The 70,039-nt window shown below is 46.1% G+C and overlaps 4 protein-coding genes across 17 annotated transcripts in view; 2 read left to right on the plus strand and 2 right to left on the minus strand.

The window, feature by feature from the left end:
* Positions 1–241: 241 nt before the first annotated feature.
* cyb561 (cytochrome b561) lies at positions 242–8,300 on the minus strand. Of its 3 annotated transcripts, none has more exons than XM_040190575.2 (6): positions 8,206–8,300; positions 7,390–7,597; positions 3,056–3,154; positions 2,679–2,782; positions 2,325–2,482; positions 242–2,233 (listed from the first exon to the last, which is right to left on the minus strand). In XM_040190575.2, the coding sequence occupies exons 2-6, from the start codon at positions 7,592–7,594 to the stop codon at positions 2,041–2,043; spliced, it is 759 nt and encodes a 252-aa protein (XP_040046509.2). In that variant the 5' UTR covers positions 7,595–7,597; positions 8,206–8,300; the 3' UTR covers positions 242–2,040. The 3 variants fall into 3 exon arrangements, with proteins under 3 accessions (XP_040046509.2, XP_040046510.1, XP_077940570.1); XM_040190576.2 differs by having other exon boundaries at positions 8,089–8,269; XM_078084444.1 differs by having other exon boundaries at positions 7,990–8,212.
* Positions 8,301–9,642: 1,342 nt separating this feature from the next.
* Positions 9,643–50,329, plus strand: hdac5 (histone deacetylase 5). Of its 7 annotated transcripts, none has more exons than XR_013451410.1 (31): positions 9,643–9,734; positions 21,570–21,610; positions 23,400–23,566; positions 33,357–33,443; positions 33,587–33,837; positions 33,951–34,110; positions 34,207–34,312; positions 34,752–34,885; positions 35,957–36,088; positions 36,731–36,840; positions 37,848–37,964; positions 38,145–38,256; positions 38,389–38,496; positions 38,606–38,799; positions 38,888–39,006; positions 39,099–39,294; positions 40,774–40,885; positions 41,312–41,445; positions 41,821–41,941; positions 42,086–42,135; positions 42,221–42,328; positions 42,418–42,473; positions 42,592–42,679; positions 43,318–43,437; positions 44,372–44,469; positions 44,569–44,687; positions 44,828–44,961; positions 45,691–45,772; positions 45,854–46,034; positions 46,602–46,992; positions 47,024–50,329. XR_013451410.1 is itself a non-coding variant. In XM_040190285.2 (28 exons), exons 1-28 carry the CDS (start codon positions 28,230–28,232, stop codon positions 46,639–46,641), a joined length of 3,426 nt encoding a protein of 1,141 aa, XP_040046219.2. In that variant the 5' UTR covers positions 26,786–28,229; the 3' UTR covers positions 46,642–50,329. The 7 variants fall into 7 exon arrangements, 2 of the variants coding, with proteins under 2 accessions (XP_040046219.2, XP_040046220.2); XR_013451409.1 differs by lacking the exon at positions 9,643–9,734 and adding an exon at positions 17,404–17,825; XR_013451411.1 differs by lacking the exon at positions 9,643–9,734 and adding an exon at positions 17,404–17,825 and having other exon boundaries at positions 33,966–34,110.
* Positions 50,330–50,733: 404 nt separating this feature from the next.
* pex12 (peroxisomal biogenesis factor 12) lies at positions 50,734–54,428 on the minus strand. Of its 3 annotated transcripts, none has more exons than XM_040190289.2 (4): positions 54,117–54,428; positions 53,243–53,370; positions 52,190–52,713; positions 50,734–51,585 (listed from the first exon to the last, which is right to left on the minus strand). In XM_040190289.2, the coding sequence occupies exons 2-4, from the start codon at positions 53,363–53,365 to the stop codon at positions 51,186–51,188; spliced, it is 1,047 nt and encodes a 348-aa protein (XP_040046223.2). In that variant the 5' UTR covers positions 53,366–53,370; positions 54,117–54,428; the 3' UTR covers positions 50,734–51,185. The 3 variants fall into 3 exon arrangements, with proteins under 3 accessions (XP_040046223.2, XP_040046224.2, XP_040046226.2); XM_040190290.2 differs by having other exon boundaries at positions 53,243–53,367; positions 54,117–54,363; XM_040190292.2 differs by having other exon boundaries at positions 54,121–54,343.
* A 7,484-nt stretch (positions 54,429–61,912) lies between these two features.
* The window catches only part of LOC120827776 (uncharacterized), a 12,103-nt gene continuing 3,976 nt past the window's right edge, over positions 61,913–70,039 (plus strand). Inside the window, exons 1-7 of one of the 4 annotated variants that reach the window (XM_078084442.1) lie at positions 62,064–62,211; positions 62,685–63,097; positions 63,623–63,768; positions 64,501–64,669; positions 64,753–64,915; positions 65,946–66,272; positions 69,035–69,160. In XM_078084442.1, the coding sequence (XP_077940568.1) occupies positions 62,792–63,097; positions 63,623–63,768; positions 64,501–64,669; positions 64,753–64,915; positions 65,946–66,244 (1,083 nt within the window). In that variant the 5' untranslated portion in view covers positions 62,064–62,211; positions 62,685–62,791 and the 3' untranslated portion in view covers positions 66,245–66,272; positions 69,035–69,160. Of the gene's footprint in view, positions 63,098–63,622; positions 63,769–64,500; positions 64,670–64,752; positions 64,916–65,945; positions 66,648–69,034; positions 69,161–70,039 lie in introns of those variants that run through there. The other 3 variants (XM_040190884.2, XM_078084441.1, XM_078084440.1) reach the window with 3 other exon arrangements.

Genomic DNA, 70,039 nt, shown 5'->3' on the forward strand with positions numbered 1-70,039 from the left:
GACCAGCAATCAGCCAGTTTGTAATGTTTCCAAACTTCATGCTAAGCTAAACCACCGCTGGCTGTAGCTTCATGTCTAACAGACAGATGTTAAAGAACGCCATAAATATTTTCTACATCTCCACAGGAAAGCACATTTATCGACATGGTCAAACGGTGGTAATGTTACAGCAAGGTGAGTTTGGGCTCACTTTTGATAAAGGAAGTCAGGTGAAAAACACAACTGGAGCGAAACACCTCAAGCCGCTACACACACATTATTTATTATTATTTACTTCAGTTTTCTCAATTATATTAAGACTTTAGAGATGACAGTATCAAGAAGTACACGAGACAGAAAACATTCAGCAGTGGTCAGCAGGAGCTTTGATTGAGGCACTAGTGAGTCCTGAACTCAAGCCACAAAAAGACAACCGGTAGGTACATATTTCACTTGGAATGTAACATTCAGTCAAAGTGCATCCAGCAACCAAGCTAAATACACATTAGGTCATTTAGCTGATGCTTTTATCCAAAGCGACTTACATTAAGTTGCATTTCTAACCCATGGCTTTTTACATTTTTTCCCAGGGAGCCATTAGGGGTTAGACGTCTTGCTCAGGGACACTTCGACATGGGGCAGCCGGGAGTCAAACTTCCAACCTTGCGGTTCCCCAGTGCACTCTCTCTACCCCTGCGCCACGACAACCCACATTGTACAGATAGTGTTGACATAACAGTCCATTTAAATTCAAACAGCTTACTGATAGACAAATGGAATATACGTTCTTGATATATTTAGCATTGTAGACAAACTGTACTGACTGGGATGAGTACAGATACCGTGGGAAAAATCAAAGGACAACACAGAATGCGAGGCAAGAACACATCTCTACCGACCATAGCTGGACTAGTTGGCACTTACAAGTAGCACTTTTGTAGTTTGGCTTTCTTGAAGAATTTGTACTTTCTGGATTTGTGTTGTTCTGGTTCTGTTCCCTCTTGATTGAATGTGGTTATTGTAAGTCGCTTTGGATAAAAGCATCAGTTAAATGAAAAACTCAAGCCACTTGATCTGAAGCCCTGAGAGGCAAGTTATTATTTTTACTTAATTACCCATAGGAGACATCTGCTTAATTTAAGACTCATACTTGTATTGGGTTTCCACCGTAACACGTTCACATGCTTTAATGTTAAAAAAGCACATCATTTTTCTCGTAGTGTCTGTGTGAATATCCTTGTATTATGTCTGAAACGTCTTTTTTTGTGTGACTGTTGCTGAGGCTAATACACATTTTGGCCACAAGAAACTGCCGTGTACCACTAACCAATGTTCTAAATAAGACTAAAATTTCCCTTTGCACTCTAAAACACAAGGTTTAGATATTGTTTGTTGTTAAGTTATTAAAATAAAAAGTTACTTTTTTTTTCAAACCTTTTCCACAAGATGCAACAAACAAAACAAAGGAAGGATCAACCTGCCAAAACTTGTTTTTCTCATTCGCCTCGCAGGGCTTCGTTAAAATACTGACATTTGCGGATCACATGAATTAATGTTAAACTGCTAACATGGATTAGATAGATAGTGATTTTGTTGGGATATGATAAAAACATGATGAAATGATAATAAAAACACGCAGTAGAGCTGCTACCAAAGACACAGGAGAAGCAAATGCAGCTGTAGTGTGGAGGCAACAGGGAGCTGTGATTACGTTTGAGCTTCTTGCCTTCTTGCGTGAGGAGGCACCAAACCCCTCGTTATTTCTATATAATTATTTTATATTAAACTTGATTTGTTCAATTCAATTTATTTTGTGTACAAATTGAATTTTGCAACGGTTTAGTGGGACTTTTTTGCTATTTTCCTTTTACTGCACTGTGCTTTTATTAAATTAATTAAATATTAAATCAAGAATAAATAAGGACTTATCTGTCAGCAGTCTGAGATCAAATGGGTCAGATTGAACGGATTTCACTGAATCAAACCTTTACTTTTGAAAACTCTTTTCTATTACTAGGTTGGTAGCACACGGTATCCAGATGAGGGGGGAGGGGGGAGGCGTCACGGCGTGGTTGGCGAACCCCCCTCGGTCAGGGTCTTGAAGTGAACGGACAGAGACTCCTCCTCGGGGTTGGGCGGACGCCGGTACTCCTCCCTGGTGGTCAGGTAGGCCAGCAGCACCCCGAAGCACAGCAGCAGGACCCCCAAGACGTTGGCCAGCACCCCCTCTGGGGTGAAGAGAGAGTAGGTGGACCTGGGCGTACAGAGCGAGAGAGACGGACACAATGAGGGAGAATCCCATGTCGTTGTAGCGAGATACAGGACATACACACATATGCACATACATGATGTTGAAGAGGAGCTTCTCCGTGATGCCGAGCAGGCTGCTCCCGATGGCCAAAACCAGCAGCCCCAGACCGCAGAACCCGTGGACGGGGAGGTAAGAGGCTCGTAACCATGACGATGCAATAGGAAACAGGAAAAAAAGCAAACCCATCACCCACTGGGGGGGTTGATGGATGAAAAGTGAGTGTTGCTGTTTTAACTCATATTGCACTTGGTTTTGTTGTATTTGAGGGTTGGGGTGAGGGTTGCAATGAGGCTGTTATGTTGAGGAAAAATCACCAGGAACCTAAAAGCAAGTGAATTTAGTAATGGACTGCGTGGGTGTGTGTGTGTGTGTGTGTGTGTTTGAGTACCTGTACGCAGAATAAGACTAAGGTCGCCATGCCACACCAGCCGTGTAAAGAGTACATGTCTGGGATCTTTGCGGCTTTGTGGTTGTCAAACACAGCTACAAAACCTACACACACAGGCAGAGAGACACACTGAGATATTTTCATCTCAAGATCACGGACACACACATTAGTGTTAACTTCTCAACATTCACAATAATGCCCCATTGGGAACATTTGACTTTTAACACAGCATAAACACTACTTTTCTCATGCATTTGTGAATTTAATTTCTCGAGTTTGACTCAAGCAAAAGTATGCCTTTATCGTTTCAGAGAATATTAGAATTTTTTTGTCCATCAACAATGGACCTCATACACCGTCATACATCCATCTCTCACCTATGATGCTGATGATGAGGGCCAGAAGGTGAATGATGCCATGAAGCAGCTTAACATTCCTCTTGCTTTCATTTCGAAATACTCTGTAGACCAGGATGGCTGGAGAGAGGGGGGAGGGGAGGGATTCACCAACAATTCTATGTACTTTCCTTTCAAAAAACACCACGACCATCGCTTTTATCGTTGACACGGCGTTTCAGTCGTGTTCCGTCATAGAAGATTATAAGGGAACGCAAAAGAGTTCAATCACCCAACACATAAAGCTAATGTTTCAAGTGGAAACTATCAACTTAACAGTAAAACATCCTCAATGTCCTCAACATATGGCAATGCTCTTAATGCCCTTATGACCATTGCAGCAATAGCAAAAACGATTGCATTAGAAAAAATTGACCATATAACCAAAAAATGTATCTATGAGGCCAAGAAATTATCGAAATCCCAAACAAAGAAACACTATTAGTAAGTAGTAGTGATAACGTAATTTAAATGGGGAACATGAAAGTTTGCAGAGGCACTGTCTACACATTTAGATACTTCTAGTAAATATGCACGATATGTGCATGAACATTGCATATTACATGAGGACAGGACACACAAAAGCTTTGAGCATTTTTTTTTAAAAGGCTAAACTTAACACAATTGCTAATTGTGTTCTTTTTAAAATTCTTTTAAGGCTACTAAGCAGCTTCAAGCGGTTTCCAATGGGATCCATTGCTCTCAGGGCGAGCACTGAAGACTGCAGTGTATCTGATTCCAAAAGAAAGGTTCACATAACAGTTTCATTGTAAAAATAATATCTTAGCCATGTCCATTCCTCGTGATTCAGGTGTTGAACCAGATCTCCAGGCGCTTCTAATGAAAGCCTTAGAAAAAAGGTCATTAAGATTTTTCCATCAGATTATTGCAGAAATAACCTTCTAAAAGCTTCAAAATCCCCATGAGCGCTATCTACTGTTGTACTTTAAGGACAAGACATTAAAATCTCTTAAACTTGCTCGCTTGCTTTATTTAGCTCGTCGAGCCTCTTTTTATTTTCTCTGTCCGCTTCATTTTCAGACCTATATATAGCTTCATTTAATTGTGAACTACCGAAGAGAAAAAACTACTTCTCAAAGCTATTAAACTTGCTAACTGTTGCCAAATTGCATCCATTTGACAGTATGTACTCATATTTGACAGTGTATATACACTCACCTAAAGGATTATTAGGAACACCATACTAATACTGTGTTTGACCCCCTTTCGCCTTCAGAACTGCCTTAATTCTTCGTGGCATTGATTCAACAAGGTGCTGAAAGCATTCTTTAGAAATGTTGGCCCATATTGATAGGACAGCATCTTGCAGTTGATGGAGATTTGCGGGATTCACATCCAGGCCACGAAGCTCCCGTTCCACCACATCCCAAAGATGCTCTATTGGGTTGAGATCTGGTGACTGGGGGGACCATGTTAGTACAGTGAACTCATTGTCATGTTCAAGAAACCAATTTGAAATGATTGGAGCTTTGTGACATGGTGCATGATCCTGCTGGAAGTATCAGCGGATGGGTACATGGTGCCATAAAGGGATGGACATGGTCAGAAACAATGCTCAGGTAGGCCGTGGCATTTAAACAATGCCCAATTGGCACTAAGGGGCCTAAAGTGTTCCAAGAAAACATCCCCACACCATTACGCCACCACCACCAGCAGCCTGCACCGTGATAACAAGGCACGATGGATCCATGTTCTCATTCTGTTTACGCCAAATTCTGACGCTACCATCTGAATGTCTCAACAGAAATCGAGACTCATCAGACCAGGCAACATTTTTCCAGTCTTCAACTGTCCAATTTTGGTGAGCTCTTTGAAATTGTAGCCTCTTTTTCCTATTTGTAGTGGAGATGAGTGGTCCCCGGTGGGGTCTTCTGCTGTTGTAGCCCATCCGCCTCAAGGTTGTGCGTGTTGTGTCTTCACACATGCTGTGCTGCATACCTCGGTTGTAACGAGTGGTTATTTCAGTCAAAGTTGCTCTTCTATTAGCTTGAATCAGTCGGCCCGTTCTCCTCTGACCTCTAGCATCAACAAGGCATTTTCGCCCACAGGACTGCCACATACTGCCGAATGTTTTTCACTTTTCACACCATTCTTTGTAAACCCTAGAAATGGTTGTGCGTGAAAATCCCAGTAACTGAGCAGATTGTGAAATACTCAGACCGGCCCGTCTGGCACCAACAACCATGCCAGGCTCAAAATGGCTTAAATCACCTTTCTTTCCCATTCTGACATTCAGTTTGGAGTTCAGGAGATTGTCTTGACCAGGACCACACCCCTAAATGCATTGAAGCAACTGCCATGTGATTGGTTGATTAGATAATTGCATTAATGAGAAATTGAACAGGTGTTCCTAATAATCCTTCAGGTGAGTGTATATCGCTTTAGCATGGAAATGGCCGGAGGCAACAAACACAGACTCAAACAGAATATTTTCTGATGTGTATAGCTGTGTGTGTGTGTGTGTGTGAGGTCCCCCCAGGGCATTTCCATAACCTGTCCTGTCCCCGTCTAATGTCCAGCTGACCTTTTCGCTTTTTCCGCACTAATGCAATTCAGGCCTGCAACAGACAGCTGTGAACCAGTTGAACTAACCCGGTTACTGTCATTAGCAGAAGCACCCGAGGGCCACAGGGGCAAACAGGAGAACAGGAAAAACGGCGACATCTCGCTTTATCTTTATTTACGTGACCGCAGACATCCCAGGAGCATTTGCTGCGGCGTGTATCACATGGCTGACGATTACTTACTTTCGTTGCAGTTGAAAAAATGTACTTTTGTTTCCCTGCGATCTTAAAGCTCCATAAATGCCGCTAACTGTGGCTAATCGTCAGTTAGCTAGCTCATTAGCTTGGCCATTAAGTTTGTTTTGAAGAATGTTTTTTTTTATTTCATTGTCAACCATTGTCTCTGAACTTTAGCATTTTATACCGTGACAAGAGGAGGTTCAACAAAGTTTGCGACACCACTAATGAGCATCCTTCATAGTGGACTCTCGGGCTCGGTCCTCTGCTCTTCAGAGTTCCCGTTCTTTATAACATATTATTAACCTTTCCTGTCAGATTGACTACAAACCTAAAATGCTCCTTAACCCTTTTCTCAAATCCCAGAGGAACATAATTATATGCTAAATAAAAAATAAAAATAAGACAAATCATCACAACTAGGACCGTAGTTTGTGGTGTGGTTATCTTCTTAACGTTAGCATACTTTAGCAGACATTGCACTCTGTCAAAGCAGCACTGGATATGTCCCAAACACACTCACAAAAAACAGTACGTTCAATGATTCAAACCATTTCCGCTTATCTCTGTTTCAATCAAACCGCTGGACGTCTGGGTAGCGTGTGCTTAATACATCCAGTCAGCAAAAGGCACAAGAGGCTGAGACTCACTGCAGCATAACGCTGAACCTGACTACAAAACTGATGTAAGACCAGCCGGGCTAATCTCAAGACTTCCCTTCACTTCACCTGCTGTCCCGCAATTGGTAGTAAGTTAATTCAATTGTGTCCCCATGCTAACTGAATGCGGAAAGACCAAAGTGTAACAACAGAATCCCTTTCAGACGCGCCTTGTGGGGCCGCCATAGACTGTATGAAATATGGACTTAGTCGGGGCATTGGGGCGTGGCACATTGTCTCCATAGTGGCCCAACTCGATCATTCATTTAAAAGTGTAATTTATAATCTTTGGATTTTAAACTCCAATCTAAAATTGCTCATCGGAATACGTTGGAATGCAAGTTTACATGACAAAAGATATCCTTAAAGGTGTTTGGAAAATGTATCATAATATATATATATATATAATGCGGGTAGATGAAATCAAGCATTCTGATACAGAGTACTGTATTGAGCTAAAAAGTACTGTACACCTATTTACATTGACTTGAGCGTTCCATATCAGTGCACACCCAAAATAACAGGTTGATTTTCAAGCTTGACAGTTACCAAACATGTTTTGCATAAACTTTGATATTTCAGGGGAATGACTTTTGATTAGTGGTTAACAACACTGGCTCATAAATTGATAATGTTCAAATGTTCAAGAAAAAAAAGCATTGATAAAATATATCGTGTAATGTTTTCAGGTGATTTAATGATCTTGAGGTAAAGGTTATCTCCTTACCTCTCGAGCCCCAAAAAACTCTCATCAAAGTAACTTTCCTGTAGTAATTAGACATGTCAATGTTGTTATATGTTCATGAAATTTGACTCTCATATATTGTTTACATATTGGTATTAATGTTTCTTTTTTTTTTTGGTGTCTGTTGCATAGCAACGGTGGCTGACTCACCGTCGCCCTGCAGGAAGACCAGCCCCAGCACCATGCACAGAGGGTGCAGGTTAAACTCCCGCCCCGAACCGTCCCAGGCGAAACCGCCGCGGAAGTGGCCCATCCACACGCCGGTCAGCACCACCGCCGCCAGACCCACCACCTGCGACGCCCCCACCAGCCACGGGAAGGCGGATCGCGCGGAACACGGGGCCGGATCGTCCATGATCTGCGGAAGAGTAACGTGTATTCAGATACGACGCCAAGGCAGACACGCGGCAACGTAATCCAGACATTTAGACATCACTTGTTAATGGGTATGATGTGTAAATACTGGAGTTCAGTACAAGTAGCCAAAGCCTACTTGGAATAACTTTGAGTAAGTATCTACTTTAAAAAGGTACAATTACATTACACCTACTTTGCAAAGCGCATAATTAGGCCAATGGCCACAAATGAACTCTTTGGGTAAGTATTTAAATACACAACCCGGAGTATTAATACTGGGGGCCAAAACGCCCCCCTTCGGATGCTTTTATCGCGCTTCCAGCAGCGCGAGGAGACCGACGCGACGCGGAGGTAACGCGGCAGGAAGAGTCGCACGGGGCGGACGGGAGTCACCGAGAAAGGTCCCCGCGGTTCGGCGTCTGGTGACGAAGCCCGTCACGCCGCAGCCATTGTTACCAGCCGAAATGAAGCCCAGACCCCGTCACCTGTTACCTGGCGCGGTCACTTCCGTTTGGCTGCTGTTGACCTCGTGAGGGTTTTAGTTGCATGAACAGGAGAAAAGGGTGACGGGCTACTAGCAGGTGAATTAACGAGGCGGGAGGTACTCACTGCTTCTGCTCTGCTGAGGAAGTGCACCCAGTGTTTGGTCTGCAGATCCGACTTCCTCCTCCTGCTGACCGTGCGGCTGGGCGCGCGCGCGCGCGCGTGTGTGTTTTTGAACGAGCCCAACCCATGTGACAGCTAAGTAGGAAAATAACTATTATTAGTAGTCTTACTTATTTGATTGTTATCTGTTATCTTCCCCCCTTGTATTATCATTATAGCCTTCTTTTATTCTGCTTTTACAACTTATAACTTTTTCGTAGTATATAATATCTAAGTGTAATTCATATATGAGTTATATATACATATCAGTGTTTATCTTATATGCGTGCGTGTGTAATAATGAAACCGTCCCTTTATCTGACTTGTGCTGAAACGTCACAATAACATTGAATGGGGGGGTTAGGCTACGTGGATTGATGACGAATGGCTCCGCTGTAAAGGGTTTGTTGCCTTGACAACGCTGGATGGGAGGGGCGCAGGAGGATGGAGGCGTCTGTCAGTGACTCGTGGCTGCCCGTTAGAGGACAATCAGCGGCAACGTGTTCCAACACGCTGCTTACACAACACCTCCACGGCTAAATACCGGTATTTAAAAAACAAATATACAGATATGATTGGGGGAAAAAAACATCTTTTGATATATAAGATAACGGTTTTATATATATATATATACCCCTAAATTGAGACATCTCTCTTATACAAACCGAGCACGTCCATAAAAGTCCATCCTATATGTCTGCTACTGTTTGAGTAGCACAACTATTACCACTGCCATTTATATATATAAATATATTTATTTTATATATATATATATTTTTTTTAAATATATATATATATTAATCTCCACTCCAGTGCCGTTGAATTGTTAAGCGTATGCTGCAACAAACAGACGAGGCGTCCAACCGCATGCAAAGGTTTTCTGTTTTTATATCAGCCAATTAAACTGAGTCATGTTTAATGTGGTGCACTGTCTTACGTCTGTTAAATCTGTATATGCCCAGTTACTACTGATGCTATCAAACATATTCAGTGCAGTAAACAGGTTAATATCTCCTGCTGAATGTATAAAATCAAACTTGTGTTATACAGGTAACAAAAATAATATATCATGATACAATACTGCTCACAATGGACATCACAGAACGGCTGCAGTGAAAATAATGAATATTAAATTCAAATGTGTGCATGCATTACAGAGTCTCCCTCACCAGGCAGTAATAGTAAGAAGATGAGGGCAGTTTAGATATGAAACAAGTTTCTGTCATCAAGGACAGAGAGGACAGCATAGATGAGGTAACCAAGTGATCCAGCGAGGACTGCACCCCAGCATCCATCCTTCCTCTCCTTCTGGGGGCGCTGTGGTCTTTGACAAGTGTCCCTGAGACCCGCCGTGAAGAGCAGCCACTCAGTGCAGCCGCGGCAGCAGCGTGGGACGAGCGGTGTTCACCCTGAGGTCCAGGGACCCATCGGGGGACGAGGGTCGACGCGGGAAGATGGAGAACAAATCAGATGCCCGTCTGAAGCCCGCACAGGTAAAACGTGCCGACGCTTTGGATTTAGGACAATGTGTGAAAAGGGGATTTGTGTGTTACAGACTTGAGAATGTGGAGGTACGGAGAGCTGCGTGTGTATGTTTGTGTTTCAGGTCTTCCACTCACACTGTAACTATCAATGGAAGGAGAACTGTTGTCACGGTTATCTTCATTAATGTCAGAAACTTGTGGCCATATGTGTGTGTGTGTGTGTGTGTGCGCTCTTTCTCTGTCTGACATCTGTGATTTGTCCTGTGACTCACAGCAGGAGGCTGACTCACCGCTGCTCCTTTTGCTGCATGTGTGTGTGTGTGTGTGTGTGTGTGTGTGTGTGCGCATGCATGTTTGTGTGTGAGTCCCATAACATGTCATTTGTTCGCCCACTCTCTCGCTCTCCCTAACTCTTCATTTCACTCCTAAGTGACACCGATGAGTCACTTTTCTCCACCGTATATTTGTCACGTCTCTGGCTATGAGTGGACACATTTCTACCTGTGTGGCTTTTGGACCCGTGGCGCCTCCGCTGGTCTGAGATTTCATTTCCCGCCCACTGGTGCAGGATGAAGTCACAATGAAAAAAACTCTCCCTCCAGGATGGAACTGTTCATAAGAAGTGTTGTTGGCTGCTGTTTTTGAAGCCTGTAGTTAGACAAAATGTCGTCAACCATCTTGAATTACAGCCAGTCATTTGGTTTTGCAACTAATAAATGGAGGTTACCATATTTTTAGTGCATAGGCGCATACTGTCAATCACAATGTATGAGATTATCCCCACCAAAAAACATGCCCTTCTTCATGTTCTATTTGACTGTAAATGAACCTTCAATTTACCAAATGAGCATCACGTTTTATTGACAACTTGCAACTGGAGATTGGGACCATAAAGAGAGTAGTAATTTTCACATAGACTTTTAGTAGTTGCCCCCTGCTTGTCAGTAGTGATATGAAATACATGAACGTATAATTACTTATTAAGAGGTACTGCAGGATGTCAACTGTAAAGATACAATGACCAGTAATGTAGTCCTGTATGTACCCAGTGTTTACAAATACACTAAAAAGTATCCATAAAGTACCCCGTACTCTGCTGCGGCACTTTAAATCCAGTACTTTACATTATTTACATGTCATTTAGCTGACGCTTTTATCCAAAGCGACTTACAGTAAGTGCATTCAACCATTGGGTACAAACTCAGAAGAACAAGAAACAATAAAGTGCAATTTCATCAAATAAGCCAATTTACAACTTGATATAGATAAGTGGCGTTACAAGTACAATTTAAGTGCTACAATTAGTTAGTGTTTAGTGGAGGTAGAGACTGAGGAGGTGTGTCTTTAGACTGAAGATGTGAAGGTTCTCTGTGGTCCTGATGTCTTCAGAGAGCTCGTTCCACCATTTCGGCGCAAAGACAGCAAAGAGTCGTGATCTAGTCGAGTGTTTTGCTCTCAGTGAGGGAGGAACGAGCAGTTTATCAGATGCAGAGCGGAGAGTGCGGGTCGGGATGTCGGGTTTGACCATGTCCTGGATGTAAGCTGGACCCGATTCCTTCACAGCACGGTACGTGATCACCAATGAGAAATGAAAAAGATAAGGGCACATGAACCAGCTAAAGACTGATAGTTAGCAGCCATAAGCAGCTAAAGAATCAAGGAGGTTTATTTACCCCTTACAGCCAAACATTTACTGAGATGTTAGAAATAACCCTATTCAACACAAATGCAAATGAGTGGCTCCTATACCAGTAATTATTAAAACACTAATGATGAACTTATCGCTTAAAGTGTGACCAAAATACTGAGTTAAAGTTAACATCAAGAAGATCTCGGTTTCGCCCTCTTCGGTGGCACCTGCGGTGAGGAAAGGTAGCTGCAGGTATGTGTTTTGGACCTAACTCACCAGAGATTCTGAACGGTGTTTGTTTTACTGCGAATGCATCGTTGGCCTCAGACTCAATTCATGTTGTGTTTTGGCTGCTGGATATCACATAAGATATTTATTTAAAACAAAACCAAAAGTCTCTTTCTCTTGAAGTTTGTACAGGGGTTTACTTTAAACGGAAACAGTGCGTAGAAAGTAGGGAGGAGATGAACGGGATGACCTTTGACCTTCACCTACGTAACCAATCAATGGTGCCGTTTTGAAAAGGCCTCCACCAATCAGTGATGCGCTTTTAAAATACCCACGGGGCACCTGTGGAGTGGTTTGACAGACCAGAGCGTCTCCATGGCAACGTCATTACCAGAATAGCTCTTTCTTTCTCTCTATTTCTGTCTCCCACTCTCTCCTTCATTCCACCCCAGCCCTCCATCTACCTTGTTCCCTTAATCAGTTCATGCAGAATATTTCCCCTCTCTTCCTCCTTCTCTCACCCCTCCCGTCTGCTTGCCCCTCTTTCCCGATTCCTCCTCCCTCCCTCCCTCCCTCCAGCTCTATGTGCGTCTCTCGATCTTTCCTCCAAACCCCCCTGCTCTGTCACATTACCTTCTCTACCCCCTCATTTTGCCAATCTCCATCTTTTCTATTCCCTCCACCTCCTCTGCAGTCACATTAGGCTGAGACTGGAGATATTTATAGCTCCTCTCCTCTCCCTGTACTGTAAATGAAGATGAATGAAAGTTAGATTTTTGCCTTTTGTCAAACCTTTCCACTGATAATTCTGATAGTTGATTGGTTTGACATATCGGTTCGCTGTTTGGGAACGTAACATGCATTTTTCTTATGTAGCAAAGACTGCTTGTCGCTTAGTTTGCACCTTTTCGACTCGCTCTGTGAATTGTTTTGCTGTAGATAATTCAGGATGCTTAGATTCAGGGGCATCCGTGTGTCCAAATTGCTAAAATTGTGCAGTAGAACATGTCAGCTACGGCAACACTCGTAGCTCTGAGACTCAGTCAGCCAACATGAGAAAACTGAGATTCTGACCGTGTAGTGCCGCTGTAGTTGTAAAGTCAAAGGTAATTACGATTCATCCTCAAGGGAACATGGATGTGGAGGCCAAATTTCCAGGCAAGCCGACAAACTCAAACGATGGCTTTCAAGATGGTGGCACGAGCAGAAAAGTCAGAGGATCCCTAATCCAGTATGGCGGCAAATCACTGTCAAAACTCGAGAGCGTAAATCAGGTTGATGCGCGCGTAAATCAAACATCCGCCAGCAAATCTCCGTCTCGCGCAAGATATTTGCTCGCTTGCGAAACATGAACTTTGTTGCTCGCAAGGAGAATCTCTGCTTGCGCTCGAAGGCGTTTTCTACGTGCTCGCTGTTTTTCTTTTTGACAGTAAGGGGGCGGAGCCAGTCACCATGGTATCTAGACCTGATTGGTTACAAACCCCGTCTTTGGATTGGCTGGAGTGATGCATTCACACAACTATAGAAGCCCATTTCCGCACTAAATAAAGGGGATAGAAAGTCGAAATTATGAGATAAAACGTTGTCAAAAAACAAACGCCCCCCTTCGGTAATCGTAGTGGACCGTAGATGACAACCAGCTACAACCATCATTTACCATCATTACCGGCAGGGCTGTAGTGGAGGGTAAACGCACGTAAATGCCGTTTACGCACCTCTTGGATTTTGGAAATATAATATAAATAGCGTTTACCCACCTCTAAGTGGCGTTTACGCACCTCCAAGTTCCCTGCGCCTTGTATAATTCCGTTGGAATAATCCGAAATAAACTTGGTGTAATTTTAAAACAGCTAAGACTACGTTTCCTATTGTTGAACATATAAACGCTGTAGTCTGAATCATTTTCACCTGCGCTGTATTACGGTCTGTGAGCATCCAATCAGTGCCTTGCGGCTGCAGCAGCGACCAATCAGGATCCAGGAGGTGTGTAAACACTTGTGGATCAGCCCAGTGGTCCCCAACCTTTTTACCTCACGGACCGGTTTCATGTCAGACAGGGGGGGTAGTAGTCGTTGCGGGCGGAACGACCGACGGGGGGGGGGGGGTAGTAGTCGCGCGCTCTGTGTTCGCTGGTCGTGCACGGTAAAAGAAAAACGCCTGGTGACGCGTAGATTAACTCTTAAATTCAACATATTTTTTCAGGCAGTGAGAGGGCAGGCAATGATGCAGAGAGCACAGGGAGAGGAGAAACACCAGGTCCAATAGAGAGAAGAGAAGCACACAGGAGCCATGGCTCCTCTGTGCAAGGCACGACCTGACGTGGAGGACAAGGAGGCCCTCTGGGCACTACTGGAAAAAGGAGATAGTTCTTAATCTACAATTGTGTTGTTGTGTTGTGTTGACATACTTTTCTTCACGGTTTTCTTAAATTTAATAAACTACAAACTACTAACACATTTATTCATTATCATTGATTGTATATGACTTTTACTGATAACATAATGCAATATAGCCAGGACAGCCTTACAGAGTCGCGACGCTTTGTGTTGCGTTGCTTCGCATCGCGTCGAGGTCTGTATGATCACAAAATTCAGAGTTTACCCACCTCTAATTTTACCACTACAGCACTGATTACCGGCACATTAAGAGCAATGCGTCCAGCTCGCAGACCGGTCCGTATTTGTAAAATACCGGAAAAAGTCAGAATCTGTGAATATCTTGCCAACTTTCAATACAGATCGACTTTTTGAAAAAAATTAAATAAAATGAGGTTGTAGTGAATGTGATATGTGATATACAAGATATGCGCAGGCTCCTCCATAGTTCGGTAAAGTTGGCAAGATATTCAGATTCAGACTGACGGACCGGTCTGCGAGCTGGACGCAATGCTCTTAATGTACCGGCAAGCCAAAATTGTTGAGATGTTTGAGTGAAAAAAACGCTTTCTGTGGTATTGATAGAAAAAAAAGGAAAAGTGTGAGGACCATCCTCCGGGGAACATGGATATCCGCACAAAAAGCCATGGCAATCGACTTGTCCACCACCAAAGCCGACACCTTTCAGACATTCATATACTGCACCTTGAGTTCATTTTAGAATATCTTGTATTGAATATGACCCTCCACTTCCTTCTTTTGCATGAGCAGTGTGTGAGGTGAGGTGGCATACAGTGCATCCGGAAAGTATTCACAGCGCTTCAACATTTTGTTGTGTGACAGCCTTATTCCAAAATGGATTAAATTTATTATTTTCCTTAACATTCTACACACGACAACCCATAATGACAAAGTGAAAACTGTTTTTTGCAAATACAGAAAGATTTCTGCAGCATTGAAAGACCCAATGAGCACAGTGGCCTCCATCATGTGGAAATGGAAGAAGTTTGGAACCACCAGGACTCTTCCTAAAGTTGGCCGCCCAGCCAGACTGAGCGATCGGGGGAGAAGGTCCTTAGTCAGGGAGGTGACCAGGAATCCGATGGTCACTCTGACAGAGCTCCAGCGTTGTTCTATGAAGAGAGGAGAACCTTCCAGAAGGACAACCATCTCTGCAGCACTCCACAAATCAGGCCTGTTTGGTAGAGTGGCCAGACTGAAACCACTCCTCAGTAAAAAGCACATGACAGCCCGCCTGGAGTTTGCAAAAAAGCACCTGAAGGACTCAGACCATGAGAAACAAAATTCTCTGGTCTGATGAAACAAAGATTGAACTCTTTGGCCTGAATGCCAAGCGTCATGTCTGGAGGAAACCAGGCACTGCTCATCACCTGGGCAATACCATCCCTACAGTGAAGCATGGTGGTGGCAGCATCATGCTGTGAGGATGTTTTTCAGCGGGAGGAACTGGGGGACTCGTCGGGATTGAGGGAAAGATGAATGCAGCAATGTACAGAGACATCCTCGATGAAAACATGCTCCAACGCTCTGGACCTCAGACTGGGCGACGGTTCATCTTCCAACAGGACAACGACCCGAAGCACACAGCCAAGATAACAAAGGAGTAGCTTCTGGACAACTCTGAATGTCTGTGTGTGAATGTCCTTGAGTGGCCCAGCCAGAGCCCTGACTTGAACCCGACCCGAACCCATCTCTGGAGAGATCTGAAAATGGTTGTGCACCGACGCTCCCCATCCAACCCGATGGAACTTGAGAGGTTCTGCAAAGAAGAATGGGAGGAACTGCCCAGAAATAGGTGTGCCACGCTTGTGGAATCATACCCAAGAAGACTTGAGGCTGTAATTGCTGCTAATTTCGTCGACGAAAACTATGACGAAAACATTTTGTTAACAAACCTTTTTTCCATGACTAAAACGAGATTAAGACGTGACGAAAACGATCTTAGAATATATTTAGTCATAGTTTTTATTTTTTAACTTTGGTTAACGAGACGAACATGGTGGTGGTTGACGAAGTCAAGATACTTTTTTCTCCCTGAATTCGCACGCAGCTGACAGACAACAAACGGGCAAAGTACGGCGGATATTAACGCGTCATAATGACGTCATCCACGAACCCAGAACGCGCGCATCACATCGGTGCAGCGGTGGTTCCGCGACGACTATTTTACGCTTAGGCGAGTTTGAACGTGGCTTCCTTAGTTTAGCTCAGCTGTCTCGGTTTAGCTGCCTGTCAGCGGGCTGAAGCCGCGCTGCTTCACAGAAACATGAAGACCCGTTTAAAGACCGTCGGACCTTCCTGCTCTGTTCTCTGGCGACGGCAGGCAGCGTTTCCTCGGCTGGATGAGACGCTCCGTTACACGCTTCTCCAAACACGTCTAACGCAATAAACTCATTGGAGGTTCTGAAGCCAAGAAAATAATGTATTGCAACGATTGTAGGGCGTTAAGGTCTCTTTTGTTAGGACAGTGGAAACAATAAAGGACCATGAAGTGTCAAAAGCATTGCAAGTAAACAAAGACAACAAAGTGTTGCGTTTAGGTCCCTGGTCCTCATGAAGTTGTTACACCTTTGGCAATTTGTTAAATTGCCTTGCAAATAAATGCTTTGCTATTTGATAAAATCCAAATCCTTTCATATAATGATTTTTCACATGTCATTTATATTCGCTCACACAAACACTTCAACCATTTGTTCTTGGCTCCTCCGTCACATTTTACAACCCATTGTGGCCCGCGAGTCAGAAAGTTTGCCGACCTGCTATAGACCTGTCCTAGGAGGGACATCTATAGACCTGTCCTATGAGGGACATCTGATGGACAACCAAGTACTGCAAGCTGGACTAGTATGCAGTTGTAGACACAATACAGGGGGTCCCTGGGCCTGAGAAGGGAAGAAAATGAGTTTAATATGGCTATTATATGTGACTAAAACTAATTTTAGTCTAGTTTTCGTCGACTAAAACTAAGAAGGATTAAAATGACTAAATGTGACTAAAACTAATGCATTTTTCGTCTAAAGACTAAGACTAAATCAAAAATAGCTGCCAAAATTAACACTGTGCCAACGGTGCTTCAACAAAGTATTGAGCAAAGGCTCTCAAAGCTTTAAAGTGTGATTTGGGCCACTTTGCTTAAGAATTTCTTTATTTTTTATCGTTCCCCACTATTTTTTTATGAGCGACCGGCTGATTAAAAAAAATCGTGTTTTGCTCAATACTGCTCCAAGAGATTAGTCTTTTGGTGTTTGTCAGTCTTTGCTCGTGTTACGTTCAGGTCTCACTCTGCAGTGTAAACAAAGGCCCAATCAGAGAAGGAAACAAGGGAAAGTAAGTGTGACAGAAACTAAACCTTGTCTGTCTGTTTCCCTGTCTGTCTGTCTGCCTGCCTCCATTGGTTTCTATTGGGTCTATTTTTAGCCCCAGCAGACTGATCACGTGGCAGGAGGAAGACGTCAATAATGTTGTTGTTGCTGGTGTGGGAGAAAGAGTGGGAGAAAAGAGAGAGAGAGAGAGAGATACTGTAAATATGGAGGCATTGAAAAACGATAGAAACCCGTCCTCCTCGTTAAATCACACCTTTTAATGTAAGGAAATAAAAAAAAGCACAGACGAGCTGTACGGAGGAGAGCGAGGGAGAGCGAGGGAGAGCGAGGGGGACACACCGAGGATCCAAAGCCGTGGAGAGGCGACCTCTGCGCCGATACGCCTTCCTGCCGGAGGGACCCAGCGGCACCGAGAGAGCGAGCGTGGCCGCTCACGAAGGACTAACGCCGGCTGGCAGTTTGAACGGGCTTCCCAGGAAGAAGAAGAAGAAGAAGAAGAAGAAGCGGTCCCGCGGGGAGAAAGGTGACATTTTCTTTCCTGAGCCGTTGCCTGCGCTACAGTGAACGCAGCCGCTAACGTCACGTACCGACGCTTGTCCCGCGGCTCGTTAAAAGACCGACCCGCTGACGGCTAAGCAGCGAGCTAACGTTAAGCCGCGACCCGGTAAACCGTCACGGCACGCCGCGGCTCGGCCACCGACCGGGAGTGTAACGTCACTTCCCAGCTAGCAGCTAACGTCACCACTAGCGGCTAACAAGCGAATGGCGAACAGCGGATAGTAAGTGAGTGCAGCCAGGTGACGGCTAGCGGCTAGCGTGCTACTACCGAGCGAGCTAACCAGCAGCACAGCCGCTTACCGGCAGGATCACAACTCTGTAAATATGTCCGACCCGCAAATACACTCACGAATGAAGGCCCCAAAATAGGCAGAACGCGCTCGCCCCCTGTTCAGCACCTGCAGTGATGCGAATGTGTATTGCTCACAGTGAAACATGGGATATGGCTTCAAAATGCTTTTCGGCACACCTGCGACCTACCGGGAGCCCAGTGTGGCCCTGCAGGTTGGGGCCCCCCCACTTGGAGAGCGACAGCTGACTCGAGTATTGGAGATGGAAGTCGTTGTCTAGCAATTAATCAGCGTGACCCAAATGTCCCCAGAAGGAAGGTAGTCGGAGCTGTTGGTGCTGTCGAACTATTGGCCCAGTTATTATTTTATATAAAACAGATACATAAAGTGCAACCGTTTTATATAATGAAAGAAGAAATAAAGAACTTGTCCCGGTCAGGGGGCCGCACGTTTTCACACTCCATGTCTTCATTTCCTCTCCAACAGAAGCAATCTACCACAGCGACTTAGAACCAGGACTTTTGTTTTACAAGAGCGGGTTGATGAGTCAAGGTCGACTCTAACACATCAGTAGATGGAAGGATGAATATAATCCCTTGTTGTTCTGATAGCTGGTGCAGCGTCCCCCCCCCCCCAGCATTCTGCCACTGCTCTAATTCACTTTACTTTTTTCTTTTTTAAATTGACCGTTGCATCACAATACTAAACATAGCTGCATTGATGCCTAATTTTGTTTTGGCACTCAGTAGATTCAACCAGACAAGGACAGCCCAAAAAATGTGGAAGACTGAAGCGCAGCAAGTGTCTTAGGAGGGTATTCACTCTTCAAATGATGTATCCAGTCCTCTTAAAACATCCATGGACCCTCTGGTGTTCTTGATCGATCCTTGGACCCTCCTCACCACTGGGTGCAGTACTCTTCGTGGCAAACAAATGTTCTGATAAATACACATCTTTCTCTGAGATCTACACCTCTTTTATGCTTCTTGCGCAAAAAAAAATCCAATACTCAACTAAAAAGCTAAACTTTGCAAACAAACCAAAGGATGGATACGAACTACAACATGGTTGCATGACTTGTATTACAAAGAACATCACAAAGATTAGGTCATCTTCTGAAGGAACTTCTGTTCCAGAACCACATTTAAAAGCCCTTAAGCTCGTGTTAGCAAACTATGTTTCATGCATGTAACTGAAACCCGTTAAATGGAAGCCATCGACTAAGAGACAAGGGAACTTGTGTTGGTATTAGTACTTATTCCTGCAGAATGATCTATTCTGGTCAGAATGACGGTGTAGGGGGATTTGCCACTCTGCCGTGCAGTTTTTTTACTAAAGCCCAAAGGTCAAAGCTCACATGTCGAGGGTCACTCCATTAGTGACATAAGAGCTTAAGGGCCATGCCACTAAACTTTCACTTTCATACCAAACCTATTCGGTTGGATTCTATTCTGGGTTACTTGCCAGCTTTTGCTGCGTGTTTGTGGTTAACGAGGAGCCGCCTTGTCTAAAACTCTCGCCAGAGAATTCGCGTTCAGCTTTGAGAACAATCTTGATTTGTGCTGGAATTCGCCCTGTTGGTGAGCATTAAGAATAACTAGGTAGAAAAGGCCAATCTTCTCTCCGATGGGGGGGTTACTTATGTAGGTCATAAAGAGACACTAGTGTTGCATTGAGACATTTAAAAGTTGTACGCAGCAGGAATAGCATCGCTCCACACATCCCGCCCACCCGCCGCTGAAACATTGGTTGTGTTACGGTTGCAGTTTCCTTCCTTCATATATATATATATATATATATATATATAAAATATTGTTTCACTTTATAATGTACCGTATTTGGCTTGTAATTATTTGGCTACATATGTCTGTTTGCAGTCTGTGTCCACTGCTGTCGTCCTGCAAATGTCCCCGCCGTGGAAGTAATGAAGGATTATTCATTTTGATCTTCAATATTCCTCCCCAAAATGTTTAAACCGTTTTCTGCTGCGTCCAAGTGCCCACATAAAAAAAAAAAAAATGGCGTGAGGGAGAAATAGTCTATAAACAAACGCCGCTGAGAGGTCGACTCCACGACTCGCTCGCACTGCTGTTTGTTTAGGGAAGAGGTGTTCAGGTGGAGCGTTGCCACGGCAGCCAGCTCCCCGGTTGCCAGGCAGCCCTTCCTGCTTCTTTCCACAATAGGAGGGGCCACGTATTTTAGGATATTTTGGTGCGAAGAGGATGAGTAGGCAGAGACAGTAAGAGAGAGAGAGAGAGAGAGGAATCTATTTCTCCATTTTCTTCTTATTTATTGTTTTGCAACACAGGAGTCGAATTCTAAAATAAGCTCTCTGTGTGTGTGTGTGTGTGTGTCATTAGGCCGATGGCGCAGCGCCAGCAGGTGAGCCCGTCACTGCTAGTTAGCTCCTCCACCTAAACACATGCGCACACAAGCTGCCAGCGTTTCATGCCATTATCTCTGCCCTGTCACCGTTGCCACGGCGCCCGGCCAATTGTGTCCGTAGGGACACCGACTTCTTTTGTAGCATTGGGGAAGCTGGGGAGGGAAACCAGAAAATAAACGCAGCCTTCCGACCCGGCCTTATTATGAGTAGAGAAACGTTGCAATCATCTGCTGTTTGGATTTAGCTTCTGGAACCAGCGCTGCACCTGATGACTTCTCATCATGGAACAGCAATCACTGTATGGGGGGAAATTGGATGGCTTGCATGGCCCCCCCTGCGTTGGCTCCCCAGGTGTACCGTACATTTCCTTCTCCTTTTGTTTAGTTTGGTTGTTCCTGCGGCTAACTGTCACTGTAGAGACGCTGTGGTTTCAATAAGGGTCAAATAACAAACCTGCTGGTTTTAAGGCAGCTTTCTTAAAATACTTTGGGCTAAAAGTGTTCAGGCCTGGTAATCTACATTAAGCATTCTGAAAACTCAACGGTTTGTCTTGAATGTTTGACATTAAAAAGCCTTTTTGTCCTCCACATTTATCCGCAGAAGCTTTCCTGTACTCATGGATTCTTAGTTCGTAACGCACACATAAGTATGTCACGTCTTTGGAGGGCAACCAAGTGTTAATGTTTGAGATCAGTTCTGATAACCACTTCTATTTTTGAATAAACTTCCAGGTCGGCAAAATCTTTCATTTTCTTTTTACTTTCCACATTGAATGCTGCTTGAGTTAAATAGGGATCCACAATCTGATCCTCCCCAGATGCATGAATGCATTTAATGGGGATAGGATATTGATGATGATTATTAATAATGTTGCACTCTAATTTTATTGAAAGAACGAGCTGCATGTGAACATCTATTGTTGTCTTCCAGCGCATTAGATTGTGATCGGCTGTGCTCTGTAAACTATGCGGACCAGTTTACTCCATCGAACGAGTAATGACCGTCCCCTCTTTCCCCTCTTACTTCCACATAGATCGCGCCGCACAAGACCAGCTGATGGCGCCAAAGGACCAGGTGAGTCCAGTGAGCAACAGGGAGCAGCTGGTCCCTTTTAATTGCATGTAGTTGTGTCCTGTCTCGGCCCTGGAGAGGACGCTCACAGGCGTGGAGGCGTCCGATGCAAGTTGAGCCAAGGGGAAGAGTTCTAAGTTGCACATAGATGTCATTTAGTCTGGGCCTAATAAGAAACAAAACGCTAGATTCAATTTAAAGTAAATCATTTGGTATGAAATTCATAGAAATCCCAATTAATTTTACTTTTTATCTCCTACAACTACAAGGGCTTTACAGATGTAACCACATGTCACACACAGGAACCTGTGTGGAGGAAAAGCACCTGGTTTCTTAACCAGTTGTTACTAAAAGCCTCTTACTGATTGTTATGAAAGAAAAATCCGAGAAGTACTTTCTCACGTAAATGAGAAACAAGAATACACATGTTAAGCCTCTGTCCGTAATCATTTCCTGCCATTATGAATCCAAATTGAACGCGTTCTGGCTCATATTTCCTCTCCACGCTTCGGGGGTCTTTACCTACGCAGAGTAGCCTCCTACATCACTTACCCTCATTGAAAATGAGGCTTTATATGAGTCACATTGTTTTTTTTAACAACTTTGATATTATATTTTCATTTAACCATTTTGTTGATTTGTGATGTCATTATTACATCACTACTACTACTGTGGCATATCCTACTTACATTAGTGAGGTACGTTAATTGATATATATTAGGGGTGTAACGATTCATCCACTGAATCGATTTATATTCCTGCGATCCAACTGAATCGATCTGTGCTCCGCAAATCGGCATTCCGGATGACATACTGTATATCGATTGAAATGGTACATCATCGATTTGTATCGATACTTGGAAACTGCACATTGGATTTAAGCTCAAAAACTGTGTGGATGTGTGTTTGTTTGTTTTTTAGCACTTTAGACACGTTAAACGTTACTGGATTCAGTCTGCCTGTCTGTGACGTCATCAGTGCGCAGCGGCAGCCGCGCGAAACTCTGAACAACAACAAAACACAGCGTGGAGGAGACGACTGCGAGCGAGACATTTACAAACCAACTTATCGATCCAGCGTGTGGAAACATTTTGGCTTTTGCAAACACGGAGGTGTTCTAAATAAGTCGGTCGCTGTTTGTAGAAAATGTAGAAGCCAAATAAAATCCACGGAAACACGCCGAATCTTTCCGGCCATCTACTGAGGCGCCGTGGGATTAAACAACGCCGACAGTCAGGACCTCTAGCAGCGTCACCGCTGCAGCAGCAGCAGGTAACTCCAGCTCTGCAGACACCTCAGGCCTCGCCAGCACCAAACTCACCATCACAGTAACAATTGCCAATAATACCGGTAAAGACGTGCGACCCTACAATGTGGTTGAAAATCCGGGGTTCTGCGAATTGATCCAAACATTGTGTAATTATTGTAATGTTGTAATGTTTACATTGAAAATGGCACTTGATTCAAATAAAAGGTTCATACATTTGCCATTAATTGTTGTTTGCTTGTTTATAATATCCATAATTAATTTAAACCTGATTTCCTTACAAGAAACAACAGGGATCTCAGAAACTTTGCCTGCACCGTCCAGTAAAGTTACTGAATCGATTTCAAGTCACTGAATCGAATCGAACCATGAATCGCGATTCGAATCGAATTGTTGTTAGAATGAATCGTTACACCCCTAATAAATAAATATATATATATATATGTATATAGATAGATAGATATTACACAGAAAAAACAGCAACGAGTAGCAAGTGCTGAAAAAAATGTATTTCTCTTTTTGCAGCGAGGCCGACATTAAGAGGAGAGCCTGATTCATCCGTCTGTCCGTCCATCGACTGTCCCCTAACACATGGCCGACTCAGAGGACCCGCTTTAACACACGTGTAACCACAGCAGGGTGATTTGGGGGGGGTCCAGGTTCGACCTTCATGAATTCCTCACACGCCTCAGGTAGGTCTCCGATCTCTCCGTCGCCCTCGTACAGGTTGGCGAGTTTTGAGTAGCTAAGGCGTTGGGGAGCGGCTTGCGACTAGAAGGCGTCGCTGTTCCGTGACTTTGAACGCCGATGGTTGTCGGTGCCAGACGGGCTCGTCTGAGTACGTCACAAACTGCTGATCTACTGGGACCCTCACGCACACCCATATATGTGTATGTGTACAGCGGGGAAAATAAGTATTGAAAATGTCACTGTTTTTCTCAGTAAATATATTTCCAAAGGGGCTTTTGGCATCATATGTTGGTAACAACCTAAGTAATTCATCGTCTAGATATAACAAAATCCAAGAAATAAAATGATGTGTAATAAAATGGAAGGACACAGTGAAAAAGTATTGAACACATGTAGAACGGGAGGTGCAAAGACACCAGCGTGAATCTATCAGTAATCAGAAAGCACTCCTGCTCCTTGTCATGCAAATGAATATCGGCTGTGAATCAGTCCCAACTGATGCCCTTTAAAAATGTGTCCCAGTACCAAGGTGTCCTACAAGAAACATCTCATGACGGGTAAAAGCAAAGAGCGGTCAAGCTTCGCTTTAGCATTGGTTTGCAGAAAGATTTCAAGACTTCTGAATGTTCCCGTGAGCAGTGGTCCGTAATCCGAAGCTGGAAAGAACATCTTTTCACTATAAACCGGCCACGAACAGGTGCTCCTCTGACAGGAGTGAAAAGAATTGAGAAGAGTTGTCAAGAAGACAAGGACGGCTTGTGGAGAGCTTCAGAAGTACCTGGAATTAGCAGGTACAATTGTTTTAAAGAAACCAATAAGTAAGGCACTTACTTATGTGGGCCTGTGTGCACGCTCCACACGCAGGTCTCCATTACTGACGCTTGCTTGTTTAAAGTTAGTGGCAGGACATTTAGACAAGCCTGTCAAATTTTGGGAGAATATAGTCAGATGATACCAGACCAACGGTGGAGTTTGGAGGTGGGAACATGAGGGTGTGGGGCTGTGTTTCAGCCAACCGCACTGGTAAACTTGATACAATTAAAGGAAGGATGAATGGAAATATGCACCCAGATATTCTTGATAAAAATCTGCTGCCATCTACGAGGAGGAGGATGATGATGATGATGATGATGGAGAAAGGGTGGGCATATCAACGAGACAATGATCCCAAACACAGCCAGGGAAACTCTCTATTGGTTTCAGAGAAAGACAATACAGCTGCTACAACGGCCCGTCACCTGACTCGAAGACAGTTGAAAATCTATAGAAATAACTAAACATCAGGATTCATAGAGAAGAAGCCAGAGGAACCTTCAAGGTTTCAAGAATGGGCCAAAATCACACCTGAGCAATGCATGTGCCTAGTTTCTCCATAGTCATTTCTTTTGTACAAAGTATTAAATATATTTCAGTAAGCGCGTTCTTTACTTTTTCCCTGTGTCATTCCATTTTATTACACATACGTTTGCAAATGAAGTAATTTGTTTGGATTTCTTAATCTATGAGTTACTTGGGATGTTACTGACGTCTGTAGTGACGTATTCAATACTTACTTATATACACACACACACACAAACACACAATTTTTTCTTTCAAGCATGTTATATATTGGTGTGTTCATTGGATAGCAGATGAGTGGCTCCATTGTCAACAGTCTGTCAAGACACCTGTGCGGACCTCTAGTCTCAGCTTGAGTGACTGGTCGACTGACTTGACGGTAACGCGGTTGTCATGGATACAGATGTAGTACATAACGTGCACACACACCCACACGCACACATAAACACACACAGACAGCAATGTCACTCCAGGGGTTGATGCGCCTCAAATAGAAACGCAGAGATGAGTCATCCGCTGAGCTACTGCAGTACACACACACACACACACACCTTCAGCAGTCGTGTTTAGACCATTAAGATGTGAGACATGTTGCCCGGTCAGTGGCATCTCTCTGGCCGCCCCTCATGTTGCCAAAGTGATTTGAAAGGACGATGTAAGACTGTCTGTCCATTTTACTGGACGAATGCAGCAGCTCAAGTCGGCGTGAACACCACAGAGGACGTTGTTGCAGAGATCCCTTCATCAGTCTCCATATTTCCTCCTCTCTCCGTGCATTTCGTCTCTTCCCCTCGTGAGTCACAGCGAGGCGGCCCTTACGTCTGCTGTTTAACACAGGGGATGAGGACAAGGAGAAGACGGTGTGATGAAGGAGATGATGATGATGACTGAGTGGCTTAATGAAATATTAGCATTCCTTGTTTGTCCACGACAGACGGCGATGAAGCTGAGGAATACAGAAAAATACACATCCGCGGTGTCGAAGGCATCAGGGTCGGCTCGAGCCGATCCAACGGATCTGTATTGGGGCCCTTTCATTTTTAATACATTAGCTCATGGTGGGAGGGGGTGGGAGGTTGCAACACCGTCACATTCCGTTTAAAACACCGCAACGTGTTCGGTTTTAAAGCAGCGGCGCTCAGGAGCCACCCGCTGAATAGAACAAACAAACACTATAAATAGCGGCGAGCGGGTTTCAATTAATAATACAGCCGAGTGAGAACAGTGAGCCGCGCGGCTCTTTGGTTGGGTTGGTTTGTCAGGTGTTTCTTACAGCGGCCTTAACTTTTGATTTTTATGAAGGCCGGAAAATTAATCTGAATTTTTATGGAAATTGCAAATGACCTACTGTCATTTCCCCAAAATGTAAAGCATTTGCATTTGAAATCAAACATCGTGGTGTTGCGGACTGAAGAAAGGTTTTGCTGTTTGGGACAGATCCCCAAAAGGATGGTTCAGGACCTAAATGTGTCGTGGCCATCATCACCGGTTGCTCAGTCTCAAGTATTGGAATCAGACATTTGACTCCATGCTGATGATGACGCTGGACGAATCCCCCGGGGACCACGAACACGTCTGGAATAAATTCGGCGCCTGGTCGCCAAGTTGATGATATTTCACAGGCAATCGAGTACCGTAACCTCAGACGGGACGCGTAGTAGCACGAGCAGTCACAGCCCAGCATCCACCCAAAATAAAGAGGAGGAGGTCACAGTGCCGCTGTGCAGGAAACAAGACTTTGCAGAGCGCCTCCCCCATCCTCAACCCCCACCGCCCCACCCCAGAGCTGTAGGCTTACTGCTCGCTCCTTCTATTTTTATCTCTAGCTCCTCCTCCTCCCCGGCAGCCTATTTTCAGCCTCTGCCCCCATCTTCTGTGTTGGTAAACGCTTCTCCTCTCCTCGGTCCTGCCTGGCCTTTTTTAATATTGGAAGGAAACGGTGGATGAAAAGGGGGTGAAGCGAGCTTTTGACTTTCTCCCTCATCCCTCCAAATTCTTCTGTCCACCCAGCGATTCGCTTTCGACCCTCCCCCTCCTCCTCCCCCTCTCCCTCCCTCTTCAACGTTCATTCAGCAGCTCAAACACTTTTGGGGGACTCTCAAACGATAATTATTAGCCGTCTGACCAGCAGCTGTTTCTGGTCACTGCTCAAGGCTCAAATACCCCCCCTCACCCCCCCTCACCCCTCCCTCACCCGCCTCCTCCTTTTTCAAGAGCCGGGGATAAGGAGCCAACCTGCGGTGCCTTTGCTTTTTTTTTTCTGGGGAGGATTCTAACTCGCCTACTCGTCCTCCTCTCTCCACAATTCCTCTTCTTTTTTTTTTTTTTTGATCACATAGCTCCTCTCCCTCCCTCCCTCCCTCCCTCCCTCCCTCCCTGTATTTCCCTCTCTGTCTGTCTCTCTCTCTCTCTGTGTGTCATTCTCTCAGCGCTTCATTTCTAATTTTGGAAGCATGGAACCTCGGGGAGCGCTCTCCCAAAGCTATTTACGTCCTCGCCTCTCTTCCTCCTCCTCCTCCTCCTCCTCCTCCTCTCCTCTCTCTCGCGTCGGCCAGGAGGAGAGCGGCATGAGGATCCTTTGATGCGGCCGAGCTGGGGAATTTCTGCTTCTCCTCCTCTCCTCCCTGTATTTTTGTGTTGTGTCGTTGGCTGCGGGGTAAGGAGGTAGCGGACAGAGGAGGCTGCAGCGAGCAATCGCCTCCCCTCCCATCACTCCTCGGCTCGTGGGGGGAAATGCTCGGTTCCACGAGGCGACGGGATCTCACCGACAGCCCGCTGGTCCGGCTCCTGCCTCTTTAGGATTGGTGGGTAGAGACTCCGGTGGAAAACTTTTTTTCCTCCATCTGCAACGCGCCAGCCTCCGTCACTGTGTTCAGGGGGCTGGGGGGCTGGGGGGGTGGGGGTGGGGGGACCGGCAGAGTTACTCGGCGTTGACTCGGATCAGGACCGCAGGTGATGTGGACGTCGGGTCCTTGCGAAGTCTGCACTTCAAAAGCCAAGCAGAGCATTTCTTCAGACCGGGCTGAAGCTCCCTGCAGAGCAGCCTGCACGTCTCTGCTGGATTACACAACAACAGCACACAACTCTAAGCAGCATTTACAGGTTTTTACTCAAAGTAACCGATGATTCCCTTCATACCGCAGCGCTTGATACCTTTTACTGAAAGCGTCTGTGTGGCCCCCTCCCTTTGCCTACGTCCACCTCCAGCACCCTGAATCCTAAACCGAGCCCTGGCCGTACCTCAGGAAGACAAACTGACGGAGGCGTGTTTTTTTTGTTGTTGTTTTTTCGCGTGTGACTAAATCGAGCGCCGCCTCTCGCGTTGGCATGCTGTTGCATCCCACGGTGTCAGGATTGTGCGCCATGTTGCAGACCATCTACGAGACGGAGTCCTGCTTTTCCTCCGCCAGCGCCGACAGCCACCACCAGCCTCTGGAGCTCCTGAGTGGCAACAGGGGCTCCAGCACTGCCATGCCCACTGCCGGTGAGTCATCATCTGGGGACGCAGGAGGGGAGGAGGGGGGGGGCGCTGTGTGCTGGAGGCCTGACGGGGCTCAAGGTTGGGGATCCGGATGTGAGAAGTTTTCTCCGTAGCGTTTGGGAGTAGTTTTTGAAGGACGGGCTCTGCCGCGTTGTCTGTTGGTGACGGCCGACGCTGTGAGGTGCGTTCAGGGACACAACAGGAAGTTGGTTATTGTGGATGAGGTATGTTTGTGCTGCGTCTCAGAGCCACAACTCGGTCAATGTTCACACAAACACAACAAATCCTCGGTCCTTCAGTGTCAAAGTAATCAAGGGATATTTATAAATTCATAGACGATCACTCGGAATCAATCATAGCGAAGAAAAAAGATCTATACAATACAAGTACGGCTGCACAATTAATCAAATTTGAGTCGCGACCACGATTTTGGCTGCCACATTTATGTGAGCATGATCGTCAGCGATATTGACCGTTTAAATACTCTGCAACTTATCAAGTGTGTCAGAGACAGACAACGGGACAAAGAGCAGACAACATGGTGTGAAAGGTCACGCAAATGTCAGGAGCAGCAGGCGAGGAGCTGCTCTCTCCAAAAGAAGTTCTTTGGATTCAAGTGATGCTAACGGAGAGCAGAGTAGACGCAGAGGGTGCAGGGTGCGTTAGTCGTGTCCGCGCCGCACAGCCAACTGACTCGTTCAACCACCTGAAGAATCACCACAAACCTCCGCACGACCAACGCATCACTGCCAAAGATAACGTGACCTCACTGAATCTCCGTCAACGTCCAATGACGTCAACCCAGAAAAGCACAACAGAGACAGCGTGTCCAGTACTATATAAATAAAGAATTAGTTATTCCTTCATTTGGGGGAAAAAAATATATTTATACTTTGCTTCAGGTGAATAATGTTCTATTTTGATGCAAAGTTGTGAACATTAGCTGGAATGTAGCACAACATGGAAGTGAAAGTGAACAGTGTTGATTTAATTTTGGGTAAAAAGTATTGATACTATTTATATTTGCCTTCTATGTGATGCAGTGAGATAAGAACCAGTCTGATGCAGAGATGTGTACTTTAGCCAGAATGTAGCACAACAACAGAACTGGAAGCCGTGTTCTTGTTCATTTAAATGGGAAAGTGTCCCTATAATGAATCTCAATATTAATCCAAGAATCTTGAGTAAGATTTTGGCCATAATTGTTTCTGAGTTTGAGGAGGTGGAGGTGACAAACCAAACCATTTTCAATATCATTTTAGTCAATCATTATAATTGATTATTCATTAATAATAGCTAAATGCATTTTTGCTATTTTCTTTTCTCTGTCTGTGATTAAAGATTTATTTAGTTTTTATAATTTTGTTAACCTGTTTTTGTCATGAGGACTGCCACACAGAATGCAAATATTAGACATGACCTTGTTGAAAATGTTTCCACATTTCTTTTAATCACGTTGAGTGGAACAGACTAATTCAGAAGAGGCTTTTAAAATAAATACGTGACATATCTGCAGTCCAAACGGAGGCACGCCATCTTTAACCCCCGAATCCACGTCCGCCTCTTCCGCTCTCACTTTTTCACAACAAAAGCCATTGACAATAAGCAGCGTCACTGTTTATCAGAGGGAACTCTGAATCCGCTGCATAAAATAGCTCCCAGTAGCTGCAGGCTTTATGCAACAAGGCGGACCACCAGCTGCTGCTCTGCACACGCCAATCCATTCAAACCTTCATGCTGAATGAGCAAATTACCCTCTATAAACAGTTCTGATGCAAAATATTCGCAGATGAGTATTTTACTGCCAATTTACTGAAATGTAAACAAACATATGGGCACAAACAAGCTAGAAAAACAGGGCTCAAGTTGTAGCCCAGAGCTAACTCACTGGCTGGGTGAAAACCCCTTACAGGACATGCAGTCAGGATGAGACGTGCATGTTTGTGTTCCACTGGAGGAGCCTGTTGCTCCAGCGTCTACAGCTTCCAAGCGAGACAAACCTTCGCGCTAATTATCTTTCTTTTCCTTTTTTGCTGCTACATTCACTATATTGGCCTCGCCTGCCGACCCGGGCCGTGTGTGTGCGTGTGTGTGTGTGTGTGTTCAGACTAACAGGCTTATGTGCTTATCGTGAAGCCGACGGCCACTGACTCGATTGCTCGGCTCCAGATAGAAGCGGCCGGTCGTCCGCGCTGCGACAGACTTTGGATGACCTGCCCTCCGCCAGCCCATAATGCTGCTGAACCTCCCGCAGTCTCTATGGCAACGCCACACGTCTCTCTCTCTCTCTCTCAGCTACTAATTTCTCGAAAGTATACACAGACATTATACTATTTTTGCCCCGTTCTCTCTCTCCGGCTTTTTTTTTTTTACTGTTTTGCAGGGCTGATGTCATAGTACCTGTTCTCGCTTAGAGGCGCAGACCAAACAAGACAAGGGTACCGTGAAAACGCCAATATTGGTTTCCAGAAACACCTCAGTACTAGTAGCAGCCGAGTGAGATGGGAGGGGAAATCCTTCTGAGCTGGACATGAAACTACACTCCTCTGCCTTCAGGAGCTTTTCCTCTCGCTGCCACGTTCAGACGACGGCCATCGATCGAAAGGAACAGTTTCAAGTGTCCAGATTGAAGTTAAAACCAGGCTTTATAAGGAGGGGAATGGAAAACCGTAATCTCCAGTGGTTCTCTGGACGTTCTATCCAGGAATATCCCACCAGAACAAACCAAGGCGGTTCTGCTTGGAACCCGCTTACGTTTCCTTTTTATATCCCAGAGATCGTTGTCCACCCTGACCGCGGTTTTAGTTTAACAGGTTACCATGGCGACCACGTCCTGTCAATCAACCCTCCCCACCCCAAGTTCTCAATTGCTGATTGATAGCCGTCAAATGGAAAAGTAATTGGTGTTGGTTACGAATCGCTTTTCAAGCCAAAATGCAAAAAATGCTTTCTGGATTTTCTGTTTTTCGTGGTCATACAGTAAATTGCATATGCGGTCTGTGACTTTTGTTCGGGGAAAACCAATTTGATGCCGTCCCGACGCACTCTGGGATGTTGGTGTGTGTGAAAAGCGTTGTTGTGCAGTCTGTCACGCCGCTCTGAGCGTCTAACCCAGATGGGACTTTCACAAGCTCGCCTAAAAGTCTCTTTTACAATCGGTTTTCAGAACTCCTCTTGACCAAACAGTCAATCAAGGTTGGCAAATAAATGTGAAATATAAAAAGGAGCAGCTCGCGGTGGAAGTCCACCTACACACAAGCTGCTCTTCTTTCGCAGGCTTTATCAGTTGTGTGTCCTGTTAGCAGCTGCAATAAGCAACGTGGGTTCTACCAGGAGGGCCTGGCTGAGGACACACTGAGTCCGTCTTTCATCCTCTGCCCTCCGTCCCACCCCAGGCGCTGGAATGTGTAGCTGCAGCGAGCTGAAGTTGGTCCGATCCCAACGCGATCGACTGAATCGTTGCCTCTTTGTCAGGCTGTGCGCTCGCTGTGTGTGTGTGTGTTTACCAGATTATAAATGTCTTCGGTTTGACGTCAGACGCTGGCTGCTGTGGAATGCTGCTCTCTGGCCAAAGCGGACCGTTGCGCACACACACACACACACACACACACACACACACACAGGGGCAGTGTGTGTGCTGTAGTGGAAAGGGGAGACACGTGCGTCACAGTGAAGCGCCAGAATATTTGTTTAGGTACTTTAGATGCGAGGGGCTGCTCGAACACACAAAGACCTGTTATCCTCGCTACTTTAAAAAAAACTTATTTTCTTGTAGCATCTGCAGCAAAGTCTCTTCGTAGGCGGCAAATGGAGGTGGGACTAAACAGTGTGTAATTCCTCATTGGATTTCCTACTCGGCCAGCAGACGAGTAATATACTCCTGACATCTCAGCACTGATCCGATAGCCGGGGGGGGTGTAATCAGTCGGCACAGGTCAGGGTCACTGCCCTGTACAAGGCCACATCGATAGGATTCCAAGAAGGCCGCCCCCCCCCGCTCACCCCTACACCCACCACAATCAGGCGGTGTGCTAACCTGTTGCAGCTAAACTGGTCTCTGTGTTAGCATCGTAGCTGAACTGCACCAGGGCCGTGTGTTTCTGTCCAATCAGGGTTCAATATGATGCTCGGACTTCATCGTGTTCAACGAAAAAACAATAAGCTTCCTGTCATCTTTTTATTTTTGCTTTAACAAACACTGTCTTGACCACGTATCCTCGATGCCACCTTTCCTAATTGATCATTAATTGGGACCGGACCCGGACTAGAATTCTTGTAAAGGCAAAAAAAAATCTGTCGCAGGAGATCACTCCTAATCCGTGTCACTGATAGCTGCAGCGATGGCCTCCGTAATCCAGATCAGTACAAGGCTGCACAATCATCACACACGTTTTGTCTCCGGCTGCAGCTGCACTGTTGATAATACTGCAAATGTATGAATGTTGCCATTACTCCCCTGTGGGGGCCGCCGGCTGCGTCACCCCTACCGCCGTGTCATCGCCTTCACACAATGTGTCAGTGATGACACACTGTGCTCCTTTCATCGCCGCAAGCGCTCTGCTCCTGCACACATGCGCTGTTTGATGTGGTCGCCATCTTTTAATTGATTTTTTATTTTTTATTTTTTTACAAAACTTGCTGCTTTATGGTCTATGTGATTTTAAATGGACCGCCATTCACTAAAACTAGACTGAGTCCCTGCATACTCATCGACTTAAATTCAACCTGACCTCTCTGTACGTGGAGGACTCGCCCCCTGCTGGTCGTGTGATGGAATACAGGTAAAAAGGGTTGCGGACACTTTTCAGAAGTGGAGTTTTCCGCCTGGTTTAGGGCAGCCGCGCAGCTATAAAAGCTAAATGTAGCCAATAGTCACTCTAGGTTTAGGGCTGACCGAAAAGCTGTGTGTGTGTGTGTGTGTGTGTGTGTGTGATTCTCATCAATTGCTCGCTCTCTGTTTGTCCTTCCTGCAGTGGTGGAGGTGAAGAGCAGCCTCCCATCGGGCATGCAGAGCCCAGGAGGAACAGCCAGCGAGCAGAGAGGAGGAGGCGGAGAAGGAGGTGAGTGGGGAGTCGAGAGTTACTTGTTTAGGGAACGCCACCGATGTAAGAACACAAAGTAATGAAATTCAAAGATAACAAATGACGATGGCAGAAGCAAACAGAATGTAATTCAGGATAAATATAGCTGCTTTTCTCCACAGGTGCGTGTCCAGGAGAAGGCCCGGGTGGGGGAGGCCCAGTGGACCTGCGGACGGAGGCCAGGGTGGGGTCCCTCCCTGTGGGCGCGGCAGCTGCGGTGGACACAGCCATGAGGGAGCAGCAGCTCCAGCAGGAACTTGTGCTCCTCAAGCAGCAGCAGGAGCTCCAGAAGCAGCTGCTGTTCGCCGAGTTCCAGAAGAAACATGAAGTGCTGACGAGGCAACACGAGGTGCAGCTGCAGGAGCACCTGAAGGTAGGCATCCGCACGCTCGGCCACGCCCCCAAAAGCCCGCCGCTGGCTTTCAAACTCTTCCCACCTCATCACCTTAGTAAAATGTAAATGTGTGTGTGTGTGCGCGCGTGCATGTGTGTGTGTGCAAGCAACAACAAGAGCTGCTGGCGGCGAAGCGGCAGCAGGAGCTGGAGCAGAAGAGGAAGCTGGAGCAGCAGAGGCACGAGGAGCAGGAGAAGCACCGGCTGGAGCAGCAGCTGCTGCTGCTGAGGAACAAGGAGAAGGGCAAAGAGAGTAGGTCCCGCCCCCACCACCGTCCACGGCGCCGCCCCGCCCCTCAAATCCCCCCCCACCTGACTCTCTTGTTGTGCTTCTCCTTTTTCTGGAAAGGTGCCATCGCCAGCACAGAGGTGAAGCTTAAGCTGCAGGAGTTTCTTCTCAATAAGAAAGAGCCCGGCATCGGCGGACTGAACCATTCCTTCTCCCCAAAGTGCTGGTGAGGAATTAATATTTATATATTTTATAAGTATAAGATGTATTAAGTCTATATACATATATATTTCTATATAGATGAAGGAATATCACCCCTTGCTAATAACTTCACTGGTCCGGGCCACTGTGGGGGCGTATGTGGCCGCTAGCCTGAAATGAGTTTGACACCCCTGGCCTAGTGTGAACAGTGGTCCCCTCTGCACAGTTTGTACTCTGCCAATAGCTTGAAGGGATAGTTCTGTATCAGGTACTTCTCCATCCACGTAGGCGTGAAGCGAAATGTATTTCAGACACCTGGAAATGTCAATATATGTTTAAATGTAAGCACGGTTAGTCAACTCCCCACCCCCTCAGTGTTTCTAAATTGCCATTTTGTAATTCACTTTCTACTGTTTCTGTGTGTGTGTGTGTGTGTGTGTGTGTGCGTGTGCGTGGGCACACAGGGGAGCCCAGCACATCTCCCTGGAGCAGGGCTCTCCTCCGCAGAGCAACACCCCAGGAACTCCTCCCTCCTACAAACTGCCCCCGCTGCTGGGGAACTACGACGGCAAAGATGACTTCCCGCTCCGCAAGACAGGTAGGAGCCTACAGACAGTGGGAGGATGTGTTTGTGTGTGTGTGTGTGTGTGTGTGATTTGTCACTTTGCCATTTAAAAGTTGTCTGATGGAGGATTTTGCGGAGGTGGCGTGTTTCTGCGAAATGTGTGTGCGTCAGTGTGAGTCTGACTCACCAGGGAAGAGGTAACCTAAGCCAGCACCACTGAAGCTGGTGTTGAACCCACAAACGCATGTCCCGTTTATTACAGCCCGCATTCGTGCAGCACAAGATGGTAACACACAGGCTGATGTGCACAACGCCGTGGCTTATTCTACAGTCTGTAGTTCTACAGTCGCTGCAAATTCCAGCTAAAATATATCCTCTTGGATTCACGCGTCTTGCACTGTGTCCTGAAATCCGACGTCCCCGCCCCTCCAGAACATGTGAAGAATGGATGGATTCATAGTTTAAAGCAAACGTGCTCATTTAAACCCACAGGATCCCACGTAGTCCCAACGTAAGCAATGACAAAACGATAAACCAATAAAAGCCAGGCGCGTTCTTCCCTCTTCCTGTCTTTGTCCCTCAACCGTGACTTTTACACCAAAGGCAGCTTAAGGCCTGCTGAGGCTGCTCGTCCAGCCTGCGCTCATGTATCGTCTCCAGGTGGCAAATCACCAGGCAGAACGCCGCCCTCCACAATAAAACGAATAACGCAAGCTGGAAAGGAAAAAGAAGTTAAGAATTCCAGCACAACTTACTAAGCTGCTTTAAGCTATTTTCTTCAGTTCAATTAGTTAAGTGGTTGTTAGTAAAACAGTCACCCAGTTTGTCTGTTTAGGGCTTTGCATGGACGGGGTCTGCGCTGCCTTTGTCATTTTGAAAAGGAGAAATAAAGTTTACCGTCTTTGTTTGGACAACGGAGCCTCCATCGTTGTTGTAAGATCACCTATTAAAGTATTTGTCATAAAATGGGTCCCGGGACGGAGTTGTAGGGAGGACCATTGACCAGAGACAGTTTCTCACGTACGTATGTACGTAACACCCGGTGCCTGTTGATTGCACAGAAGGCTGCTGATTGACCCCGCCCCCTTCTCTCCCGGCCCCCAGTGTCGGAGCCCAACCTGAAGGTGCGCTCGCGGTTGAAGCAGAAGGTGGCAGAGAGGCGGAGCTCTCCACTCCTCCGCAGGAAGGACGGGACCGTGATCAGCACCTTTAAGAAGAGAGCCATAGAGATATCAGGTGAACACGCACAATGCTGCGCACACTGCACACACTGCACACACTGCACACACTGCACACACTGCTCACCCTGCACACACTGCACACACTGCTCACACTGCACACACTGCTCACCCTGCACACACTGCACACACTGCACACACTGCACACACTGCACACACTGCTCACACTGCACACACTGCTCACCCTGCACACACTGCACACACTGCACACACTGCACACACTGCACACACTGCTCACACTGCACACACTGCACACACTGCACACACTGCACACACTGCACACACTGCGCACCCTGCTCACCCTGCACACACTGCACACACTGCACACACTGCTCACCCTGCACACACTGCACACACTGCTCACCCTGCACACACTGCACACACTGCTCACCCTGCACACACTGCACACACTGCACACACTGCTCACACTGCTCACCCTGCACACACTGCACACACTGCTCACCCTGCACACACTGCACACACTGCTCACCCTGCACACACTGCACACACTGCTCACCCTGCACACACTGCACACACTGCTCACCCTGCGCACACTGCGCACACTTTGCATTCTGCTTTGAGTTTCCCTCTCTGACTCTTGCTCCTTCTGTGTGTGTGTGTGTCTCCATCTCTCCACCAGTCTCCTCTCTCTGTAATAGCGCTCCAGGTTCTGGTCCCAGCAGCCCCAACAGTTCCAACTCGGCTATCGCCAATGGCAACACGGGGTCGGTCCCCAACATACAGACCGAGGTACAGGAACAGCTGTTTAATCCTACTGTGAATTTTGTACATTTTCAAAAAGAGTGTTGATCAAAGAGAATACATTTAAAATAGTGTCGTAACTATTTTAGTTCTTTGCATCGTTCTGTTTAAATGGCTCTAAAATAAGAGCGCGGATTCCTTTTTGCAGCAGAATGCTTTCCATCTTTACGTTGGGTGAGAAACGTAACGCAACCAACAACCACCGCCTTTCTACTGCGAATACACGTTAATGAGGGCGGTTTGATAAACAGATCCCGGCATGCAAAGTAAACAGGAGTACAACAAGAGAGAGGGGATGTCATAGATGAGACACTGTGAGGTGCTGGAATTGAAAACCCGCATCGGTGCTTCGCTATATCCTGAAACTTGTTCCGATTATCTCTACAGGCCATTTCATCAATGGTTGAATTAGAGGACACTCGGACATGAGCGTCCACTAGGGAGGAGTTCATTATGGGCTTAACTGCATCAAGTACTTCCTCAGGATGTGGAATTCTCGCGTGAAATTGGGGCTCGTAGTGAAGCTGTTAAAGGCCGGCTCACAAGCGTCACCCACCCTGTGTGCAGCGTGGCCTTTTTACATGAGGCCTGGAGACTAAATGAACACCACCAACAAAAAGACGTGAATTCTTCCCAAAGTGTTTGCCTTTGCACATTAAAGACACCAGCACGCCTATACACATATTTAAATATCACTAATGTAACAAATCTTTATTTATTTTTAGACGCACAATTTGGGTTTCCTCCCTATATTTTGTTATATATATATTCAAGCCCAAGACCGAAGCCGTAAAGAGAAGATTCAGGGAGTGAAAAGACTCGATTTGCGAGACATTGTGTTAGTCGGTGCTTTCGGTAGATTTAAAAAACACCGGTTACCATAGTAACTTGGCTGAATCGACAGCGAATAACCATCAGACAAACCCTCGACCACTGCTGAGATGCCAAGGAGCGAGTCTCCTCAACTAACCCTCTGCCTTCATGTCCGCCTGCAGCTGAGATCCCTCCACCAGACGCTGGGGGCTGATGGGACATTAAGTCCTCTCAATCTCTACACCTCGCCCTCCTTGCCCAATATTTCCTTGGGGCTCCCAGCCAACACGCACATCACGGTGGGTCAACTCAATACCCATCCATGTCGTGAGATTTAACAGAGCATTTGAAATGGCATAAACTGTCTGAAATGATTGTTGTTTCTTGTTTATATTTTGTATCAACTCCAGCTGTTGTGTGGCGGCTGCCTTGACTTGTCTATGTTGTAACCATGGTAATCCAACCCCCCCCTCTAACAGACCGCCCAGGCGCTGTCCAACCAGCAAGAGGCTGAGCGTCTAGCCATCCAATCGCTGCGGGGGGGCGGAGCTCTAACAGGGAAGTTTCTCTCCACGTCGTGCCTACCTGCAGGTAAGTTTTACCACAGCTGCTACGTCTATTATATATATATATATATATATATATATATATTATTCAAATAACCGTGTTGTGTGTTCCTTCAAATTGATTCTATAACTCGGCTTAATATTTCTTTCTTTGCAGGGGTGGGGCACGAGGTGGAGCCCCCCAGCTCTCATTCTGCCCATTCCTCGTTACTGCAACATGTACTACTGCTGGAGCAGGCCAGACAACAGACTACTATGCTAGCCGGTAGCTACACACGCACAAGAACACCTCCGTCCGCACCACGGTCCATCTCGGTGTCCCCCCCCCCCCTTAACTCCTTTTCTTTCTGCTATGACGCTCCGCCCACACCCAGTCCCCATGTACAGCCAGTCGCCGCTGGTTACCGCAGAGAGAGGCGCGTCCAGCGGTATGCGGGCGGTCAACAAGTTGCCTCGCCACCGGCCGCTGGCTCGTACCCAGAGTGCACCTCTGCCCCAGTCGCCCCAGGCCCTGCAGCAGCTGGTGGTCCAGCAGCAGCACCAGCACTTCCTGGAGAAACACTACAAGGTAAAAAAAAAAAAAAAAAGAAGAAATCGAACACAGTCACAAACTGTCACACGCCCACGCTCTCTCGCTAACATGACCATCTGTGTAGATTCTATCCAAAGGGGTGGACCTTCCTAGGCCGCCGCCGACACACCCAGAGGAGACCGAGGAGGAGCTAACGGAGACTAACGACATGCAGGAGGATGACGAAGGGCCGAGCCTACACAGGTTTGGCATTTTTGACAGCATCAGCACCAATGACTGACCAGGCTTTATATCTTAGAAGTACTGTTACCATACCTGTCGTTCTGACCTATCAGGCTTCAGAAGGAGGGATCAGACGACAGCACACACTCCTCCGAGCGGCTCGGCGTGCACGTGAAGAGCGAGGAGGAGCATGGAAGCGTGCACGTGAAAGGGGAGAGCACAGAGAGTGAGCTGGATGAAGAGGAGGAGGAAGACGACATCATCCAACTGAGGGAGTGCGACGAAGAGGAGAGGGGAAGCTATACACAGGTTTGTGTGCTCGCTAACGGGTAAATGTTTGAAATACTAAAAGGGAAATGCTTTTCAAAAGCAATTTAGAGCACAGACCTCCACTAAAGCCGTTTCCATAATACTATACACATCATTTTGTGTGTCCTTCCTCACACATCTTAAACCCCTCCAGCATCTTTCATGAAAATTTGACTTGAAGTTTTTTCCCCTAATCCTGATGATAACAGCATAACCACCTTATTGGATCATTATCCATTCATTATATGTTAAATGGTTGAAACTATTTTACATATTTTTAAAGTAATGGATAATCGCCAAGTCTAACCTAAAGCGTGGTTTGTCTGACGGGGGGGATCTGCAAAGGGTCACGGACCGTAAAGGAGGGGAAAGCAAACTAAGGCGTGAGTTAACGCGGAGAAAACTCTCCCGCTGAAATGAAACATGGATACATAAATTAGGTACCTGAAATATTGTGGAATATTTATGTTTAAACACTGTTCTTGTTTTGCTCAGTGAATGTGCATGTTTTGAAAAGCATTCTATTTTGAGTGTGTCATCACGGTGAAGGCATAATAAATCAATTCCACCACAGCAGAAGCTTAATGTTCTCTGTAATTAGGTGGAACAAATAAATGAGTGTGCATGCAACAGAACGGACCGCAACAAGAAGGGGTTAAATGATTTAACATTTTACATCAATGTAATGCATCAATGCACAATCGTACGTGCAACAACATTATAAAAACTGTTATATTATCGGGTAATATTTGGTGAAACAGGATATCGTCAGGATAATTGATTGTCATATCTTCAAAGTAATGATATTTGTTTTTACATTATTGTATTATTTTTATCTAGTAATAATAATATGCGATTTACATACGACTCACCGAGACCAGTTTGGGGCACCGGCTGCCGAGGGCATCCAGTCCAAAATCTCCCATCGACTTTAGCTGAATGGAATTCCATTACATTTTTTTTTCTCTCCCAGAGTGCAGGATGAGTCATCCGCAGAAAGCTTTGACATTTTACAGAAACAGAAAAAAGGCTATGATGCTGTGACATGTGCACACGGTCAGTCCAGCTCAAGCCGAGACACACACACACACACACATTGTGACGCTGCAGTGACCTCACCAGCCTGGTGACTCAACCGCTGGACTCGTTGCCGTGTCTCTTCCTGTACGTCTGTGTATCTTGACGCGTGTATGTTTGTGCGTGCGTGCGTGTGTGTGCGTTTGGGTCTCCACCCACACATGGTGAGTCACCCAGTTCGCAGCAGGGAGCACAGCAACACTCCCTATATATAGAAGCTACTTTGTGTGTGTGTGTGTGTGTGTGTGTGTGTGTGTGTTCTCGTCGTCATGAAAAGAGTTGTAGCTGCAATGATCGATTCATTTTCTGTCAAATCAACATGTCAATCCGTTTTAGTTTGTGGTAGTTTTAGTGTGCGTGTGTGTGCGACATCCCAACTTTCTCTCGTCCCCGTCCCATCAGGCCTTGCAGCAGCTGGGCGTGTTCCAGTCCCTGTTGCCTCACAGACCTCTGGGGAGAGCGCAGTCGTCCCCCGCCGCCCCGGTCAACCCCATCAAGCACCTCTTCACCACCGGTCAGTGTGTCTGTCCGTACGTCTCTTAGCATGAGTCATGCTGCGTATGGGTTCTAAGCGTGAGGGTTTAACCCGGCCGAGGGAACGGAACACTATTCATCTCTGTGTGTTTCAAGGTTCTACGTGTATCAGATAAACATCGCAGGTTAAAAATGAGCCGCTAACTTGCATAGCAATAAAGTCAATAGAGGCCTGTGTGTTTGTTGTAAATAGTGGGTTGAGATAAGGCATTGTGGTGGATGAAGTGCCTGCATCTCTCACACATGTTGCACATCTGGCTGCTGACATCTGGTGGTGCTTGTTTGTCACTACAAACGATGTCTCCTTTACTGTTGATCTCTGTACTTCTCTTGTTTTACCCAGCATTCCTCTGGTCTCGTGGAGTATTGTTGTGTAGCTTCTATTTCCTCCTCTCTGCCCCTCCAGGACTTGTGTATGACAGTCTGATGCTGAAGCATCAGTGTGTGTGCGGCAACGCTCACATCCACCCAGAGCATGCTGGGAGAGTGCAAAGCATCTGGTCCCGACTGCAGGAGACGGGTCTGTTGGGGCGCTGCGAGGTACGCACAAACACACACAACCAGGACCTTTGTGCTCACAGCAGAGCTGCGAGGTCATAGTTGGTTGCAGGCTATCCCAGCATGCACCACAATAGGCTTCTTACATTCGGAAGGGGATTTTAAAGCTTTCCTGGTTGAAAGCATAGCTGATGTTCTCTTATCTTCCTCGTCATTCCATCACACCAACACGTCCTCGCTGGCGCTAAACATCATATTGCATCACATGTTAGTTTTCCTTCTTCTTTGAGTGATGTAGCAAAATAAGTTTTTGTTTTTTTGTCTTATGGGAAAATAAAAATGTGCAGATTTCTAACTCGGTTTCTCTCTTTCTGTGTGTGTGTGTGTGTGTGTGTGTGTGTGCGCGCGTTTGAGCAGAGGATTCGGGGGCGAAAAGCTTCTCTGGATGAGATCCAGTCGGTCCATTCAGAGTTCCACACTCTGCTGTATGGAACCAGTCCGCTGAATCGACACAAACTGGACCACAAGAAGCTGCTGGGTACCTGTATCCGCCTAATTCATCACTTGTTTGAGCCTCGTGTTCCTTTGACCGCCGGACCGCTTGAGTCTGTTCGCATCACTCTCGTTTGTTTGTTTTAGAGATGCTTGTTTTCTTAATGGGGTTCTGCTGTGGTCCTTCCAGGTCCAATCAGCCAGAAGATGTACGCCGTTCTCCCCTGTGGAGGAATCGGGGTGAGTGTCTCTCTCTCTCTCTCTCTCTCTGGTGCGGCCGTGTATCGTGTATCGGGCCCCGCTGTGACCTCCGCTCTCCCTCCAGGTGGACAGCGACACCGTGTGGAACGAGATGCACTCGTCGGCGGCGGTGCGCATGGCGGTCGGCTCGGTGATCGAGCTGGCCTTCAGGGTGGCGGCGGGGGAGCTGAAGGTAAGAGGTCACGAGCGCACCCCCCCCCCCCCACCCCGTGACACGGCGCCTGACCCGCCCCTCTCGCTCTGTGTCTGCTTTCACTCTAGAACGGCTTCGCTGTGGTGCGTCCGCCGGGCCACCACGCCGAGGAGTCCACCGCCATGTCAGTACCGGGTCCCTGGCACACCGCTCAATGTCTCCACGTGTCAGGGTGGAGACGACTAACGGCTGCCTCCTCTGTGTGTGTGTGTGTGTGTGTGTGTGTGTGTGTCTGCCAACAGGGGCTTTTGTTTCTTTAATTCAGTAGCCATCACTGCCAAGCTGCTGCAGCAGAAGCTGGGTGTGGGCAAGATCCTCATCGTGGACTGGGTGAGATACACGGACACGTTTGAGCACAAACACACACCCCAACACACACAAACTCCTACACACACGGTCTGTCGGCTTTTGTAGTATTTTCCATTTTTAATTCACTCATTCGTTTGACATAAAAAGCGATCACTATTCATATACAATTGTATTTTTAAATTGTTGAATGGATTAATATTATAGAGGGACCCCTGTGGTGTCAGATCTCAGGGCTGTTTCACCAAGAGAGAGCAATCACACGTAGGTGTGAAGACACATGTCCTGCAGCTGTTTATCACCTCTTTGGATGGGGAACCAAAGCGCTGAAATCCTTCCATCCTGCCTCTAAAGCGGCAATGAAAATTATTATTATTATTATTATTGTAGGATTGTTTTGAAGGGATTAGATCTGATCAAGCAGTGGCAGATCCGCAACTCCTGTTTTCTGCTAGGTAAAACCAAAAAGAGTGTCAATGGAGTCATGTGAGTTTGAAGTTGGATGAAACGGCTTCAGTTCCCCCTCAGAGACGAGATAAAGAAGTGAACATATGAGCAGGCAAGGAGAATAAACCCTGGAGAAGGTGTTGAGCCGACGCTCCGTGTGTATTCCAGCAGCACGTTGACCTTCTCTCTCGCATCACTCTGACCCGTCACTGCAGGACATTCACCATGGCAACGGCACCCAGCAGGCCTTCTACAGTGACGCCAGCGTTCTCTACATCTCCCTCCATCGCTACGACGACGGAAACTTCTTTCCTGGCAGCGGAGCGCCAGAGGAGGTACACACACACACACACACACACACACACACACACACACAAAGCAGAGGTTAGAATTGAGAAACAGTCATCAGCCCCATGTTCTGAAAACGACTAATAACTCCTTGTCCACCCACTGGAGACTCTCTGAGCTTTAGCTAAATGGTGAATCTGGAATAATTCCACTCTTACTTGGAATAAAAAGTTCCCATGAGGCCAAAAGTGTATTATTTTCATAACACTTCAGCAGTGTTGACAACACCGGCAGTGTGTTCAAAAGCACTGTGTGTGCGCGTGTACCTGCAGTACACAGTGTAATCCTTGAGGCCTAATGAATGCATTTCCTTCCTCCTTAAACGTTGCTTATCTAACCCTAACCCCCCCCTTAAATGGCCTCGTGGGTTCATTTCTCCTGTCATGACCATGAAAAGAAAGTGTTAATATTGATCATTCACCAAATGGTGGCAAAAGCCGTCAAATTTCCATCTACCAGCTCAAGAAAAAATCCAAACCGGCCCAATCTGGCAACAGCGCCTACACCTCCATCTCTCGTTGATGCCGTATGCTGGAGCCACTAACGGCCCTGATTGAATACTTCATTTGGATAAAATCTCTCGCGCTTGTGTAATGCAGCAATAAGCTCTAGAGAAAGACAAGCAGGGTGGAGCCCCCGATTGGCTCCCCAGTCCACCACCCATCAACCATTTAACAGAGATGGATGTGAGATCATCAGAAAAGAGAATAAAGTAGTTAATAAAGCAGTTAATTTGCTCTTTTTAAATATGTAATAATAGGTCATTGAGCTTGGTATATTACCCAACCACCACGTCGTAGTATCTATTTAAAATGGATCCAAATGGATCAAATGTCCATGGTATTCATTTCCTCTCCCAATGTCGGCGATGCTTTGCATTGTTTCCCTCTTTGATGTCCTCGTGGATCGTGCTCCCTGCAGGTGGGATCGGGGGCTGGGGTTGGTTTCAATGTGAACGTAGCGTGGACCGGGGGAGTGGAGCCGCCTATGGGGGATGTGGAGTACCTCACTGCCTTCAGGTACGCATCTTTACCACGTTTGGTGCCTTGGTTAAAATTGTGAAAAGTTTAAGACACAAGCTGTAAAGTGTGTGTGTGTGTGTGTGTGTGTGTGTGTAGAAGCGTAGTGATGCCCATTGCCCAGCAGTTCAGTCCAGATGTGGTCCTGGTGTCCGCGGGCTTCGACGCCGTGGAGGGTCATCAGTCTCCATTGGGAGGCTACAACGTCTCCGCCAAGTGTGAGTGCTACACCGGTTACCGCGGCGACGCCGGCATCTCGGGCGGCATGACTCCCAAATACTTATTTTCATCAGTGTTTCTGAACTACGTCCTCTGTGTGTGTGTGTGTGTGTGTGTGTGTGTGTGTGTGTTTCGGCAGGTTTCGGGCAGCTAACGCAGCTTCTGATGGGTCTGGCGGGCGGCCGCGTCATCATGGCGCTGGAGGGAGGTCACGACCTCACGGCCATCTGCGACGCATCGGAGGCCTGCGTCGCGGCGCTGCTGGGAGAGCCGGTGAGAGCAACTGGCCGAATAATCCTGGTTTAATGTCCTTGAATAAGCTTTGACGCGGTGGATTACTCCCAGTTGCTACAACGGTGTGAATGTTGAAGGAACAATTCAACGTTTTGGCAAATTTGTGTGTGTTTTTGTTTATGTTGGGTACTTGGTTAGCATAGCTTAGCATAAAGACGGCAAAAGGGTAAAGTGTACTCAGTGTTTACTCCTCACACCCCCGGCCGAGCTGAATCAGCACAGCGCTTCCCTTTTTTAGAGATGGCATGTGGTTCGATATACATCTATTAATCCAATTATTGGATATCTAATAATCCAAATATGAATTAGTTCATCACAAATTCTACTAACCCATTGCATTAGCATTTCATTTTACTTTATTTTATTACTTGTGCACTGTTGTCTTGTCTGTCTACTGTCGCGCACTAACCACCAAGACAAATTCCTTGTATGTTTAGCATATTTTGGCAAATAAATGTTTCCTGATTCCTGAAAAATCACAAATCTTTTTAAAATAGTTTTTCACACTTTGTAGCAATCAAATGAGATACAGTGTAAATAGCTTATATAACATATTTTTTTCACTTTGCACAGATCCAGGCAATTTTTGTACCCCACTTTTGCGTCCTTGACAACACACCCGCTCACCTGACTCTGGGATAGCGCCGTGTCACTTCACTGTCTCCAACAGGTTGATCTTTCCGTTAACTGCCGTTCTCCTTCTCTCAGTGTGACTCAGGGTTTCAGTGGCCTCAGGAGAAGCCGTGTCCAAAAGCGTGGGCCTCACTGGAGAGAGTCATAGAGATCCAGGGTAAGAAACACGCACACAGACACACACACACGGGGATGAGAAGCCAGGCCTTCATCCCACGTTCTCTCTTCTGCCCTACAGATAAACACTGGTCGTGTCTCCAGAGTTTGTCCCAGACGAGTGGCCACTCGCTATCTGATGACCCCGTGGGGGCCCGGGGCCAATCGGAAAAGGACGAGGCCGAGACGGTCAGTGCCATGGCCTCACTCAGCGTCGACGTTGAGCGGCCGGGCTCTGATCCAGACAACGCGGAAACCAGCAGGTTAGCAGTGCAGTGCACACGGACCCACTACTGTGTGTAGCGCGTTGTTCAGTGTTGACTTGGGAGGCGTCATGAGCGCTTTGGTTTTATATCTAATTTGATTAAGTTAATTTAATAAATCAATATACAATTTCTTTATTTGAAATTTACAAAATGAACTGCTACTGTGTTCGGGGGATTCTGTTAAGTATCTTAATGTTTAGTGTTTGCATGAATAAAAGCACCCAAATAAAATCACCCAATACACTACTTTTGAATAAAAGTGAGATTAAATGTTGCGATTCAGTGTAATTAACTGCACTGTAATTAACTGCACTGTAATTAACTATACATATATATGTATATATAGGGCTTTTAATAGATTAAGAAATTAACTAATTAATCCCACATTTTGATTAAAATAATGTGTTACATTAATCTCAGCCACATTAATCGCATAGATTAATGCGTTTATGTTGACAGCCATATTATATAATTATACATTATAATTATTTACACATGTGTTTGTTGAAGGAACATACAATACTCGTTTTGTCAGGTTTTGACATTGTTTCATTTACCTCTCAGGTGCACAGAGGAGCCAATGGAAGAAGAGCCTGTATTGTAAAAAACGTTTCACTTCCTTCTGGCACGTCCTCTTCCTTCTCTTCTTCCTCCGCAGAGTGTGCGTTGGTACACACACACACACACACACACACACACACACACACACACACACACACACACACACACACACACACACACAGAGCAGAGTTGTGCCGTTGTGGAGGACTCCCAAGGAGGACATTACGGATTTCAAAAGGCGCTGTGGAAACCACAGACACGTCTTCGCCATCAGCCCGCGGTAGGAGCAAACGACTTGTTGGCGTCTCCACGGTAACCACGGGAGGGCAGCGTCGGCGAGGGGACACGTCTTGTAACCTGCATACTTTTACCACCTGCACACGGCACCACAGAGGTTTTTTCCTTCCTCTTGGGTCCCCACAGAGGTTTTTTCCTTCCTCTTGGGTCCCCGCTCCTCGGTGTCCGCAGCAAAGAGTCAAACCGAGTGGGCGACCTCTTGTCCGTCTGCCGGGGGATCGAACCGGGCGCCGTCGGGTCAGAGGAGGAGTTCACTGTTTGTAAAATGAGCAGAGGAGGAACTAGGTGCCTTTTTTAAGATTAAATCATCCCATCAAAAACACAAAGCCTCAGCAAAGCAAGCAGCCAATCAGGACTGAAGAAACCGACGCACATGCTCACACAGCGGCCCGTTCACTCAGTTCTCTTCTTGTTTCTTCATCTGGATGCCTTAATTTGTCCTTATCTCACTATTCAGCAACCTCGCGAGGGAGAATCATTAATATACATATATATATATATATATATATATACTGAAAACAATTGTATGTTCCTTCAAATCTGACAATATTCCGCCAGGTATTCCCGATTTTGATTTATTTTGGGAAGAAAAGCATCTGAAGCCATCATCACACACTGGGGGTCCCCAGTGGGCGTCTGTTGAATATTAACGTCTTTCACCGTGGATATTGACACGACTCTGACCCGTTTAACAGTATTCACTGGTTGAGAAATGTAAACCGCCACTCCGTCTCCGTCACTTGGTCTGAGCCCCGCCCCCTTTTGCGCGAGAACGTGGGATTGTGGCACGTTTTCAAACCGCACAACGTCCAGCACGTCCCCCTTTTTGTTGTTGAATTTAATATTTTCTCTTTGGTGTAAATACTTTCTCCTGTCCTGTTGCCTATGGTTACGTCACAGCAGACGCAGTGTGTCACTTTTCTATAACTGTACATACATATATATATATATATAAAAAAAAAACCACAAAATACTTTCTCTTTTTCTATAAAAAAAGAACTAAATATATATACACACACACACACACACACACACGTGTGTATTATGTTCTATCCGATCAAATTGGATTCATGAATATATTCTATTTGGAGATTTGATGTTTTAAAGGTCTGGTTGTTGACAGGATATAAGCACATTGTTTGATTGTTTATATACGGTGAGGACGACTGGATTCTTTAGCTGTTGGAGGTCAAACGCAGAGCTCCAGTTCCTCTGCCAGGAACCAACCAGCAGCGCAGACGCAGTAAGGACAGAAAGGGGGATGTAGAGGTCAGAGGTCGTATCGAGGAGTAGTTTGGTCCAGCGATGATGTAACTACGGCCAACGCGCCGCAGTTCCCATTTCCACGGAGTCATTGCGAGCATGAGGCACTAACCTTTTGTCTATTTTTTGCTTCTGTGCAGCCCTGAAAACGTCTTAAATAGGATTTTAAATGAACAAAAACACATTTGTAGTTGCTGCAGGTCTTAATTTTCTCAGCTGATGCCGAGTTCTGTCCTCCAAAGAATTCACTACTCGTGAGGCGTAACACATTCACAACCTCCTTGACCTCCAACAACGCGGGACACCCTTTGCCTTTTGGGTTCCCCCGTTACTCCGGTACGTGACAGTAACTGAAGAACTGGCACCGATACTCTAGATACTAGAGGTTTGTCTGTGCTGCGAATGAAGACTGCCTTGGCGGACAGAATTGCAGAGTGAAAGGCTTTTTCCACGTAAATGGTGAAGAACTTTCTTGGTTATTTTCAAGGACCATCCTGTTAGTTTGTATTTTTAATATTCTTGCTGTAACTATATTTTTAACCCAACTCAAATTCATCATGATTACGCTGCACCAACCCAATTAACAAACGTGTATTTATTTCAATTCTAATAATGATGGCTTTAGAAACATCTGTTCTGGCCACAAATGCCTGGAAGAACCAGCGTGGTTAAATATCCAGGACTGTTTGTTTTCCGCTTCTTTTTCTCAGAACTCCCAAAAGCTTTAAACTACCGCACTCGCTCGCTGGAGAAAACCCGAACGGAGCCTCCGAACCGAGTGACGCCGAGATGGAAAAGCAGCAGGTTCCTCTCCTCAGAGCGGCATGTAGCAGCAGGCACCCGCCTCCTCATCCTGCCGTCCTGAAAAAGGAACCTGCCGCTTTTCCAGCGCGGCGCTACTGACCATTCCATTACCTACATGGACTCCATTTCCCACAACCCTCAGCTGGTGAGCCAGTGTTGTAGCCGACACCGCAAATCTTCTGGGTCCCATCTGGTCAAGGTTATATAACACTAATGTGTCAGCAACAACTGGGGAGAACTTTCTCCTAGAGGCTCCCTTCCGGCTTTTGTGGTGGAGCGTGAGCATCAATCAATCAATTCATTGAGCCGTGTTTCCTGGCAGTTCTCTTTCAAAGTACCAAAGGCCATTTTGTTCGTTACACCAGTAGTAAAAAAGCGGCGCCTCAAGTTGGATGGAGGGACAATTGTGCAATTAACAGCCCAACGTTTAAGATAAAATATTTCAAAGTATGAGCACCAGCATCTGGTGGCCATTGGAGGAACTGCAGCATATGTTTTGAACGTGAGGTAATTCACAACTTGGGTCGAGAACCAGTGAATAGAAGTTTGAGATAGAAAGAAACACAAGCAGGCACCAACGGACCCCAAAAACGGCTGGAGGCCTCAGCCAAGTGTTCCTGTGCAGCCCGAGTCGTTCCTCGACCCGAGGAGAAGCAACGTGGGCGACCTGCAAGCAGTTCAAGCAAAAAGCACTCGGAGACGGAACTTCACGAAGCTTTAAGAGGCTGTTTGAGATCAGCTCGATTCGGAGTTTCTGTCCCTTCGCCGTCCTGAGGCTGCACGGGTCTACTGTCGCTACCGGACACACACACACACACACAGCTTCACTGTATAATTCTCGATACGTTTGATACGTGTGTTTCTGGACTCTTGGACGGGGACGGAAGAGGTTCCGTTGGGTGCGACTGATGCCTCTTTCCCTCCTTTGAGGGAGACGTCCTCTTGTCCGACCGAGAAGGAGCCCCCCCGCGGCGTTGAGACGGAACGGATCACGAGCACATTCCTGACTGTTTTCTGTCCACATTGTTTCCAGTTCTTACCGACTCACATGTACATACAGCGCATATACGTGTAAACATGTGCAATACACGCTATTTGAGCAATCTATTACTGTGATTATTATTGATGATACTTGTCCCCTCCCCCGTCTCATGTCGCTCAAATGTGTCGCAAGAGCATGAACACGGGAGGAAGGTGACTCCTGTGGCTGCTCACTCAGACATTTTAATGAAGCCCTTTTTATTTCTTTTATTACTCACTGTAATGTTGTGACGTTGATCCTGATGATCTGTTTCTTTGTGTTTGTTTTTTTTAAGTGGGCCTGTTAAACTTGTCTGGAAACTGAATAAAGCAACTCACTGACTGTGCTGCGGCTGCGATGTTCCTCTGGCCAGCTGTTTCCCAGAGTTCTGCCATGTGTGATGAACTCGCTGACTGACACATGTCACAAGGTCTTCATCTTCTCGTCCAGCTTGCAGGACACAGAGAAGGAATTCTCTAGTTTGTGACATACGGTCCGGCACCAACAACCACCCATGTTCAAAGTCACTTAAATCCCCCCTTTCCCCCCATTCTGTTGCTCCCTTAGAACTTCAGCAAGTTGTCTTGACCACCTAAACAAATTGAGTTGCTCTCATGTGATTGGCTGATTAGCAATTTGTGTTTAAAGCGATGGTTTTCCTAACAAAGTGGCCAGTGAGTGTATATACAAACACACACGAGCTGCTACAGCAGTGGGTGGTGTGAAAATATGGAAAGATGAGGAAACCAATCAAGTGGAAATAAAAGATGTAATCTCCAGTTTGCAGCTGGTTCTCAAAAAGGTACAAGATTTGGTCAAAGACATTTCCCATGAGGTTTCTCACGTTCTTTGGACCGACAGATGAATTGAGAAAAAAGCCAGTAAAATAAAGATAATCACTATTTTAACCCAAAATTATTTTATTTTTGACAAAATTTGTCAAATTGGAGCATCGTAATCACCATTAATAAAAAGGGTCCCTCCAATGGTAAGTTAACCAGAGACACAATTACGTATAAATCACCTGGTACCACTGACGTATTCATTCACCAGTATGTACACAGCAAGCATCATTTATACAAAAAATGTGCTTATTTAAAAAAAAAAAAAAGGAGAACCGTACTTCAACAGACACTCGCTGATTCTCGAGTCCCTTTTAAAAACAATTCCAGTCCCTCAGCGTCCGGCACAGTGTGCGCGCGCTAACCCTCCGGTGCGTAGATCTTGACGAGGTGCTGCGGCTCCGTGGGGTAACCGGTGACGGGGCAGCGGCGGTTGGCCTTCACGTATGCGTAGACGCAGCGGTAGCAGAAGACGAAGCCGGAGGTGGACAGCACCGTGGCGTTGGTGCGTGGCCCGCGGCACAACGGGCAGTCCGCGCCGCCGGCGGGCCCATCGTCCTTCCCGCAGTCCCGCCGCAGGTGGAGAGGGGGCGGGGGGGCGGGCAGGGAGGTCAGGTTCTTCACGGTGTCCCGGTTCTCCGAGGAGTACCACCACTCCAGGAACTGCAGGAAGAAGACGCCCAGCGAGAGGGAGCTGGAGAGGGACACTGCCGCTCCCCGAGCCGCCCCCGCCGCCAGCCACCACGCTCTCTGCGCCGCGCTGCAAACAGCAGAACAATGCATTGTGGGGAATGAGAGAGCTTGGTCTGAAAATGAAATACACATCTTCCTAACTTAAACTTCTCTTGATTCCTTCTGTGAGCTCCGTTGAGTCGGAGCGATGCATTCTGGGAACCCGGTTCTAAAGTTAACCCCAGGGTTCATATTCATTTAGACCAATGGATTTCCATGACTTCAAACTAAATTTCCATCACCAAAAATGGTTAAATCTTCCTGTATACACGGAAAAGTGAGAAGATATTTAAACAATGAGAATTCCAAAGCATACTGTGTTCTCCCTACAATTTGTAATGTTACTATGCTATTATATTGTTATTATGTTATCAGTGCCATAAAATGGTCTGAAAATTGCAATAATATCGCAATAAATGTTGGTGCAATAATCGCACAACAAAAATCGATATCGTGACATCCCTAACAATGCCCCTCCGTAGCTGCAGCTTCTATTGCCGAAGCATAAGGCAGCGGGTTCTGCTCCGCTTGTGGCCATGTTTCAAAGAGCTTCAGGTTCTGCTGTCGGACATCAGCACACAAAGCCCAACATCGAGTTATGCGATAGAAACCAACAGAAGGCGGCCACGTACCTCCCCTCGGCTGGGCGGCCCGTTCTGCTGCTCTTCAGCTCCATGTCTCGGACGTCTCGAGCGTTCAGTCGTGCCAGTCGGACCCCGGCCAGCCACAGCAAAGGATTGTGGGTGCCGGCGCCCCCGAAGACGAAGAGCAGCTGCTGGCAGAAGGCCCAGGCCTGCCAGGCGGAGCTGACGTAGGGGTACGCCACCACGGCAGCGCGGTACAGCCTCTGGCTGCGGGTCTGAGCCAGCCGGATGGAGAAGTCCTCCTCGTCCCGCTGCCGCGCCAGCGTCGCCTCCAGCTTGGCCCGCAGGTAAGGCGCCAGGCACAGGAGGAGCAGAGAACGCCAGTGGGTCGTCCCGCCAACGGGGAGCCCCCGCCGCCTCGACACTCTCTTCAGGCCGTAGAAGTTCTCGGAGAAGGAAGCGCCGCAGTGGGACAGGAAGTGGTTCTGGAGGAGGAGGTCGAGCAGCAGGTAGAGTTCGTCGAAGCGTCGCCACATGAGGCCGAAGCGGGATGGGTTGGACTCGGCCAGAACCTGAGAGGGGTCAGCAACGCTATTTGTTATTTAAAATCTACATTTTAAATTAAAAATAATCCAAAATGTATTTTAAAAATATATGTTTTTAAATGACAATATAATTCCCTTCAGGTTATCAAACTTCATTTTAATTTGATAACCTTTTCTTAATTTTATAAAAAGGATAGTGAGATCAAGAATCAAGGCGACTCCATTGAACAGCAGCTGATGGACTACAGATGTCGAGAGCAAAGCTATGACAAGGCGTGACCTTTAGGTTTTGAACTGGGAATAATAAATGAATTAAGAATAACTGTTCATTGTGTTGTGGTACCTGAAGTGACTTTACACTAATTCTAAGTAATTAGAAGGCTGGGAAGGTCCCACAATGAATTGCAATAAATACTTCTTTCCCTGTGATCTCACGTTGCTAAAAATCCTGATTCTCCCATTTACCAGAATCGTGCGGCTACCACACAAATAAATCCAGATGCTATATCCAAAAAAAATAAGCAAAATAACAAATAAATGAGAAGACAAAGCTTGCCTTGACGGCGTGCCTCAGTGCCGGTCGGACCGCCTCCATCAGAGACTCCTGGGCCAGCACCTCGAAGATGGACGGCTGCTCGGGGGCGGCAGTGGAGGTGAGGTGGGCTCCGGCCTCGGCCATGGCTGCTGCACAACAACAAGTGGACGGGTGGAAAACGACGTACTGATGTTATATTCAAGTCGCAGAGCAAAGGATTGCTTTGTGTGACAGGTCAAATCTTAAGAGTCTGCTGTAATTAGGGTTAGTTTTAATAATTTAATTTAAAAGGGTTTTCATTGCAGACTTTCCCTTTCAGATGGCACTACTTCCATTCTGATGAGCTCTGATAGAGTACTTCACTCAGGGAAATAGACGATAAGATATCCTGGTCAGAAATTACACATTGAGTAGGAACCATAAAAACATTTGCTGGTTAATAATGTTATGGTAGCAAATATAAATTTAGCTCGGGGAAGCACGTAAACCACATTAGAGTTGATTAGAACCAGTTCACTGATGCAATGGGAAACGTCGTCCCAGATAAAAGTGGAATATTAAGTAAAAAATAGTGCAAAGTCACACCTTTCTGGTTTAGCTCGCTAACTGTTTCCTACACTTTTCTTTGAAAATGTTTTACAAACTACAATATATTATTGTATATACATAACACTATGGAGCCAAATCCAGCTCAAACGTTTTGATCATTTAAATGTAAAACAAATGTAAACTTTTATTAAGGAAAGGACACACACACACACACACACACACACACACACACACACACACACACACACACACACACACACACACACACACACACACAGTAACGTTAAAGCATAACAACACACGCAGACTATCGAGCCGTGCGTTGAAGAGTCAGCGGTGAACGAACCTGCCTGTGCTAACGCTAGCTGGAAGCTAGCACAGCGTCGCTGCTGTTTCCGGCTTCGTCCCAATGACACACGTCGCTCGGATCATTGAGTTAGCTAAAGGCACCGGGCAGAGACAGGTGCCATGTTTCTATGTTCCTTCTCCTATCGAACCGCCTCGGTGCACTAGCTGCACGGTGCGCTAGCGCCCCAACAACACGCACCGCTTCCTCTTCCGCCTTCTTCTTCTGTTGTCTTTATTCCGGCAGTAACTTCAGCAGCAGCCCGCCCTCTAGCGGAGTAAATTAATAAAATCTGGTTGGGTATTTAATAAACTGTTTGTATTTAGGATGTTCGTGATTGAGATTACTTTTATTAGTCCCCAAGGACAATAAGGAGTCCGGGTTGGTCCGCTCCACACGCCGTATCTGGTTGGCGAGTGTCCGCTCTGCCTGCTGCGCGTTGCCCGCCGGCGGCATGTTGACGCACACTAGGATGAATAAAGCGAACTCACGGAGGGAATAAAAAGGTTTAGTTTACGATAAGACTCCAGATCAGGAGAACAGCGTTGACGAATAGAGGGTAAATAAAATCGGTCCAAGTACAGAACCTTGTGGGACTCCGTGACCAACATTGGTGGTCTTTGCGTATAGAGTTTAAACCTGACTGAAGTTCTCGGATCTCATTCCAATCATCAGGACTATCTGGACCAGAGTTCCTGTCTGGTTCTGGTCCTCCACAGTCCTCTCCAACACAGTCAGCCTCCATCTGTTCAGTCTGTCGCTTGCGAAGCTGAGAGGACTGAGCGTCCTCTTCTTCATCTTCACTCTTCACAGGTGTGAATGAGACAGTCATGTCAGCCTCCTCCAGCCTTTGAAGCTGCTCCTCTTTAATGTGGAGGCGCTCTGGATCCTCCTGATGTTCTTTAAGCACAAACAGCTGCTGGAGGTCTGTGGATAATAAATTACAAACACAATGGACTTAATTAACAAAAATATGAATTACCATCCACTTAACTAGTTCATCCTTTCATGATGTTACCAGACACAGATTACGGTAAAGACGTTTATCTCAATGACGTTAATACATATTTTGAAAGTTTGACTCCTGGAACTTGGGAAATTTTGTGTAACGATCGTGGATCTGAAAAATAAATATGATGGAAAATATTGTGTAAACAATTAATTTTATGAAAATGTAAAAAATAGAACGTCGGTGCACAGCCATTTTCAGATCTCTCCAGAGATGTTCAATCGGGTTTAAGTCAGGGCTCTGGCTGGGCCACTCAAGGACATTCACAGAGTTGTCCCGAAGCCACTGCTTTGTTATCTTGGCTGTGTGCTTCGGGTCGTTGTCCTGTTGAAAGATGAACCGTCACCCCAGTCTGAGGTCCAGAGCGTTGGAGCATGTTTTCATCGAGGATGTCTCCGTACATTGCTGCATTCATCTTTCCCTCAATCCTGGCGAGTCTCCCAGTTCCTCCCGCTGAAAAACATCCCCACAGCATGATGCTGCCACCACCATGCTTCACTGTAGAGATGGTATTGGCCAGGTGATGAGCAGTGCCTGGTTTCCTCCAGACATGACACTTGGCATTTAGGCCAAAGGGTTCTATCTTTGTTTCATCAGACTAGAGAATTTTGTTTCTCATGGTCTGAGAGTCCTTCAGGCGGGTTGTCATGTGCTTTTTACTGAGGAGTGGCTTCCGTCTGGCCACTCTACCAAACAGGCCTGATTTGTGGAGTGCTGCAGAGATGGTTGTCCTTCTGGAAGGTTCTCCTCTCTTCATAGAACAACGGCGGAGCTCTGTCAGAGTGAGCATCGGGTTCCTGGTCACCTCCCTGACTAAGGCCCTTCTCCCCCGATCGCTCAGTCTGGCTGGGCGGCCAACTCTAGGAAGAGTCCTGGTGGTTCCAAACTTCTTCCATTTCCGGATGATGGAGGCCACTGTGCTCATTGGGACTTTCAATGCTGCAGAAATCTTTCTGTACCCTTCGCCAGATCTGTGCCTCGATACAATTCTGTCTCGGAGGCCTACAGATAATTCCTTGGACTTCATGGCTTGGTTTATGCTCTGATATGCACGGTCAACTGTAATACCTTATACCTCACCAGATGCCCAAACCACCTCAACTGGCTCCTTTCGACGCAAAGGAGCAGCGGCTCTACTCCAAGATCCTCACGAATGGCTGAGCTTCTCACCCTATCGCTAAGGGAGACGCCAGCCACTCTCCTGAGGAAACCCATTTCGGCTGCTTGTACCCTTGACCTAGTTCTTTTGGTCATGACCAAAGGACACATTCCCTACCTGGACTAGGCAATCCATCGGTTTCCTGCTGAGAACCATGGCCTCAGATTTAGAGGTACTAATCCTCATCCCGACCGCTTCACACTAGACTGCGAAACGCTCCAATGAGAGTTGGAGGTCACAGACGGAAGATGCCATCCGGACCACATCATCTGCAAAAAGCAGCGATGAGATCCGCTGCCCTCCGAACTGTAGACCCTCCTCCCCCCGACTACGCCTCGATATCCTGTCCATGAAAACCACAAACAAGCACAAACACAAAGCGCAGCCCTGGCAAAGGCCAACCCCCACCGGAAACGCCTTCGACTTACTGCCGAGCACCCGAACACAGCTCTCGCTTTGGGCGTACAAGGATTGGATGGACCCAAGAAAGGACCCCCTCACCCCATACTGCCGCAGCACCTCCCACAGTTTCTCTCGGGGGACCCGGTCATACGCCTTCTCCAGGTCCACAAAACACATGTAGACTGGATGAGCATACTCCCAAGCCCCCTCCATGATCCTGGAAAGAGTAAAGAGCTGGTCCATTGTTCCACGACCAGGACGAAAACCGCATTGTTCCTCTTCAATCCTTGGTTCGACTATCGGCCGAACCCTCCTTTCCAGCACCTTGGAGTACTTTACCCGGGAGGCTGAGTTGTGTGATATCCAGGTAATTGGCACACACTCTCTGGTCCCCCTTTTTGAAGAGGGGTACCACCACCCCGGTCTGCCACTCTTTTGGCACTGTCCCAGACTTCCACGCAATGTTGAAGAGGCGTGTCATCCAAGACAACCCCCCAACACCCATTGCTTTTAGCATCTCTGGACGGATCTCATCAATCCCCGGGGCTTTGCCACTGCGGAGTTGTTTGACTACCTCAGTGACCTCCACCAGGCCAATTGACGATGATCCCTCCTCCGCCTCCAGCTCCGCCTCTACCAAAGAGGGCGTAGTAGTTGGATTCAGGAGTTCCTCAAAGTGTTCCTTCCATCTTCAGATTTCCCCTGAAGCCAAATACTACTTAATACTGTAAATTCTCACCAGTACTACCAACAAATCACTGACGAGGACTCTTTTTTTGAAGATTTTAAACCTGGTGGAGGTTGATGGTGACAAGAAGTTCTTGCACAAAGCTCAAAAGATATCATGCTTGAGATGGTGTTAAGTTAAACGATATCACATGAAGAAGAAAAGGTCTGACGTTTAAAGGTGTTGTGGCGCGAAATACTGTCGATGGTGGTGACGTGCTGCAAGGTCGAAAAAAATGTTTCACTTAATTTATGTTTAATTCAAAAGGTATTCAAAAGTTAAACATCAATCTTCGCAAATACCAGCATCTTGCTATTTTCATTATGCAACCACTTCTCCCGTTCCCTTACCGCAAAACTGGTTTGTGAATCACAAAGACACAAAGAAACCAGTGTGATCTTGGTTGAGGTCCATGCTAGGATGGCGGTGGAACATAAATAAAGGAGAATGTTGTTTGTGTCCAGAGTGAGCCAAGGAGTTTGATCGCCTTCACATAAGCCAGAACAAACTGTTTATGAAGCTGATACCATCATCCTCAAAGGAACTGGGAATACAGTTTTGTTGTATGTCATTTTACTGAAGACAGCTTTGCATCGTAAACCCATTGACATTTGTGCTGCTACCATGTAGCTCACTGCACCACTCTAGATAATTCAGTTCAATTAAATTGATTTTGGACAGCTCAAAATCACAGATTTGCTTCAAAGGAATTTACAGTCTTTGCACATGTCCCGGAACCCTCTCATTGGCACAGGAAACCCCCCATCCAAAAACCCCTTTATCACCGAGGGAAAAGAAAGAAATCAGGGAGAGCTGTAATGGTAAAATATGTTATAACATAGTCTTATGCTAAAAGAGTGATAATTGACTGTATTGAAGTTTAACGTGTGAAAAGCAGAATGATTCAAAGTTTTCATTTGCAGCTGTGTCTCCCTTCGAACAAAGAAACTGTCTGTTACCCCATCTTAACCTTGGTTCCGGCGTGCCTCGGTGCCGGTCGGACCGCCTCCAGCAGAGACTCCTGGGTCAGCACCTCAAAGATGGATGGCTGCTCGGGGGCGGCAGTGGAGGTGAGGTGGGCTCCGGCCTCAGCCATGGCTGCTGCACAACAACAAGTGGACGGGTGGAAAACAACGTACTAATGTTATATTCGTGTCGGGTCGTCGTGGCGCAGGGGTTAGAGAAGGTGTGCTGGGAAGCACAAGGTTGGTGGTTCAAGTCCAGGCTGCCTGCTGAAGTGTCCCTGAGCAAGACACCTAACCCCTAATTGCTCCCCAGGCAAAAAGTTGAAAAAGCCATGGGTTTAAAATGTAATGTAAGTCGCTTTGGATAAAAGCGTCTGCTAAATGACTTGTAATGTAATGTAATATTCAAGTCGCAGAGCAAAGGATTGCTTTGTGTGACAGGTAAAATCTTAAGAGTCTGCTGTAATTCTGGTTAGTTTCAATAATTTAATTTAAAAGGATTTTCATTGCAGACTTTCCCTTTCAGATGGCACTACTTCCATTCTGATGAGCTCTGATAGAGTACTTCACTCTTTCATCCATTTCAGGGAAATAGACGATAAGATATCCTGGTCAGAAATTACACATTGAGTAGGAACCATAAAAACATTTGCTGGTTAATAATGTAATGGTAGCATTGGTATAGGTTTATGTACATTGCGCTATTTAAGACATTGCTGTGATCTTGGCTGGATTTACAGCTGTAATGGGTGTCCAATGTTTTGATCATTTGAGAAAAAACAATGTGAACCTGAAAGTTTTGATCTTGAACAACATTGACTTTAATTAGGACACTTTTGACCACAACTGTACTTTCGGTTTTCCAGGGCGTGCTTATCAGTGGGATGTTCAAGTTGCTGAATCCGAATTTACTCCTACATGTTCTTTTTCAGTTCTGCAACTTCTTACCCGTCATACTACACTTTCTATTTAATGTAAATGTCCTCCTTTTGTGGCACTATCACTTATTTCGCTCTATTTTGAAAGTATATTATTTATTTCCTCATATCCTCCCCATACCACCTTTTTCGCTAACTTGTTTACTTTCCAATTTCTGTAGATGCCAATGCTCACTATTTGTTTCCCCTAACTAACTAACACTAACAATTAGAGCTATTTCTATTATTGATTCATTGATTCAGTTGAAATAAAATTTATAGAAAACAGTAATGCTAACACTAACCCTAATGCCTCACAAGTTCTTAAAGCTCAAGGTGACATCTCCAAACTACTTGATAATTGAAAACAGAGAAACAGGAAACTGATCAATTATCAGTTCTAAATCTTATAGATTTTGACAGAGTGTCCCTCCTTCAAACAATAATTACATTACATTACATGTCATTTAGCTGACACTTTTATCCAAAGCGACTTACAATAAGTCCATTCAACCATAACCATAAGGACAACCATAGGGATACAAACTCAGAAGAGCAAGAAACAAGAAAGTGCAATTTCAGCAAATAAGCCAATTTGCAATTTGCAAAAAGGGGATGTTAACACGGAGTTGCCAAAGTTAGAGTCGGAGAATATTTTCCCGGAAAGAGAAGTAGTTCAGTCTTGTCGGGGTTGATTTTCAGATGGTGGGCGGACATCCACTGAGTGATGTCAGTCAGACAGGCAGAGATCCGTGCCACCACCTGAGTATCCGAGTGAGGGAAGGAGGGAATTAGTTGGGTGTCATCGGCATAGCTGTGGTAGGAGAAGCCATGCGAGCGAATGACAGCGCCGAGAGAGTTCGTGTAGAGCGAGAAGAGGAGGACTCTGGCAGTGTGGAGTTGCTCTGAGACAGCAAGGAGAGCAGTCGCTACGGAATGGCCTGCCTTGAAGCCTGACTGGTGGGGGTCAAGGAGGTTGTTATGGTGGAGATAAGAGGAGAGTTGGTTAAAGATCACACGTTCAAAAAATTTGGACAAAAAGGGAAAAACAGAGACTAGTTGTTTTATTCAGAAGGGTTGAGGGTAGGCTTCTTCAGGAGTGGGTTAACTCTTGCCTCCTTCAGAGAATTGGGAAAACAGCCAGATAACAGAGCATTGTTGATGAGACAGGTGAGGAAAGGAAGAAGGTCAGGAGAGATAGATTTTAGAACATGTGATAGAATGGGGTCAAGATGGCAGGTGGTCGGACGTTATTTGAGGTTAGAAAATGAAGATTCAATTCTGGATTGAAGAGATTTTGGCTGCGGAGATAGAAGCAGAGAAGAGATTGAGACGCAAGCAGGTCATCAGGTTGTTTATATTTATGCCATCTCCTTTCCGAGGCTCGCATGGTGGCTCTCACGGCACACACCGGTTCAGACAGCCATGGAGGCGGAGGAGATTTGCCGGCCCGTCGTTATGAAATAGTGAGAAGGAGTCAGTTGAAGGGAGAGCTGATAAAATAGAGGAGGCCAGAGAGGAGGGAGAGTGGGAGCGAATGTTGCGACGAACAGACTCCTTGTCTTTGTCCCGCTTGTCTTGACTACCACGAAAGACTCCCTTGTCTTTGTTCAGTGTGCGGCGAGGCTATGCAAACACTGAAGCTAATGCTTCACTCAACCTCTAGTTAAATACTCCCTCGTCAGTGGAAGTTGGCTACAGCTGCGCTGGCCACTCCCCCGTCGTTTAGGGGACAAAAAGCAGAAAGTCCTCAAAATGCAAAACAACAACCGCTTGACACTTTAATCAGTGAATAATCACCATGTGCTGTTTTGACAAACTGAGGGTTTAAGGATTCAAGTCTCTTGCTTCAGAAGAGAAGGCAAAACAGAGTTGGATCAGGTCAAACCTAGAAAAGTTAGGAGGGCACGCTAGGAGTTAACTTAATAGCAGAGTCAACAGCGAGAACTGGCACTAAAAACGGCAAGGGCTAAAGCAAACCAGCAATCAAATTAACTTAAGACAGTAGAATCAACAACAAATATAGCAGACTAGGTCGGTTTAAGGAAAAGATACGTAGTCCGATTTTAGGTCGCCTAGATGTCTGAAGGCTTTGTATTCGGGATGCACACTAATTAATAACACAGGTGTATGTCTAATGTCAAAGAAGCAAGTTTTACTGAAAAATCGACAATCAATTCAATGTAAAAAAGCCAATTCCTGAGCAGTAAACCTGGGGACTTTATGGCCCCTTGGAGGTCGGTGACTTGTTTTGGTAATCCAGCATAATCCTTGGTTTTGCTCTGTGCAGTTTGTAATGGAGCTTGTGCCTTTTGAAATCTGAGCGTGAATGACGCAATGATAAGGTTTGCACGAGGGAAAAACGTCCATATCATGGATAATCACTGATAAACATGATGTTCATTATCAGATCTATCTGGTGTGTCCAGATGCCGAGAACCAGCGTGGGGGTCTATTGTCTCCCTGCCTGACATCCTCATCCTCGTAAATATTCACCCGCAAACTCTTCATAAGCGGTTAACAGCCTTTATGTAACACCAAAGTCAGTGGAACAGATGGACGGAGGGATGCTAAAGGCTCCCTAGGGGTATTAGCGGGAAACAGGAGGGAGGGGGACAGAGGCACAGAGACATCAGACGAGCTGCCAGAGTTCAGTGGATGAGAGGAGACATTTGGCGAATGGACGGGGCTTAGAGGATTATTACTGACACAGCTAAACGCTCCGTCGGCATCGCCCCTCCTTCCTTGTTTCCCCACCTGCCCGTCATCTCCAGCTCTTCTCTGCCCAGCTGCCATCCAGCGGAGCGACAGGACAAGGATGCAGCACAGCGATGGTTGTGTTCTACATTAGCAGGGGAGGTGAGCTCAGAGAGAGAGGCCCACACATCAGGGAGGACATCGGTATCATTTGGACGGGTCGGTTTTACTCTTTGTCTTGAAAAATGTAACAATCTCATATCAATGATGAAAAAATATTGTGTTATGTTCCTTAGAAATACTGCACTTTCTAAAGTTTGTGTTGATAGAAGTTGTGAAGAAAATACTAACCTGCCATTCCGAAGCTGCTTATAGTGAATACAAAAAAATGCACTATATACAGTATGTTTCAGACAGGCCGGCTTGATTTAATCCTTTCTGTCGCTTTGCTTGGAATCGCTGTGATTACATAATCACATTCTGATGGGAGAGGGAGGCGTAAATCGGATGACAGTTACAGAACTGTAGCAGTTATGAGAAATAATTTTACGTGTTTGGTTTAAGATTTAACGTATTCTGAAAGCCTGTTTGATAAAAAAAAAAAGGTAGTAAATGAATATTTCCTTCCCAGAAGTGTTTGAGACTTTAAATCTAAAGTTGAGCTCAAACGTTGCTCGCTTTCTTATTTTCAGGCTGACTACGAGGCTCTACAAATAGGACAGTGGCATCAAACTACAGAGCTTCATTCAACTTCCCACACGTTAACCACACGGCCGCCCTCCCTCCTCTCGCTTATAATATGCGTCTCCTGTTACTGGCCCCTGTCATCTGCCTTTTTGCCTTGTTATTCCTACCGTCCCTTTTCCCATCCGCCGATTGCTCCCGGTTGTGTCCACCACGCTGTGTTTGCTACGAGAATTCAGACGCAGTGGACTGCCGCTCCTGCAGGCTGGAACATGTCCCCAGGGGCCTCCCGCACGGCACCTGGCTACTGGAGCTGGGCGGAAACAACCTGAGCGAGATTGGCACTCAAGCCTTCACCGGACTCTGGTCCCTGAGGGTGCTGGTTCTGACCGACAGCCAGATACATGAAGTGCAACCACAGGTAGGAACGGGGGGTCATGTGAAAGGTCACAGCTCAAGGTCGTCCCTTCAATCAGAGGATTTGGCTGTTCGATCCCCAGCTCCGCTAGTCCACATGTGGATGGTAATGGTATGAGTGTTGGTTGCTGATGGGCTGGTGTCACTGTGTATGGAGCAAGGATGGGTGTAAATGGGTGATTGATGACAGAGTAGTGAGCTTTGAGTGGTCGGAGGACTAGAGAAGTGCCGGACAAATACAGTTTATTTACCCTTTAGAAAATTAAGAACAGCTGAGCTACGAACCAGTGGAAATGCTAGTTGATTTGAAAAGAATGAAAAGGTAAAGGTTTAACAGGAGAAGAAGTACGATGATGGAGGAGAACGTGCAGATATTAAGAATTGAAGGGAAGAAGATCTGGAGTCCACTGGTATCACAGTGTGAGGGACGGTGAGAGGGAAGTAGAAAGGACCATACTTGTGTCTGTACAAACCAAAAGGAAGGTCAATACTTAAATGCATGCTTCTCTTTCTCTTTGTCTTTCCACAGGCGTTTTTCTCTTTGTCCTTCCTGGAGAAGCTGGACCTCAGCTGGAACCAGTTAACCGCTCTACCTGTTGACTTCTCAACCAGTCTATCCGGCCTCAGAGAGCTGCGACTGGAGCACAACAACTTACACCATTTATCTGGAAACAGGTACCAGTCGGTCCATCAAAATACAATGGAAGTCCATCTTTCAATCTTTGCTATAATCTGTATTTTTATTAAACTCCTTCCAGCTCCTCAGAACTGGATTTGTTCAAATTTGAACTGGGAGGGACGAATGGGCATACAACTTAATACATTGGGATGTAGCAATTTCATGTTTGTAATGAAAAGTCCATCCATCTCTAAAACAAAAAGGAACTTACTGAATTACAGACGTCTCTTAATACATCCACAAACAAACGTTGGTGTAATTCAATCCAAGGCGGCGCCATCTGTCCAAAAAGCACAAGGGTTTTGTCCCTTTGTTTCTGTACTCTGGTTTCCATCAGCTTTATTTGTTATGTAGCCTAATAGCGTCTTCAAGCTAATAGTTGATTTTTCAGATCAGCATCTTAACTTTGACTGGTACTCCCATAACGTAGTTTGTGGCTGTCTGTAATTTAAAATAATGAAACACTCAAACAGACAAACATAGCGATTAGCTAGTAACACTGGCCAAAAATCCGGACCCGTTAGGGACCAATAAATAGCTGAAAGAGACCAGGAATTGCACCAAACACGATAACAATAGGACTTTGCCAACTCCTCGGCCATGCATCGTCTTATTCACCCCCTCATTCATCAGAGCTAAGAAGCCCACAAATCTCCCAGCATCAAGTTAGTGGCGTACTCATCACATGTGGAATGACCCTGTAATTGTCTCTCCTTCCTGTCCGTTAGCTTTGAGCATCTGGACAACATAGAGAGGCTGGACCTCAGCCACAACCAGCTGGTGGCGGTTGGCTTCGGGGTGTTCAGGGGCCTCTCCAGGCTCAGACAGCTTTACCTGCGCAACAACAGGCTGACTGTGTTGCAGCACGGGAGCCTGGATATGCTGCCGGGACTAGAGGTGCAATAGATGAGAAATCAACTGTGTGCATGTACTGCAGGTTTACTGCGTGGCTGTGGGTCTGATTACCCGCCTCTGTCCAGGTGCTCCAGCTGAGCAACAACAACATCTCACGGATCGATAACGATGCTCTGGCGCCGCTCTACAGCCTGGCCGTCCTTGCTCTGGATGGAAACAACCTGCAACGCCTCAAGTTCAAGACCTTCATCTGCCTTCATACGACGGCTACACACATCCAGCTTTCAGGTTTCCAGTATCTATACTACTTTATATTGTTGACCAAGTGAAGAGACACCACTAGAGCTCACAATAGGAATGTGTTTATTCACTGCAGTTAAGATAAAAAAAAAAAAGCATGTTGCTGCCACCATGAAAAATTCTCATTTTAATGAGAAACGTTCCTCGTTTTCATGTTATATCATATCATCTCCTCCAAGGAGTGTGTGTGTGTGTGTGTGTGTGTGTGTGTGTGTGTGTGTGTGTTTGTGAGTGATTGACCAACTGACAGTGCACCTGTGTGTCTGTCCTCGACTAAGCTCGCATTCTGGGGCAGGAAGCTACGCCACATTCTCATGGATGAATCCCATTTTCCTCACCGATTTCTACTGTGCAATTGACTGCCTCCTTTGCAGACACACCTGGTGGAGATCTTTACTCTGCTAAATACTCCTTCATAATAATGACGTATGCATTGTCATCATTAGAGATAAATTCAGCAAATGCTTCCGTTCGAAAAGACATTTTTCTTTTCTCTTTCTCAACATGTCTTTTCTACCTCGACTAAAAGACTAACACATTGTAGTACTTAAATTGTACTTATAAGGCCACTTCGCATTATATCCTGAGAATGTTTCCTTTAATTCACATTGTGTTACAAAGCTACAGTACTGAATTAACAAAAGGTATTTACATTTTCCACGACAGGTCCACATCGATACATAAGAAGACTAAATAAACCAATAAACCATCAATATAAATGCTTTACCTAAACATGCCGGAAAACAGAATATTGAACAATTTAAGTCTAGATGAAATCAAAAATGCTCTTTAAACTCTTTAAAATCACATTCTAAGTATGTACAGTGTATATTTGTGTCTGTGTGTGTATTTAAATCCTTCTAGCAGCTGTACACACATTAGGTTTACCTTTCTTACATCTCTCTTGCTTTCACATATGGAATATGAAACATTGAAAGAATTAAAGTGAACTCATAATCCCCTACGGGTCAGCGCACTCCGAGCCAGTTCTCCTAAACCTCTGTTGTTGCGCCGCCAGGCAACCCGTGGAGCTGCGACTGCGACCTGCACCGCGTCTTCAGCAAGATCCTGCACGTCCGCCACCTCCACGTCGACGACTACCGAAACGTGACGTGCCAGGAGCCGCCGCAGCTGGCCGGCGCCTCGCTGGCCTGGGTGGACAGCCGGCTGTGTGTGGCCGAGACTGCCACCGTGCTCGTCATCACCGGTACTGTACTGGTCACCGTGGCGGCGGCTCTGGTGATGGCAGAGAGGACCAGGAAGAGGAACAGCGGGAAGAACTGGGACGCCGAGGCCGAGAATCAAACGAATAGCTGACAACGTGGAGACCGCGTGGGACTGGAGGGTGAATAAACTCCCAGAATCCTCTAGTTAACTTCATGATTACAATTATTAATAGATACCATTCCGCTGAAAAGTAACAATCAAAGCAGACCACCGTAAGCCAAGTGAAGGAATTCAGAAATAGAGCAGAGACCACAGTCATACTATTTCAAATATTGTTAAAATAATGGTCCCTAGTGTTTCATTATGTTCTGTCTCTCGGTTGACTATACATAATGGACGATTAAAGCAGTCTTGCTTACTTGAACTTTATTGGTAAGCAGTCATCAATACTCTTCCATAGTACAGTTATCCGGGCCGCTCCGCGTGTGTGCTGCACCCTCTAAATCCGTCCCCCCTACAACAGTACTACAATAAACGACCCTATTGTTACACCTAGTAACGCATTAAAGTCTATCATTAGATTCCAAATACCAGGCATCCAATTGGAGTGTCTAATCTGCCATACCCCCTGATGACAACGTCAGGACTAAAACAACAAATTAATCTCCTCATGCTAAATCAGTGGTGTGACCCTCTAATATCATAGCTGGTGGAATCCGTTTGATTCTAGCCAGCGGACTCGGCCGTATTGCGGCTGAGTGTTGGCTAGCTCGGCAGTGTTCCGGCTCGATGCGGCCAGATGTGAGCCGGCTTTGGCCCATTTTATTTATGCCAGATCTGGCCCAGGTGTTGTTGTTACAGATATGGCCCTATTCTGGCACAGACATGGCCACTGGGTTTATTGCCAACCAGTACTAAAACAGATTCTGGCCCATTGATGGCTGCCAAACCTATACCAAATCGGCATTATAGAATTGGGCCTATTCTGGTTGACACATGGCAGCCGGGTTTATCGGCCAGCAACTCTGAAACAGGTTCTGGCCCGTAGATGGCTGCCAAACATGGGTCAAATCTGGCATTATAGAATCGGGTCCCCCCTCCTAAATACCTGATCCTTCTGCAGTCCTATCTTTCTACGTTCCGCTGTAAACCAGGATTTGTTGTTGTTATAGCTCACCCTGGTGCATGATGGTATACAGCTGTCCTCACAGGAGACAAAGTTAGAAGTCACAGCCTCTGAACTCATTCAGACAGTTGGTGGGAGTCCTGAAAACATCAAGTCTGTGCAGTCCAGGCACGCCCGAAGATCCTCCAGCGCCTCGCTGATCCACTTCTTGAATTTCCTCACCACAGGTCTGCAGAACTTTAGTTTCTGCCTGCATGCAGGAATCAGATGGACCATGACCTAGTCAAGTCAAGTCATTTTATTTTGTATAGCCCATTATCGCAAATTACAAATTTGCCTCAGAGGGCTTTACAGTCTGTACACATACAACATCCTCTGCCCCGAAACCCACAATCGGCACAGGAAAAACTCCCCAAAAAATGAAAAAACCCTTACAAGAGGGAAAAAAGGGAAGAAACCTTAGGGAGAACGTCAGAGGAGGGATCCCACTCCCGGGATGGGCAGACTACAATGGATGCCATGTGTACAGAATGAACAATGTATAATACATGCAATTCCTATGACAGAAATGATAGTAATGAAGTAGTTGTGAGTAGTAAGCCAGGCGCACAGCAGGACCACTGCAGGGACAACCACCATCAGATAGAACCACAATCCACAGAAGCCTGTGGGGAGGGAGAGCACAGAGATTTTAGGAGAGGGTAATGTCGGTTTATGAGTAAAGTAATATGATTAATATCTAAAATAATGATGATGATGATGGCAGCAGCAGGCGTCAGCATGGCCACGGTAGGTGTCAGGACCAGGGTCCCGAAGGAACCACGATCTACGGAGACCTGATAGGGAAGAAAGCACAAAAAAAACTCCCGGAAAGAAGCTGAATTAGTCATGTGCATTAATAAAACTTGAATTATGGTAGAACGAGAGCGTGAGAGAGGAGCTTGGTGTGTCCTAAGAATTCCCCCGGCATTCTAAGCCTATAGCAGCTTAACTAAGGGCTGGTCCGGACTAACCTGAGCCAGCCCTAACTATAGGCAGAATCAAAGAGGAACGTTTTAAGTTTTACTTTAAAAGAGTTGACCGAATCTGCCCCCCGGACTGAAAGTGGAACCTGGTTCCACAAAAGAGGAGCTTGATGACTGAAGGCTCTGGCCCCCAGCCTACTTTTTAAAACCATAGGAACAACAAGTAACCCAGCATCTATGGAGCGCAGTTGCCTTGTAGGGCAATACGGTGTTACAAGCTCTTGAAGATACAACGGTGCCTCACCAGCAAGTGCCTTGTAGGTGAGGAGAAGTACCTTAAAATCTATTCTTGATTTAACAGGGAGCCAGTGCAGAGAAGTTAATACAGGAGTGATATGATCCCTTTTCTTAGTTCTTGTTAATACACGTGCTGCAGCATTCTGAATCAACTGGAGAGGCTTAAGAGATTTACAAGAGCAGCCTGATAACAAAGAGTTACAGTAGTCCAGTCTGGAAGTGACAAACGCATAAACTAATTTTTCTGCATCACTTTGAGACAGGAAGTTCCTGATTTTTGATATGTTACGTAGATGAAAATAGGCAGTCCTTGAAGTCTTCTTTATATGCGAGTTGAAGGTCATATCCTGGTCGAAGAGAACTCCCAGATTCCTGACGGTGCTGCTGGGTACCAGAGCAATTCCATCCATAAAAACTGTATCACGTGACAGCTGGCTTCGAAGGCGCTCTGAGTTTAGCATCAGGAAGTTGCCGGTCATCCAAGTTTTGATGTCTCCAAGACATTCTTGTCTAACTAACTAACTGGTCCGTCTCTTCTGGCTTGATTGACAGATACAGTTGGGTATCGTCTGCATAACAATGGAAGTTTATGCGGTGTTTCCTGCTAAGATCGCCCAAAGGAAGCATATAGAGGGTAAATAAAATCGGTCCAAGTACAGAACCTTGTGGGACTCCGTGACCAACATTGGTGGTCTTTGAGGATTCACCGTTTACAAGCACAAACTGGGATCAGTCCGATAGGTAGGATTTAAACCAGCTGAGTGCAGTTCCTTTGATACCAATTAAATGTTCTAGTCTCTGCAACAGGATACAATGGTCTATGGTATCAAATGCGGCACTGAGGTCCAGCAAGACAAGAAAAGAGATGAGTCCTTGGTCCGATGCAAGTAAAAGATCATTCGTAATTTTCACCAGTGCTGTTTCTGTACTGTGATGCACTCGAAATCCTGACTGGAAATCCTCGAACAAACCATTGTTTTGTAGAAAGTCACATAATTGATTTGCGATTTCTCAAGGATCTTAGAGAGGAACGGAAGATTAGAGATAGGTCTGTAGTTAGCCAACACCTCTGGAGCAAGAGTAGGTTTCTTAAGAAGAGGTTTAATTACAGCTACCTTGAAGGACTGTGGTACATGTCCTGTCAACAAAGACAGATTCATAATATCTAATAAGGATGTGCTAACTAAAGGAAAAACTTCCTTAAGCAGTTTGGTCGGAATCGGATCCAAGAGACAGGTAGAAGATTTAGACTTTGAAAATAAAGAAGTCAGTTGATCAAGGTTGATGGAAGAGAAGGCATCCAAACAGGCATCAGGGCCCACTGCTGCATCCAAGCTTCCTACATCGGAGGACAGGTCGGCACTGGTTGAAGGCAGGAGACCATCAATTTTCTCTTTGATAGTCAGAATCTTATCATTGAAGAAGTTCATGAAGTCGTTACTAGTGAGGTCCAAAGGGATACACGGCTCGACAGAGCTGTGACTCTCTGTCAGTCGGGCTACAGTGCTGAAGAGAAACCTGGAGTTGTTTTTATTTTTCTCTATTAATGATGAGTAA

The sequence above is a fragment of the Gasterosteus aculeatus genome, chromosome 11, assembly GCF_964276395.1.
Source record: "Gasterosteus aculeatus chromosome 11, fGasAcu3.hap1.1, whole genome shotgun sequence".
NCBI lineage: Eukaryota > Metazoa > Chordata > Actinopteri > Perciformes > Gasterosteidae > Gasterosteus > Gasterosteus aculeatus.

Excerpts from the sequence above, each read along its gene's own strand:
- hdac5 (XM_040190285.2), top strand. The coding sequence starts at position 28,230 with ATGCTGTTGCATCCCACGGTGTCAGGATTGTGCGCCATGTTGCAGACC. Across the intron at positions 33,444-33,586 it reads AGGAGGAGGCGGAGAAGGAG|GTGCGTGTCCAGGAGAAGGC; the intron begins GTGAGTGGGGAG and ends TTTTCTCCACAG. Across the intron at positions 39,007-39,098 it reads GAAGGGCCGAGCCTACACAG|GCTTCAGAAGGAGGGATCAG; the intron begins GTTTGGCATTTT and ends CTGACCTATCAG.
- cyb561 (XM_040190575.2), bottom strand. The coding sequence starts at position 7,594 with ATGGACGATCCGGCCCCGTGTTCCGCGCGATCCGCCTTCCCGTGGCTG. Across the intron at positions 2,483-2,678 it reads TAGTCTTATTCTGCGTACAG|TGGGTGATGGGTTTGCTTTT; the intron begins GTACTCAAACAC and ends CAACCCCCCCAG. Across the intron at positions 2,234-2,324 it reads AAGCTCCTCTTCAACATCAT|GTCCACCTACTCTCTCTTCA; the intron begins GTATGTGCATAT and ends CTGTACGCCCAG.
- pex12 (XM_040190289.2), bottom strand. The coding sequence starts at position 53,365 with ATGGCCGAGGCCGGAGCCCACCTCACCTCCACTGCCGCCCCCGAGCAG. Across the intron at positions 52,714-53,242 it reads CACTGAGGCACGCCGTCAAG|GTTCTGGCCGAGTCCAACCC; the intron begins GCAAGCTTTGTC and ends GACCCCTCTCAG. Across the intron at positions 51,586-52,189 it reads GGCCGCCCAGCCGAGGGGAG|CGCGGCGCAGAGAGCGTGGT; the intron begins GTACGTGGCCGC and ends TGCTGTTTGCAG.